Consider the following 60,948-nt stretch of genomic DNA (forward strand, 5'->3'; position numbering starts at 1 on the left):
AACGGCAAGTATCTCAAAAGTGGTAATTTATTTTTTGTGAACTGTCTAAATTGGGTCAGGCTTTAATAATTGGTCCCGTTATGACTGCATTTGCGACATGGCCAATAGAGCCATTAATTTAAAAGTTAATCAACATATTTTGATTAATTAGTCAAGAAAATGGGACGTTTATCCCCTCATCTAATGTCCGCCGAGCCCCACAAAAATGCGGAAAAGACTGCCATCCACGTATCAATACCTCATTTTCTTAAAAATACCGTAAAGAATAAAAAATACGCACTGTATATGGTATCTACTTATGTGCACTTTTAAGCAATTCATTTTCGCCAATTTCCACAACCCTCGTCCGTGGGTTGCGGACGAGGCCTCCGAAGATGTCATCCTTAAAAAGCCTCTGACACGCCAAAAAAAAAAAAAAAAAAAAAATTTTTTTTTCATGCTAGACGTTAAAATGGCATGTCAGGACATTACAAAAAAAAAAAAATTGTTTCACTATAGAGGTGCGTAGTTTTTTTTTATAAAAATAGAAACACGAGGCCCAATTCAAAGTTCCCGCCAGAGCACTGTGACGTAACAGTGCACCGCAAGGTTTCGGGCGGTCAGAAGGGAGGCATCGGCGGAAGTCACGTGAGTTGTATCTCTCCTCGTGCTTACCACGAGCGCGTGTAATATTTTTTTTAAAACTATTTTTGTTGTTCTTCGCACCTCCACGAGCGATCCAAGCAGACAAGGTTTTCTCCATCTGCTTTTCATCGCTTAATGTTGCTGTAAAGGTAGAAGAAGAGGAGTCAGTGAATTGACGTGATCACCTACAATGCCTAGAAGGTGCTGTGTGAGGGACTGTCCCGGTATTTCAGCAACTGAAGAAGAGATCACACTGCATGCATTTCCGAGGGACGGCAGGCATCTTCAGCCTGGAGAGTATACGATGATTCGACGACCTCGGTGTCCGAACCTTCAGCAATGCAATTGGGCTTGTCGTACGCAAGCAATCCTAATTTCTGCGAGCGTTCTAAATTTTTTTTCCAAGACTTGATAGCTTATTTTGCACCCAGTATAGCTCTGTATCATCGGACTGATTGCATGCACTCGTACACTGGCCTGTACTCGCAACGCTTTCATCATTGACCTTACTGACTCTTCGTCCTCAACTTTTACAGCACGCAAACTACAGTGTAACGCAAACTAATCAACGGTGCAGCGATAAAGAGCTAGTGGAACTGAAACTTCGTGTTCTACAATCGCTCGTACAAAGAGCAGAAAAAAAAAAAAGTCTTGGGCACGGTCGCGGAGAGCACGAGGCGTGAAACTCACGTGACTTCCTGCGAACCCACTTTTAGTGACGTAGGTCGATGCCTCCCTTCTGACTGCCCCGACACCTTGCGGTACACTGTTACGTCACAGTGCACTAGCGAGGACTTTGAATTCGGCCTCATATCTCTATTTTTATAAAAAAAAAAAAAAAAAACTACGCAACTCTTTAGTGAAACAATTTTTTTGTAATGTCCTGACATGCCATTTTAACGCTTAACATGAAAAAAAGATTTTTTTTTTGTCGTGTCAGAGGCCTTTTAAGACCTCGCATTGGGATCCGCAGCTTCTTTTCCTCTGTAGCCTGGGGATGGGCGCTGGCGCTCAGGCGAAGAACATCCTCGACGAAACTGGTGATGCTTTCATTCGGGCCTTAAGTCTTCGTTCGAAGGATGTCTTCGGCCCTCTCGCGTCGGTGCTGGCTGGTAAACGTCTTCTTTAGTTCTTGCTTGCACACCTCCCACGAAGTTAAAAAAAGCCTCGTGGTTCTCCAGCCAGTACCTCGCAGTCCCTTCCAGCGAGAAGTGACAAGAAGGCCCTGCGAAGGTTCCTTGGGCTATGTGCCTACTATCGGCGCTTCGTTCGAGGTTTCCCAAGGATTTGCGCACCGCTCACAAACCTCACGAAGAACGACGAGAAGTTCGAATGGGCCGAGCAGCATCAGCAGGCATTCGACGAGCTAAAGCGACGACTGCAGACTCCTCCTGTTCTTGGACATTTCGACCAGGATGCGGAAACCGAGATTCACACGGATGCAAGTAACGCAGGGCTTTGCGCGGTACTGGTTCAAGTACAAGAAGGCACCGAGCGAGTCATCGCCTACGCAAGTCGGACATTGTCCAAGGCGGAGAGAAATTACTCCACGACTGAGAAAGAATGCCTTGCGGTCGTCTGGGCAATCACGAAGTTTCGTCCGTACTTATACGGGAGCCCGTTCCGCGTAGTCACGGACCACCACTCGCTCTGCTGGCTTGCGAACCTCAAAGACCCGTCAGGACGCCTCGCTCGATGGAGTCTCCGACTACAAGAGTTCAACATGACCGTGGTCTACAAGTCCGGCCGCAAGCACAGCGAAGCCGACTACCTGTCCAGAGCTCCCATCGAAACACCTTCCGGCAGCAGCGACGACAATGACGACGAATGTTTCCTGGGCGCAGCAGTGAACACCGACGACATGACCCGACGTCAACGAGACAATCCTGAGCTGCGCGCACTAATAGAGCACCTGGAAAGGCGCGAGGGTGCCATGCCACGTGTTTTTTTCACGAGCCCTGCCGTCCTTAGCCATTAGACGAGGTGTACTCTACAAAGAGAACTTCGGGAACAACAACTCGCCGTGGCTGCCTTGCTGGTAATCTCGACCGACCTTCGCGAGGAGATCTTTCAAGCCTGCCACGACGACCCGACGTCCGGACACCTTGGTTACAGCCAGACACTGGCCCGTAGTCGTGAAAAGTATTACTGGCCCAAGCTGCCCAAAACCGTCCACTTCTACACACGATCATGCCATGAATGCCAGCGACGAAAGAAACCTCCGACGAGGTCGGCCGGACTCTTGCAGTCAATTCCTCCGCCAACAGCACCCTTCCAGCAGATCGGAATGGATCTACTTGGCCCTTTTCCGCCGTCGATGTCGGGAAATCGCTGGATCATCGTCGCCACAGTTTATCTCACGCGGTACGCCGAAACGAAAGCCATTCCTTCCGGAACTGCTGTGGAAGTTGCCCAGTTTTTCATTGAATCCATCGTCCTCCGGAACGGCGCTCCCGAAGTCCTGATCTCAGACCGTGGATCTGGATCCTCGTTCATGGCCCAGCTGACACAAGAAGTCCTTCCTCTCAGCCACACCAGCCATCGTCGCACCACGGCGTACCACCCGCAGACCAACGGGCTAACGGAAAGACTCAACAAGACCATCGCCGACATGATTTTCATGTACGTCGACGTGGAGAACAAGACATATCGAGGTATTGCCGTACGTCACCTTCGCCTACAACACGGCCGTGCAAGAGACCACCGGGGTTTCACCCTTTCAACTGGTTCATGGTCGCAAAGTGACGACAATGCTGGACGCGATGTTACCCCATGAACCAGCTGTCGACGGAAGCGACGACGCCCAGGTGGTTGCCCAATAAGCAGAAGTAGTCCGTCAGCCAGTGTTGCCAGGTCTACTGATTTATCAGTAGATCTACTGATTTCGTTCCAGGTCTACTGATTCACTGAAAAGAAAGAAAATCTACTGACTTTTTTTTTAGTAAACATATCAAAATTTATTATTTGGCCCCTACAGTTCCCTGGGTCGCCCATAAAGGAAACTCATATTCTCCCAGAATTAAAAATGAAGCACAGGGAGCATGGGGAGAGTGTGGCCCGTCTATGATCTCGCCGCCGTAACGTCCCTCTCCCGAGTGGGCCAATCAGCCCGCGCCGCAGAGCGAGAGGCGTGAGCGCATGCGCCTGAACTCTCGGCTGCTCCGAGCTGAGCGTAGAGGGTCGCCATTTTTATTCATTCATCCGGCGGAATGCATGGGATCGACATCCAAATTTCAGTTCTTTACTTTCATTTGGCAGGCTCTGGCAAGAGAATGATGTAATGTTACTCCTCGGTGGCCTAAAAAGCTATCGAATTAAGTTTCTCCACGTTTGAGCGCAAACTTTGGGTCAGGCGAAAAAGAAATAATAAGCCCGTAGCAGACGACGCGTAGCCTCAACAGTGCTCTGCGCGAACAGCGTTGCGTCAAAAACCTTCCACAGCCCAGTAAGGAAAGATGGCAGCTTGCAGAGGACTTCCATTGGACATGTAGGCGCACACTTGCCGGAACGTCTTGTTTTGGTTCCATTTCAATAATAGCGACAGGTTGATGTTGCACTGTCGCACTTATCTGTTGACCCCAAAAGTGGCTTAGGCTCTATTTCAAAGAATAATTCTCAAAATCGCAACACTAGTCAATGCTGATAAAACAAAAAAAATATTCACGGTGCCATTTTACTTTGTCCTCCATAAATCAGGTAAACTCAAGAGCTGGTCTTGTTTTTTTTTTTTTTCATTCTTATTTGTGTATATTACCATGGTATTTGTTACTCTATACTATTTCTTCGAAGTGTGGTTTAATGGAAATAGCAAAACATGGCAAAACACAGATTTCGTAGAATCTACAGATTTTTGTGCAAATCTACTGACTTTTGGGGGATCAATCTGCTGACTTTTTTTTTCTCCATCTGGCAACACTGCCGTCAGCTCTCCAGACTCCGGATTCAAGCCCAACAACGTATCGACACTGGCCGCAACAACCTTCGCGTCGGGACGTCCACTTCCAGCCCGGAGACAGGGTGTGGGTGTGGACACCGATCCGTCACCGTGGTCTCAGCGAAAAACTCCTGAAGCGCTACTTTGGACCCTACAAAGTGCTTCGTAAACTGGGGGATCTGAACTACGAGGTGATGCCCGACAGAACGCGGACTTCATCACGCCGCCCTCCACGACCGGAAGTCGTCCACGTCGTGCGCCTCAAGCCGCACTACGATCGATAGGACTGTCAATTGTGTTTTGTAATACGCTCGATAGGATTGTGTTGCACAAGTCCACGTAGTTTGCCATTATTTTTGTTTGTTTCGCTGTTTTTGTTTCCCGGCACGTCGCATCGAGACGATGCGCTTTTAAAGAGGGAGTAATGCCACGCGCGTCGGCGATCAAGCGCGTGCGTGGCCGAGTGGTTACCACGCTTGACTGTCGCGCGGAAGGTGTAGGTTCGATTCTAGTCAGCGGACTGTCCTTTTAATTATCCTTTCAACTTGGCCTTCTCGTAAGGTCGAGAACATTCTCGTCTGATCAAGTTCCGGATGTTATACGGACCGAAAGTTCTACATCGAATGATCCAGAAACCTACGAGGGTACATAAGGGACTCCGCAAAGCGAGCGGAGTCAGTCTCGCCCCAGCGTTCGATCCTGCTCTCTCGCCGACTGCGACGCCCGCGACGCTTTGTTATTATCTTCTATTCCCTTTGTGTTTTGGGCACAAGTTCGCCCCATTAAACGTTTAGTTTCTTCAGTTATCTTCGCCTCATCAATTGTAATTCGTGCCAATATCGCTTTTAGCAACAAAATCAAACACGATCAAATCACGTCCCTCACGCTAAAATCGGCCCTCATTTAAAGTTAAAGCGTAAAAATGACCCTTGTCATTTTTACGGTTACATAGGCTCGCTGATTGGCGAATATGAACATCCCGCATAAAGATATGCGCTTGGGCAGCCTAAATAATACAACAAATGTTGAGAACTACTCCCTTTATTGTCAAAGCCTTAAAGTAATTAAACAAGAATTAAAACACCCTGTCCACGACGATGTTGCAAAATGAATGAACTTTTTATGCAAAGTAGTGTTCAACAAAGCTCACACAGGTCTTCACTGTCCCAGCTTAACCAGCAACGCTTTTAATTTTCCGTTCATTAATACTCGGAGTGCAGTGTCCTTGGGAAAAAGCAGTATTGGAGCAGTATCAACGGCTGAGGAAGTGCGATCACGAGGGCTTTCACTTAGTGAAACACGTTCTCCTGGTTTTCCGCCGTAAATCACAATCTTCTCAGCTGTAGCGTATATGTGATGGACAGACAAAGTGGGTATGTCTGGCACCTCTGCCTGTGGTATGAACAGACAAAAACGAAATTAACTGACCAAGCTTGGGGAATTCTTCATATCAATGGTGTGCTGATGATTTATCAATCTGACAATATGTGGATTTTGTCTCTCATTACAAGTACAACAAGGGGACACTGTCTGCCTGTATGTAATAAAAGTTTCAATCTCAACATTTTGCCAACCGAAGGCATTCTACCCAAGCAGCACACTTGCTTGGGCTAGCTGGGGCCAGGATGGGGCCTTGGCCGTAGTAGACTGGACCGGGACCGCCCAGGGAATTCGGTGAACTGCCAGCCTGGCGTCTCACCGTATTTCCCGGGCACCGGTATGCCACGGAACTGCCAGGGAAGGGATTTCCTTGGCGTTCCTCGTCTTTTCTTGGTCCGAGCAGACCAGTGTAGACAGGCGGCCGCCAACATTGGCGCTTCAGTGTGTTCATTGGCCCCAGGATTTTACGGAACTGCCAGGGAAGCGATTCCCTTGGCGTTCCTTGTATTTTGTTGGTCCGAGCCGACCGGGGTAGACAGGCGGCCACCAACATTGAAGTCTTAGTGGCGCTTCAGCGTGGTCATTGGCCCCGGGATTCTACGTAACTGCCAGGGAAGTGATTTCCTCGGCGTTCCTTGTATTGTCCTGGTCCGAGCCGACCAGGTTAGACAGGCGGCTGCCAAGATTTAAGGATTTCGTGGCGATTCATTGTATTCACTGGCTCCAGGATTCCACGGAACTGCCGGGGAGTGGTTTCGGGCAGTGGCGTCACAAGGGGGGGGACCGCGCCCGGGTGCAGCGCTCAGGGGGGTGTCACGACGGGATGCGGGGGGAGGGGGGGGGGGGGGGCCGCGGCGGGCCACGCGAGAGCGAAGGGGGGGGGGGGGGGGGGGGGGGAAGTTCGCGGCGGGCCACGCGAGAGCGGAGGGGGGAGGGGGGGGAGCGGCGGGTCACGCGGCCGCGCACGAGCGGAGCGGGGGGGGGGGGGGGGGGGGGGGGGAGGGGGAGGAAGGAGGGGGGGTGTCGCGGCGGGCTACCGCCGCGAGTGCCGCTGACCCTCGTGACGCCACTGATTTCGGGTGTCGTTTATTTTTGCAAGATCAGCGCGCGAAGGAACGACGGGCAATTACCGTCGTTCATTATTTTTTGTCTGGAACTTGCTTGACATCGGACCCTGAAGTACTCGATACGGCCACTTTTACTTACATCAACTTAAAATCCGTTCTTACGTTGCGCTTAAATTTGACTCTCACGCTATTATCACAAAGCCACTGACATACAGCTTCGTACACGAGAATCTGCGCTTAGACCTTTGGCCAGGAACCGTCGCCTCCTTTTCAAGAATATTGCGCTTGCCGGCGTGACGCGATCGTCGGGCTTTATTGACACACCCGTGCCGACAGTACATCGCAACCGCAAGCAGGGTCCGCAAAACAGCACCCCCCATGTCTGATTTCACAAAAACGCCAAAAACAAACTGTTGCACTGGATGTGTAAATTAGAAAAAAACAATAGAACACGTTTCATCAAATTCCAGAGGCCGGTGTTTATTCCAGAACAAATTAACTAATCGCAAATCAGTCGGCGCTTCAAGAAAAAATATGTGAAAAACATGCTGCTCAACTAAATCTGCGTACATTGCAGCGGCGTTGAGCGCGCGTGTTCAATTTTCCGTTTGCTAAGACCCCGAGTTCTTTCCAGACTGAAAAGAATGACCGGGTGCTTCAGTCAAATTGATCGTCCCACCTTTAAATAAACAACAAATATCAGTTTCACATGCTACGTAATTGCATCCTGGTGGTGCGTTTTCTTCGCGAGAGCGAACTTGCCTCAGAAGCTTCAAGCAAGAAATGCTTTCTAAAACCGACATGTGCTAAGCCTTTAGTTTTTCAAATGAAACGCGACACGCAAAACTTCCGACACGAGAAAGGCTTAGATGTTGGCTGGTATTTCTAAGTTCAAGAAGAGGCAAGACTGCTCTCGCTGCACCAACGTCAACGCTTAGTGCCGCAGTATGAGAAACTGATTTTTAGTATTTATTTAAAGCGGGAACGACCCATCTGACTCACCGTGCACCGCCAACACACCTGGAATGCGGTCCGCACGGACCGCACCACAAGTTACGAAAGCCTTGGCCACGCGTGGTGTAAAGCAAAAGCGTTGTATGTGCAAGTGGCGCTAGTGATCAAGTACATAACAAAGAAGTTTATTCCGCGGAAAATCGCATTATGTAAGGAATCGAAACAAAGTAAGGGGTACCGCGAATGTAAATATTTATTTACATTTTTATTTTCATCTCAAAATTAAGCAAGCCGGATTTTAATCCACGTTTGGATAGGTTCCACGTGGACTCATGCTTATCAGAATTTGTAAATACGAAATAGGCTTAGCGTAGGCAGTCAAAACATAGATGGCATAGATCTACCCTGCCATCCATTACACTATCTACATACAAAACATAGATTACATCTATGTTTTGTATCATTTCTTTGTTCTATGACTCTTCATTCTCTCTTTCACCATAAATACGAGCGAAGGTGAGCTCGTGACGTGTCAACATCGACCTCACATTGCTTTCGCTCGCACTGAGCGTGAAACGAAGTGTAGGACATGTGGGGCACGTTTCGGCGGTGCACGCGTCGACGTGTTCAGAACTAATTTGTAGTGATGGGACGAATCTTTATCCGAATCGAGATTCGGAGCCGAATCTGCAGATTCGGAAAGATTCGGAAGAGTGGCCGAATCTCAAGCGATTCGGAAAAGTTCGGAAAGATTCGGAGCGTCGCCATGGTTGCTAAATCACGTTGATGTGTGTTTCAGCTTTTTTGTGACATTAAATTCACTAAATTCTACAAAGTACACGAAAGATTATTGTAATATAATACCACAGTAATAAATAAAATGTTCCACTTTGTTTATATTATTTTGGATGTTTATCGAGAACGGTAGCCAGACATCGCGGGAAAGTTGGTTTCGGTTCTGGATTACGACCCAGATACGCATGCTTGATGCACGCACGTGGAAATACAAGCGCATGTTTTCATCGCCGCAAGAGATCGATGCATGCTGTTCGGTTCGGTACAGACACATTTCGTGCCGATAATTACTGTCAGTGTGGCACACACCACACAAGTGAGTATGTTCGATTCGATTATCTCCAACGATCGAGTATCCACTGAGGTATTGCTATCGGAACACGGGAAACAATCTGAAACTTCGTTAATGCATGCTATCTGATTTAGTTAGTGTCTGTTTACGAACAATGAAGTTGCGTTGGACACCCCTGTATTGTGTATTTCTTTTTTGTTTCATCAAATAAAGTTCACGTATACAAAACTTACGGAGAAACGACAGTGCGACGTTTTTCTTTGCCACCGGTATCTCGCTCTCGCGCCTTACAGGTACAGACATACGCAGCTCTAGAGAAGGAGACGAATCATTTCCTTGGCTGAATATATATTTATTTATTTTTCGTTGCGCCACGTTACGTATAATACACAACGTTTCGCTACATTTTACCGATCACCGCGAAATTGCACAGAAAGCGAGACCGTGCATGGTTAGGCCTACGTCAATCACACCGATCAGCTCAGCTGGACCTGGGCGCGTGCCAGAGTCTAGAATGACAGTACAGTACATACCATACGTTGAAATAAACAAGACGAAATCTGGTTATATGCAGTAACAGTAGCTAGAAAAGCACAACTGACCGCATTCGCGAGGTTTACGCGAGGTTCATGCTGCCGCCTGCAACCAGCGACGATTCAGACGAATCTCCGAATCTGCCGAATATTCGTCGCGGGAAGTTCGGAAATTTCCGAATCTGTCCGAATCCGAATCTCGGGTGATTCGTCCCATCACTACTAATTTGTTCTACGTCATCAAGGTTAGCGTAACTTCTGCAGGGCAAAAATTGCAAATTGGGTTATGGGGATATTTTTACAGCGTGTAGTTGGTCAGCCATTTAAAGTTGCGACGAGTACCTCGCGGTAGATGAGCAATTTTGCCGCTGCAGTACAACCACTAGCCTGGGGTCTTTAACGTGCACCACGCAGTAGTGATACACGACCGCACGCGGGTACGACGCTCATCCAGATCGAAACGGGCAGGGGTGGGGCTCGAACCCAGGATCCCTGGGTTCTGCAGCGCGAGCTTTCGCTCCACGCGCGTCGAGCTGGGTGTGCGCTTTAGCCCACTTCTGCAGGGCTCCAATTTCGTCAAAGCTGGGGTGAGCACGTGCAAATTAGAGGCAACGCAAAGCCTCGTGGGCGTGCTCTTGTAGTTAGTTTTCTGAATGCGCTGATCACGTGCGCTGAACCTGTAGCTATGGCTCCAGAGAAAAATTGGGGAGTGTGTATGTTTAGTTTATACAGCCTAGAATTTGGTCTGCCTCAACGGCCGACGAGTCTCCCAGCTGTAGATGAAAAATTTAGCCAATGCAGTACAACTGATAGCGCAGGGTCTTTAACGTGCATCACGCAGTAATGATACACGAAAGCGCGCCGGTAGGATGTTCATCCAGATCGAAACGGGCAGGGGTGCGGATTGAACCCAGGATCCCTAGGTTCTGTTGCGCGAGCTTTCGCTCCGCGTGCTCCGAGCTGGTGTGCTCTAGCCCACTCGGCCGCCGATCCCGCTCCGGAGGGAAACATGTCTTCTGTTTAGACACGCACAGCAAGTTAGCGAGTGGATTACACCGCTGTATGTACTGAAGCTGTAGCAATCTAGAAGGTCCACGAAAAAAAAAAAAAAAAAAATACAGCCATGCTCGATGGCAGGTTGAAAGTAAACGCTGGGGAGGGGGTCGGCTCCTCCCGAGCGTTCGCTCTGCCAAAGTGGAAAGAGATGGGAGGAGCTGCTTCATCTCAAAACTGAAAGTTTTCAGATGAAGCAGCTCCTCCCTCCTTCGATTTGTGTGTATGTTGATAAGGCAAAAAACGCAGTGCCTCTTATGCTCATTTAGCGACGCAGCCAGGAATATTTTCTAAGGTGGAGGGGGGGGGGGGGGGGGGACGCTTCTCCCGCCTCCCCTGTATTTACATCACTGGTGTATTGTCGGCTGTACATGATCTTGAATTTCTCAAATCAACCTGTTTTACTGAGCCACAAAACACGGCCTGTAATTTAAACCAAACCAAAAAAAAAAAAAAAACTTAAAAAATACGTTCTATTTCTTAGCAAAAAAATAAAAACTTAAAACAGATATCCAGTGAATGATTAAGCAATTACATGTATTCACAAATAAGAAATCAAGTCGAATTAAGATATTGAACACCGTTTGTTTGAAGGACCAGATGGACATGAGTTGATGCAGATTCCAATCAGCAAACAAAGGTTATCAAGGAACGTATAACAGGAGAAGAAGCTGGGAAATTATGTCTGCTCGCATTCGATTGACTTCAAAGTTCGTATAGAGTACGATAACTGCAGTAATGTCAACCGTAGTGACACCGGCCCCAGAAATATGGACTGAGATAGAGTGGGGTCGAAACCGAAACTATTAAGTCGTATTTCAATCCTTGGCTGCCTTGGCTGGCTTGGCTTCGTGCCAATTCAAAGCCGCAAGCAACTTCTGGATCCTTGTTCGTTCCGGAGAGGACACAAAGGCCTTTCTCGGAGTGCGTCGGTCGATCCGAGTTTAGGTAAGTTTTTCCGATTTCATATTCATAATGCATGCTAGAAGAATATCCAGATATGCTAGATCATCTTCGGAACAACGTAGCTCACGTTGCCACCGTAATTCGGACGATTTTTCACTTTTTTCTACGATTTGAGTCGAAAAAAGTGAAATCGTCTTAGCACTAACCGGCGCCGGCGGCGCCGCCGCCGCCGCGGTACCGCCGTGCCGCTATCTTGAGAATCCCGTGAATGCTCTGCGACACCGGAGCACTGCAGAGACGCTGATTAGATTGTTTCTAAAGTACGCGTTGCTATCAGTGAACTGTTCTGTGTTGTTAAACGCTTGATTGCGTGTCGTCTCGTCCTTTTTCATGCTAGCGGCAGCGTTGAGTTGTGCCCAATGTTTTGAAACTCCCGGCCCGCGCGCTCTGGGTTTTCACGCCGCGTCCAGCGGGATGGCGCGGTTCGACTGGCGCTGGCGTTTGGCGTATTGATAGGACACGCTCCTAACTGGGTGTCGTCGTTGTGCTCGTGTACGGCGTGTGCCTCGCGCCGGCGTGCGGTGCGTGGCGTTGGGTTTGAGGTGCTTGGGCCTTGAGTTTCTTATACTTGGGACACGGGCAACTCGAATGCCATTTACAACGAATGACATTTGAGCGGACGGCCAATCGGCGCGCGACACTCCGGGCGTGACGCATTCCACGCGCGACAGATAGCGAGCTGATTCGCCGATCACACAATTGTCATTCGTTGTAAATGGCATTCGAGTTGCCCGTGTCACACGGGTATTAAAAGTGTTGACCGAGCCCTGTTAATCTCATCGTTCTTGTTGTTTTCTCCCTTGTTGCCTGTTTGTTATTTTGATCATCTTGCTCTGGTTGATTGGCTAGCAGACGATCGCGCGTACGGGCCCCTGCATATATGTCTAGCCTTGCGAGCCACCCAGGGTACTACTGTCGCTAATAATGATTATTATTGCTTGCCTTAGCGACGTTTTAATTTACCCCGGCTACATTCGTGACTTGTAGAACTCGTGGGTGCACAAGTAGTTTACATGGCTGAGGAAAGAGGTTGAATGATTTGATTAAAATGCTCAGATCTGGTATAGAACGTTTAGTGGTACTGGGGAGACACATACAAAGCAACGAGATCCAGCTTTGAATGTGATGGCTCCCTACTTACTACAACGTTTAAATACCTGAGGCCCTGGTAAAGTTGAAGGCAGTCTCTTAAAACATTTGTGGAAAGACCCAAAGCTGGCTACAATAATAGTCTAAAAGCTGGTCCACACTGTTGCAACCGACTAGGACTGACTCCGACGAAACCAGTCTTTAAGCCTCTTGTGACTGCTTATGACCACGCCGTCCAGCAGTAATAATGGCAGTCGTAAGCGGCTTAAAACTCTGTTTTGTTCAACTCGGTCGTAGTCAGTTGCAACAGTGTGAACCAGCTCTAACGCCTCTTAGGCGCATGCGCAAACAGTAGCTTCAGGATAAACTTGCGCATTGCACTGCCCCAAAGGATATCGATCACATCCCCAGTGTTTATTTTTAATCTGTATCCCTGCACTGCAGAACATGTCAAGAGGCTTGTTGATTGCTGTGCATGTGCCTATCAAGCGAGCTGTGCTATTTTTAAGTGGTGTTTAATTTGTTTTTAGCTTCCTGGGATTTTTTAAGGTACCAGTAGGTATCTAAGCTCTACATGCACATTGTTCTTAACAGGCACTTCACCAGAAATTTGTTGTTGTTTTTTTTGGAGGGGGGGGGGGGGGGAGGGCCCAGCAAAATGGACGATTTTGGGGGCGGGGGGGATAGGGTAGGTAATAAAGAAAATGTGAGGTAGGCTCCTAACCCCCCCTTCCGGCTGCGTGCCTGGCTTTTAATACAATTACGTCATGAAGAAGCTCATTTTCCTTGTTTGGTTGAGTTTAATGGTGCTGTCATCATGGTCTTTGCACTGTCGACAACAAGAGAAGCGTAATGTTGGCACTTTTTCTTTTGTTGATCTGTGAAGCAAGTTTTGGTTTCTTTTTTTGTTCCAGAATATCAGTCTGATTCTTACTCATGGTATTGCAGGAAGTCTGTATCATCAAGAAAAAACTGCAGGTGGCTGGAAGCTGCCGATCAGCTGCCAGTCTGGATAGTAGCCATCAACTCAGCAAAGGCCTGCAGGCGAATCAGCCCAACCTGTTTCTCTGCTGCCTTTCAAGACAGGATGCTTTGTGAAAAGTGAAACGGGGCCCATGCGGTATTTAATACCGCAGGGCCCTGCTGGTATTTATCTGACCTTTTGTTTTCCTAAACAAATAACACCATTACAAACTGTAATATACCGAGCAATTGCCCACTCTAAATTGGGGATGACCATGGGGAGCTGGGGGATAGGGTAGGTAATAAAGCAAAGGTGTACATGGTCGGGTGGTCCCTTGGTCTGACCACGGAATTACAAACAGCTGCCATTTGCAAAGCTGGTTGACTGTGCAAACGTAAAAACAAACCGTCTGTTTGTTTTTTTTTTCGTTTTTTTTTTATTACAAATTAACATCCTAAAGAATGGTTGCTTACGCATTTGCTTGTTCTTGTTATAAAGCCTTAAATTTATTCTTCCGAGTTAGAACAAAAAAGCAACCCATCTTTTTTGGGGCACAACTTTCTTTGGCAATGAAGAGAAAACTATGGAGGGGGGAGGCAGGCAGTGCCAATGGCTCTGTGTTAGTGCACCAAATAGTTATGGTTTTTTTGTTTTTTTGTCTCGGTTTCAGTTAGGGTTTTGGCGTGTCAACCACGCAGTTGCTTCAGTGCATGTTTTTGTACGAGGATTACGGTTGAGGGAGCTGAACCGCGATCGCCGAGCATGCAGGCATATTCAAATCTATTTCTGAAGGCTTCACTCGTTTTTAAGCGTAAGCCAACACTTTGACTGAAGCACTCGGACAGACTTGCAAGGTAGATTTCACCGTGGTCAATCTCCTAGAATTTAATTTGTCTCTCAGCTGACGAAGATAGGCAGTGTCGAATCAGGAAAAGCTGCGAACTTCATGATAGTAGATAAGCGCCGGAAAAATACCTGGACAAAAATTTGACGTGAACACTGGTGTACCGGCAACTAACATTTATTAAAAACAAAATTTCTTGTATAGTAAGTGGTAAGGATGCAGATTTGTGGTAATGAACTGTCCTCTCATGTTGATATCTTTTCAGATATATCAGTGTTTAGAAGGGAGCTAAATTTTTATCTTTAATTCGTGATTGCATGTTAGTCTGTTCTTTTTTTACAAGCGGAAGACATTGTGTTAAGTCATGTACTACCATTTTATGTGCCACCACACTATGACCTGGTGGTCGTTCTGGGGCATGATTCAAATAAAACATTACGGTATTATTATTATTATTATAGCTGTGAAAAACGTCAGTCATGACTACAACTGGTCAACCCTCTATCAAAAAATTAATTCTTTTGCCGATAAGGTTATGGATGTGTCACTTGTACACCTGGTGCCTTTGGCTTTAATCTTAAATGCCTGGTGTAGCTCTCTAGATTCTTTATCTGGGTATCTGGCCAAAAATTTGGTGTCTTTAAACGACTGGGAGCAAAAGCAGCGTCTGCAGTGTGTGGCCAGATGTCGTGATGGAGATCGCTTGTGTGGCCACCTCGCGTTCGCGGGCGCAGTCATTAATACATAGGCCTGTCTGACCTGTGTACACAGAACCATATGACATTGTGATTCCGTACACAACTTTGGTTGTGCATTCTGTGAATTTTTTGCAGTGTTTAGTTTTGCATTTGTCTTTTCCAAGGGCCGCTGCTGCAGCGACAACACACATCAGCTGCTGCCCTTGTTTCCCGTCATTTAATGACACCAAATATTTGGCCAGATACCCAGATAAAATGTCTAGAAAAAGCTACACGAGGTGTTTGAGATTATAGCCGAAGGCACGAGTTGTACAAGTGACACATCCATAACCTTATCAGCAAAAGAATATGAATTTCTTGATAGAGGTCTACATTGGTTGTAATCATGATTGACATTTTTCACAGCAATGTTACAGATTTTATTTTTTTTTCAATAATGTTAGTTGCGAGTGCGCCAGTGGCAACTTCTTGACCCTGTCTATTTTTTTGGCGCTTGTCAATGATCATGAACCACGTGACCCAAATTGCCACATGAACGAATTTCATGAGTGCTGCCGCGTTTTGAGGTCAGTTATCTGTAAACTCTTCTGGTGCTGAAAAACTATTGCGCGGGAGGAATATACAGAAATAGAAGCACGCACACTCCACGGCGCGAAGTCGCATTCCATTTGGATCGCATTCAGTTATGGCTGGCCCTAGGGGGTCGCTGGCACACCACAGCTCAGAATATGTGTAGTGAGGATTGCGCTGCAGAACCCAGGGGTCCTGAGCTCCGTCCCCACCCCTGCTCACACACACACCAGTGAGCTTGCTAGCCAACCAGCATACGGAAACAACAAGGAGTCCCGGTTCCCACTGTCCCATTTGTCATACACGTTGCACACCACTTGCTTGGTTTGTTTTAAGATATCTTGGTTGCCAAACTTCATAAAAATCTTACATGTCAAACAAAGGGGCAAGCTCACAGAGTGCCTGCAATAAACCACACTGATGATGCCCAAAGATGCGCATGATAAAGATGCCATCTTAATTTTGCAGGGAGCTAGAAAACCTAGGGTGAATTTAAACCAAGAAAACACAAAATAGCTAAAAAGGAAATGCTCTAGGTTTGGCACATCCTGGCTAATGTTATGCTAACATTCTAAAGTCAAAGCTAAACAGAACAATTTTACATATATTTTAATTGGTTACGTTCCACCCAGCAAATTATTATGGTTGAACTATATTCAGCTATGCAGTGAAGTGGTGTCCTTTGGCTCTCTAGCTTTAGCTCCATTGCCACGGAACGTTGTCCCCAAGTATATCACTTTCTAGATCTTTTCGACTGCACCCCTCCTATTCCTCTCCTGCTTTGCTGTTCTACTCGTTCTATCCCCATTCTGTCTGCCAGTCGTGGAGATAAACGCCCATGACGACAGGGTGCCTGATGTCTCTTTCATATATTTTTTTAACTTGCTTAAAATAGAGGAATAGGCATTAATATGTCCTTAGATGAGTTGATATGTTTCAAAAGTAGGGGTTGAGCGCTTACTCTGTCGCGGGTGCATGCTCTGTGTTTTTTGGTAGTTTTATGGTGTTGTGCGTTACTAGAATAAGTTGGGCTTTAGTATAGTTACCGCATATGTGTACAGTAATTCACGCAGTTGCTAATGGCCGTTAGTACCTAACTCACCCCTGTGCAGGGTGTCTATGAGCTGAAAATTGGTATTGTTGAGAAATTTGGCAATTGTTAAAGTCTCAAGATTTCCAGCCTAATCAGTATCGATCAGGGAATTTCAGCCTTCCTTTCTCTGAATGTAAGCAAAAGACACGTGTGGTGTGGCACATGCACCTTCCTCCTACTCAGCAACTCGGCCGGCCTGCCAACGTAAATCTTTGCTGGAAACTAGAGTCTTGGTAGAATCCAGAGATGCAACTTCATCTCGAAATGTATTTACAAGGCAAACTTCTATACTCTCAACAAACTGCTGCTGCTTATGGCGGATTTGTGGAATGGCTTCACAGTGCAAGAGTTTGTCTCTATAGCTACCCTAGTTGCTCCTGAATAAACTTCTAGGGGATCTTTTCCGGGCTGTGAACATCATGACAGTTGAGGTAGTTTCTGCTGGAAAAGGGAAGGGGGCAGAGAGGGTATCCCTCAGCTTGACAGTCCATAGAAGCTTTGTCAGCCAGGATTTTGAATGTTGCGAGGACAATGACAGCTGTGTTAGCTCATATATTTTTTGCCAAAAGTTGTACGACTAACTGCCAGGATTGCAACATCCAACAGCATGACATGCCAGCTCCTGTGGTGTCATTTAATCTTGTCGCTTAGAGACCACTTTTGGTACATGGGTTATATAGAACACTAAACGAACCAGTTGGAGGCGCATTCCAGGCACCATAACGTAGCCTCTGCTGTTGAGATGTTCTTATTGCAGGTATAATTTCCGATTCTGTTTTTTTTTGTTTTTCAGTGGGAGCTCATGGAGGTGGCACGGTGCATGGAAGGACTGAGTGGCTGACAGTGAGCTGCCCAAGCAAGCTGCTGGCTCTTGTGACCGTCTCCGAAAGCCTGTGGATGGGCTAAATTGCAGACGTGCCTGGACATTTATAAATGGTAAACGCAATCTAGACTACCTTTGAATTATGCCTTGGTCTAACGGATGTAGCTTGGATGTCGTGTTTGGCTGCTAGAATGGAACTGGATAGTGTTAAGCAGCACATGTCACTAAGTAAGCACACGCTGGGACGCTTATCCACAAACTCGGCTTCCCAGTCCACGAGCCACCAAAGACCCAGCCAAAGAGATCCCGAGTCATCCATGATTTCATGTTTCATACGTATATGATGGTTTTACTGCAACAGCTCATACTATTTGGCATTCTAAACTTTCCCATCACTAAGAATACATTTTTGTGGTGCCATCCGTGTTGGTTTTCAAAAGCTCTGATATCTGGGCCTTGTTCTGTTAGTTTCCATGCGAACTGTGAATCGCTTGCCAGGGATGCTTTTGCCACTGCAGGCCAATTTCCTTGGCAAGGCATTTAACTATTTCTGGTTTCATACTTGGCTTCAATTGATTGTTGAGCCATTGACTTTCTCTTTCGACGCTGGCACTGCCACCACAATAGTCCCATCACATACACTGGCACTACTGCTCGTTACAAAAGGTACAGCTGTTTGCATCTATCTATCCATCCCTTAGATGGTCTTTTCTCCTATGCCATGGTGGCCCTTAAGTTAATGTAGCTATCCACTTGCAGTGAAGTTCTTCACATCAAGTTAAAAGGAATCTTTCACATTCTTTTAGAAGATTCTTCAGTTCAAGAGTAAAAGGAGTTTTTCACATGCCTTTAGAAGATTGGTCCCAATATAGGAATGTTGCTTGCCCCGACATCTCTAAACCACCTCTGTAGTGGTTTCTCGATGTCTTAACATGCCGTGCGTCAGAATGTGTTTTGTCGCGCTTTTATGTCACACCGCTCTTGAGTAGTTTACAAAGATCTTGTGGGCTCCAGTGACACAAAACTTTTTGTCTCCTTCTCCACATGCCTTATTACTTCAAGTTTTGTTGCAAATGTCAACTTTGCCCTCTAGACATTCACAGTCATAACAACTCTCACAGAATTCAGTGGTTATTGTACTCTTTTTACTGGTTTCCTTTTTGAGCAAAATGTGCGAGTGCCAAAAGCACAAGCTCGGAGGAAGGGATCAAGAAGAAAGAAGGTGGAACCCGCGCACGGTGTGGTTGTGGTGGAACGCGAAGCAAGGCATCGGCGCTATGGCCGGTGGAACGGCAAGCAAGGCTTCATGGGTTTGGGTGGGCAAACCTTGAGCAAGGCTTCGTCAAGACTGTTGGTGGGCCCCGAGCAAGTCTTAGACAATGTGCCTGTGCTTGTGAGTGAGCACTGTGTGGCGCTGTAAGCACCCAAGCCACCACCGACATCTTGGGACCATGATTGGACTCTCCTCCTCCTCCAAATGTATGGCATCTTTGATTTGGCCTCTGTTCCTTTTGTTATGCTTTCAAAGCTTTTGTGTTTTTCCTTCTGCGGTTATGAAGAGTGGAACGCTTGCAAGATATGTTCTATTCCTTTATTTATTCCTTTTTTTTTACGACTGTGTGTGCGTCCTGTGCACCTTTTCTTTACTTTTGAATTTCTTTACTATTAAATAGTGTTCCGTAACGCCAGGCTCGACTCACTCTCAATTCCTACCGCCTCTCAGGAAGTCCATCGCCTAGGTGTGGCCTTAGCACCTGGACAGCGGTCCAATTCAAATTACAAGTTTGTTTTTATGGGATCTTTTCCAACCGAACCTGTGACTAACTTGTGACAGGTTCAAGTCCTGTAGTGGATGCCAGTTTGTCACAGGTTCGGTTGGAAAAGATGCCATAAACAAACCAACTTGTAATCTGAATTGGACCGCTGTCCAGGTGCTAGGGCCACACCTAGGTGATGGACTTCCTTAGAGGCAGTAGGAATTGAGAGTGACTTGTACCTGGCATTTCGAAACACTATTTATTAGTAATGAAATTCAAAATTAAAGAAAAGGTGCACAGGACGCACAAACGGTCGTAAAAAAATGAAAATAATAAAGGAAAAGAACATATCTTGGAAGCCTTCTGCTCTTCGTAACAGGGGCAAGAAAATCACAAAAGCTTTGAAAGCGTAACAAGGAGGGAACAGAAGCCAAATCAAAGACGCTATACATTTCGTGTGAGGAAAGTCGAATCATGGTCCCAAGATGTCGGTGGTGGTCCCAGTCCCTTGCGGCACCAGTCGGAGTCGAGAACTTGTGGTGGCTTGGGTGCTTATAGTGCCGAACAGCGCTCGCTCACAAGCACATGCACATCGTCTAAGTTTGCTCAGGGCCCACCAACCATCTTGACAAAGCCTTGTTCGGGGTTCGACCTCCCACACCACTGAAGCCTAGCTCTACGCAGCTTCCGCCTTCCTTCTTTTTTTCTTTTTCTTCTCTTCCGAGCTCGTGTTTTCGGCACTTGTGCATCTTACTCAAAACGGAATCCAACGAAGAAAAAAATCGTTCAATTCTGTGACAGCAACATGTAGGCCTATTTGTTGGTTGATTCTAATGTCAAATATCCATGATTTTCCACATTGGATATCATTTGCCTGCGGTGTGTTCTGCAGCCACAAACATCTGCCATGCCACCGCTACGCATTAGTGTTCAGCGGAGAAACCTGCTACGTGGCTTCAGAGCATGCAGTCATTAATTTCAACACTAGGGAATATGACAGTGATGTCTCATGCAAATGGAGACCTCCGTTCCTACCCAAAAGCGTCCATAATGTGAGCTGTGCATAATAACAGGACAAAATGCAGGTATTTACCCGGTTGGTCCCCGAAAACGGTTTTTATATAGCAGAGTATCCATATTATTGAGACATGACTGTTTCCCCACCCTGCCCGAGTCCTACTAGAGCGACAAAGAGAAACACCTGACACTGATATGCCTCAAGACTGGATAATACGCCAAAAAACACAGACGAAATGAAGGAAGATCTGGGCAGGACACGTCTTAACTTTTAACTGAATAGTTTACTTTGGTAAAAAAAATATATCTACTGATAGGAAGTAACACATGCTGTGTGAACACTGTAAACCTGATTCGCATGGTGTGATTTTACTTGCGAGTTTGCTGTTGTGACGTCACTCATGCAGCGAAATATAGGCATGGGGGAAGCTGCAGTGCCCGACGTCACGGGTGTAAATTTGCAAGCGAAATTGCGCCATGTGAAGTGGGCTGATGCGTCGTCTGAACGCACTCCCCCAGAAACGAGCGTCATTGGCTCTGCAGACCGTGGAATTCTTTGTCATGTATTAGTAATGAGGGTGGGCTCACATGAGTTGTTATTCTAGGATTTCATCAAGAAGGCATTGTGAATTTTCCTCTTTGCTTTTGTCTTGTAGCAGCCCATGACACTAGTCTTTTTCTAAGTTGGACTTGCACTCACAATGGACACAGTGAATTGCTAGGTGACCTTCTGGATAAAATACCAGGGTGACAACTCTTGTCTGAGGTGCACCCTTAGTGTCATTGTCTGACAGCATTTCACTCTCTGTGGAACTAGTGGCACTGGTTTCTGAGGAAGTGCATTGTGACCTTACAGTGTTCTGCCAGCAGGTGTCAGTTTTTATCTGTATAGATGCTCTTAGGGAGTCAGTTACTCAAGCTGCCACCAGTCGGCGCGCTTAACGGGCTGCCATAGCTGACCTTCATTTTGTCGCCGTTGCTTCGCATTGTGTGCTGCACCGGTCACCACCAGAGCTTTGTTTTCGTGTTCTTTTACGTTCCGCGTTGAAGTCGAGTGTTTTCTTTAGGTCTTTTTGATATTTCAGGCTTTCATTTATTCATTTGATACCTATGTTTCAATATAGATGTATTTTCTTATTTATAGAATGGAATCGGACAGTGAATGGATCACGATACAAGATCATGGCCTAGGCTTCAGAGAACATGTAAGTTCATCACATTCTTTTGTTTTTGTCGCTAATAAAGGGCAGTCAACACCATTGCAACATATGAAAATATCAACTGACGCAGTGAGGCTATCTCCAGATGCCAGTCGTTGGTTTGGCACGCAAAACCCCCAAATTTTTGGCAGTGAGGCTCTCGCAGTCGTGCTTCTCGGTGCATGTGCGTGCTTTTAGACATTGTTTCCGTAGATAAAAGCCGGACCGCATGGAAGCGCTTTAGCAAGCAAGACGAGAGACAACGACGAGTCAGCAACGAAAGTTTCTCACTGCCACCCGTCGCGGCGCTCGGCTTTTGGATTTCTAGAAAACCGCATGAAAGCGATTTGGGGAGCAACGAGACAAGCGACTCGCTTCGCTTTCGCTCGATCAGTCGCGCGACGAGGCAAACCGCACGCAAGCGACCAAAACGATGAGTGACGTTTTCTAGAAATCTAAAAACCGAGCGATGCAACGGGCGACAGCGAGAAATCTTCGTCGCTGACTCTCATCGTTGTCGCCGTTGCTCGTCTCGCCGCTCGCTTCAGCACTTACATGCGGTTCGGCTTTTACTTACAGAAGCAATGTCTAAAGTTCGCACATGCAGCAAGAAGCACGACTGCGATAGCCTTACAGCGTCAGTTGAAATTTTTATGTGTCGCAATGGTGTTGACTGCCCTTATTAGCGATAAAAACAAAATGTGATGAACTTAATGGTCTCTGAAGCCTAGGCCATAATCTTGTATCGTCGATCCATTCGCTGTCCGATCCCATTCCATAAATAAGAAAATACAAGAGCGATGTTCAAATGTCGATATCAAATAATTAAATTAAAGCCCGAAACATCGAAAGGACCTAAAGCAAACACACGATTTCAACGCAGAACGTAAAAGAACTCGAGAACAAAGCTCTGGTGGTGGCCGGTGCAGCACACAACGCGGAGCAACTGCGAGAAACTGAAGGTCGGCTGTGGCGGCAGGGTCACGTGACGTCAAGGTGGCGGCGGCGCACCCATGAAATGTTGCCTGAAAGGGTCTATATGTATTTTTGTTTTTTTATACGAACCATTCAGTTGAAGGTTATGCAGTGTTCTGTCCAGATCTTCCTTTGTTGTGTCTGTGTTTTTTCGGCATATTATTCAGTGATGAATAGCCAACTTGCCATCTTAAGCCCCAAGACCATGCAGCATGCATACCAAGATATCTTTTGGCAGGCTTGCAATAACTTGTGCTTTTTTCATGAGCCTCAAAAAATGGGAAGCCTGCCAAAGGTATCTTCGTGTGCATGCTGAATGTATTTAAGTCGTGTCAGGGTCGGTTGTTGTTCCTCTTGGTTGCTTTAGTAGGACTCTCATCCCATTTTACATTGAAAGTTTATAATACAATTTCACAAGGATATTGCTCACATTCATTGTATTTATTGATTCAATATAATCAAGTCAGACTGAATGTTTTTCTGATCTGATTTTCTTTTGTGTCGTTTTAATTACTAGGGAATTTGGTTTTTTGTGGGTTTATAGCTTCAGGGCTGTCAGTGGAAGTTGAGACCACTTTATATTGCAACCTTAGGTAGCAAGGTGTAAAGTTGGGCGAGTTGATTGGTGGTCATATTGAATGGGTTAAAACAGCGCAAAAAAGATGGACCAGTAAAAGGAAAGACAGCGCTGTGTTTGTGATTAAACATGAGGAAGATGCACAGAAAGGGGGGCGGACAACGAAGTTGTCAGTCTGTCCCCCCTTTCTCTGTGTCTTCCTCATGTTTAGTTACTGTTACCAACATGCTCGTTTTGTACGTAACTGTGTCTGTGTTTCCTTTTACTGGTCCTTCGTCTTTTTAGAGGTTGGTAACATAAATACCAAAAAGTACTTCTATGCATTTAAAGAAAAGCAGATAGAAAACATTGTCTTTACAGTGAAGTTGTACTTATGGCTTGGTTTTACTATCAAGAGAATCAAGAAAAATTCCCTTGCGGCAATTCAAAGTCTGCTTTCAAACGATCTGAGCAACCTTCCACAGTACTGTATGTTATATGTGGTGTTCACATTGAGGTGCTCTAACTGGCTTTTATTTTGCATTTACTGACAGTAGTATTCTACAAATGGAGGGAAATCATGTTTGTCACTGTCAAGTTCTGTAGTTTCTGCGTTATGTATTCTCCTGCAGTATGAAAGACCCAGTAGGAGCGCCTGGCCGAGGCAGTGACTGGTGTGCTCTGGGAGATCCCAATCTACCCAAGGGGGAACTCACTTAGTGCTCAGCTAAAGTGCAATGCACACTTATCAGTTTTTGGGTTCACGGTGGAGAGCAGTTCATTCACATTATGTCACAGCCACTAATTCTGAAATGGCTGTCCGAGAGAAACTGGCCCGAGTCAAGGCAATTAATTATTTTCACTTCTAAAGTGCATGGTGCATGCCATCCTTCTGATTAATAAATCCGCTCATCAAGACATTTTATTTTTCAAATATGAGACTCGGGTGCAACATTAATATTTGTGCCTGTTTTCATATTTTACACCAGAAACAACTGATAACAAAAACAATAATGAGCATGCTTACTTCGAGCCTCCATGATCATATCTGTGGGCGCAATGCCGATAAAGCACGCTCTTAGTCTAAACCTAAACCAAAAACTGTCCGCAAGTTCAGGACCAGTTCAGCCCCGAGTGAGCGTCCTTTCCTCAAAACAGAACAGAATCTCATGGAGCGCACATAGCGCCCCCGACCACGGTCATCTCGGCCACGCGCTTTTAGTACGTCTTTTATATTGAAGGAGACTGAAGATACCACCAAGACCTTTTGGGTGGCCTTTCTGCTGCTATAATTTAATTAGGAGCATGATTTATAGTTCATGTAAAACATATTTACTAAACATGCATCACTGGTTATCTTGTTCCTTCTCCAGGTGCTGCTATCCAGCTCTACGTCACAGCCATGAAGTGGCCATGGGGTGAACTATGTACAACTGCTGTCATTAGTACTCGAATCGGCAGAGCCACCTACTAGCTGTGAAGCCCAGTTGCCAGGCAGCAGATACTCGACCAGCAACCAGCCTTTGTCGCTCTAGTGGGACACGAGAGCGACAAACAGAAACAAACGACAGCTACAAGCCTCCAACCCATTCAGCATGCCCGTGGTGGTACTTTTGGCTGGCGGCGTTTATTCGTTCGGTGCTCGTGAAATAAGCATGAGTGATTCTAAGCCAGCCAAAGATACCCTCGCGTGCATGATGCTTGTGTTTAAGCATAGCCTCTTTTATTCTACAAAGCCTGTCAAATCTGGAAAGACTCAGGTTTGAGACTTGTCGTCATTTGTTTCTGTTTGTCGCTGTAGTGGAACTCGGGCATAAGCTAGCACCATGTACTGAACATGAAATAAAAAAACCACTGTATCAAACTTGACTTGATTTTGCAGCTTCATTTGCATGCCAACTGCACAATAAATACAGCAGCTCGCGCATGTTTTCAACTTTCATTTTATTGTTTAAGTATTCTGAGAAAATTACTTTAGCAGCTCCATTAATCGTGGGTCACTAAATCCGGAACAAGGTAGCAACCAGTTTTCTTCTGCACACAGCACCAAAAATTGGAGATGTTTGACTCTATCATATGCCACAAAAAACATCCTTTGAATGACAACATAGACTTCCTTGGGAGAAGTCTGTAAATTCCCCGTATAGCCAAGATTGAATGACCAGAGAACTCCCACCCTGGCCCACACTGCATTTACACCGTTTTGCCAAGCTTGACTGACCACTGAACTGCCAGTGTGGCCCAGGATGCATTTAGACCGTTTTGCCAAGCTTGGCTGACCACTGAACTGCCAGCCTGGCCCAGGCTTGTTTTACGCCGTTTAGCCAAGCTTGGCTGTACAAGGAACCCCCACTGAACTGCCGGGCCGGCTAGCCAGGCTGGGGCTAGCTTGCCCCTTGGAGCAAAACGGTGCTTGGGCCAGGGAAACTTTCCTCGGCTGCCCAAGCCGGCTCAAGCTTGAGCCGGTGAATTGTGCTGCTTGGGTATTGTTACTTACGTAAAATCGTATACATTAGAAGTATTAAACTTGTTCACGGAAATCTCGCACAAGACAATGCACAAAATGAATCTTGAAACCTTCTGTACCTGGTCGGTCAAGAGGTACTTCGCTTCAGCTGGCTTCAGGGCCCGTTTTCTCGAACGCGAACCGTGGTTTAAAGTTAACAATTGTCCCTAGAAGGGGGAATTCTAGGTCACGTGACTTGGAGAGAAGGTGCGCCGAGGGAGGAGAAAATGGCCGTGGCGTCGCTCAATGAGGGCTAATAATTCTGCTTGGTTCTGCTGAACATTCATTTCGATCCGGCTGTTATATTAATGACGCACCATCAACCTATTAGCACGTCAAGCAAAGCGGTAGTTCAGAGGGACTACTAAACTAACAGACGGCAGCATTCCGCGAACGCATCACTCTTCAGCAGTCCGGGATCCAAGACATATGACGGTACATAAGCCTTGCAAGTGTTTTTATGGTGAGTAAAAAAATGTTTTGCGAACGAGTGTTGGTATATATTTATTCTAACACGTTTAATTTGTTACACTACGCATGCCAAATCGTGAGAAGCGATTACTTTGCGGAGTATGGGGGTTATCCACAATAAAGTCTTCATTCCTGGTGAACAGCTGGGACATTGTACTGTTTTTTTTTTGTTCGCAGTGCGCCGACAGTATGCCGACAGCATCGAGATTTCTACATATCCCCGGTGGCCGGCGATTCAACGGTGACGAGAAGCTTCGTCACCGGTGGATCGGTTGGGCAAATGGAAGAGAGGGCAAACATTGGGATCAGCAGGAATCGCAGAAACGTGCGTCGCAAGGAACAAAAACGAGACTACAGCGCTACAGCACCGGCGTTGCCAGACTGGAAGGAACACGGGAAAGTTATGCGTTGTTTATGGCGAAACATATTGAAGGAAATGTTTTTTAGATTTTCGAATATTCGTCGACAAACTATGGCATAGTAGCTAAAATTTTTTCGTACCATCGGAAGCAAATAAATTGGTCTTCAAGTACAACATTACTATATTTTGACTTAAAATACCATACTAGATCGATAACAACCAGCGGAAAAAGAGGATAAAAAAATGACTGGCTTGTTTCACCGATAGATGGCGCATCTTATTGCCCAATCAAAAATAATTATTGTTGTTCTATATCCAGCCGTTTATTACAGTACCTAGGTACTTTTTCCTTCCTAGGCACCGTGGTTTACCAAAATGGGTTTACCATCGCTTCGAGAAAAGCGGCCCAGGTGTCGCTCTGTCAGAGAAGGTACAGCGTTTTCTGTGCTTGTCCGACAAAATGTTGACTGCATTGATCCCGACGTCCACGAGGGCAGACACTTGCCTTTGGAACCTCAACTCAGACTCAAAACCAAGCTGCATATAAAGAACATTCGGTATAGAAACTTGAACCAAAGCTGTGATGCAGATTCAGTACTGCGTTAAGTATAACATCTTTCTCACCAGCCAAACGTCAAGCATGCCTTGTGAAGATTTGTCGTCTTAGAGTAATCCAGATGAAACAGCAGCGACGACGAGTTCCGATCCAAAACCATGCACGACGACCGAACGCGGCCACCAACCGCAGTCCCTCCAAAACCAAAGTATCGGCGGTGAAGGCAGTGATGGCGCCAAGGAGTCTGGTCACGTGAGGTTACGTTTGGAATTCGTTGAACTAAAAAGGTTGGGTTCACTCCTCCTCTTATTATGCTCCCTTTCTTGCTCGTGTCGGCTCCTACGGAGCAGAGTAGCGCAATCCTTTGATCCGCGTGTTTCACCGAGAACTGGCCGACAGAGCAGCTCGGCGCGAGTCACGTGGTACTCAGGGTTCCGGGAGGCGGCCCGCCCTATGGGAGAATGCATGGAGATCGACGCAACACGGCTGATTAAAAAATAGATGCCGAGTTTACACTTTTCGAAACTAGTCTGTCGTGAAGTTGGTAAAGCACTAAACACTTTATCAAAGTTTTCATAATGTTGGATGTGTGTGAAACGTTTGAGAAGGCAATTTCCAAGGCAATAGCGTTTGAAGCAGACGATTGTTTTACGCAGCGGAGATGGACTTTATGGATTGGCCGGAGCGGGTCACGTGAACGGTGTGACGTTGCCGCGTCGCCTGCTACATGATGCCGCTCAGGCATTAAAAAAAAAATAAAGTTATTACATGGCACAAAGCTTAGCGCAAATTATTGTAAATTGTTCCTTTATTATGTCAAAAGCTTTTGTCGTTCCGTACATCCCCAAAATAATCAAGAGACAGCGATTTTCTCACGTTCCCCGTGCATTTGTGACCGGAGCTGGAACCCCCGGGCGTTCCCCGCTAGTCGCCGAGAGATGGCATTCCAGATTGCGCTAGCTCACTACGGGAGCCAGAGTTGCGCGTAGGGTGTAAGATAGACAGGTGGGGAAACGGCCCATAGAAGCCTACCGCAGCGCCGTGACCGGATTGTGTACTCGTCTGCTTGCGGGTACCCCTGATTTGCGACAGATGGCGCTGCGGCGAGAGGAAAAATATTGGAATCGGATTTGCATGGAACTCTATGGGAGAATGCGCAAAATAAACCGAGAGCACGACAGTCCTCCACTGAAAATCTACGAGAAATCATCTCCGTCAGTTTAGCCATCGCCACCGGTAGCACCACCCGGAGTGAGAGTTCGCGGTGCTCCACATAGATGGCGCCACAGAAAAAGAGAAAACCTAGGGGGACACAATCCGGTCACTCATTTGGCTCTCGTTTCCCCACCTGTCTATCTTTCACCCTGGTTGCGCGTCTGTTTTCCACGCGCTGCCGCGCTGCTATTCGCCGAGATCCGATCACGTGAGGAGCCCGATCAAGTGCCGTGCAGGAAAGTAGACGTTGCGCGCGCCCCGCCGAACGTTCCCCTGCTTTTGAGCGCGCCGCGCGCCTCGAACGCGCGGCGCTGCTATTCGCCGAATTCAGTCACGTGACGAACTGGATCAACGTGCCATGCAGGAAAGACGGCGCTACGGGGATGAACGCGCAACTCTGACTCCATTGCTACTGTGCTCCGAAGGAGCTATATAGTGCTCTAGTCGGCCCCTCCCTCCCTCTTTCCCTTTCTAAGTTCTCTTTTAGGAGGAAACAAAAGTAAACAACCGTGTCAATCCTGTAGGGATTACCCGTTCTTGTCCAACGTTACATTTTAGAGGTTACAACACAAGAGCCGTAGCGTAACCACTAAACGTGAGACAAAAAAAGAATCGCCGTTTTAACCTCTAAGGCAACGGAAAATGTACGAAACCTTTAAAAACGACTTCGTAACTTCTAAAATAGAAGTTTGATCCGTCTATAGGTAGCTATAGAGGCGCCGTTAAGAGTGTAGACACGAAATAACCCGCCTGCTTCGCGTGCTCTCTCCAACCTGCTAGCAAGTTTGTCAGTCAGAGGACTTGCGAGTGCAGCGCCTACCAATCGTCATCTTGTGGCTCGTCAAATGAACAAAATTATTAAGCCGCTGTGGAACACTTTTGTTTAACCATTTCGGTTTAAAAAAAAATAAGACACTGGATATTTAAACAGTGTTTCCCAAGGACGTGGACAAATGTAGCCAGTGAAGTGTACGACTGCTAACCTTAATGCGCCACGCGGTAGTGATGCACGACCGCATGCCGGTATGGGGACCTGATTCAGGTCTGAACGGATGAGGATCGAACACAGCATCCCTGGGTTCTACAGCAAGCGTTGTTCGCGAGCTTTTAATTTATAAGCATAAAAACGACGAGGAGCGGTCGCGTGGAGGAAGCAAGAGGACAGGGCGAGAGCGCGTGACTGAACGAGCTTGGAACGATATTGTGCAGCTGCAGTGGGGCGAGCAGCCCAACATCGCCTTTCACCAACGTTGGCTTACAACATCGGTAACACCATAACTCGGGCCCTCCATCCGAACAAGCAGTAAGCCAAATTGCACAGCCTTCGCGTCTTGGCGTGGTTTCCGAACTCAGAACGCCCGCACAAACGTAGCGAGACATGCCGCCGCCACGAAAGCGTAAACGTTCGTCGAGTCTACAAGATTCGCGAAGACCCACAAGCGTTTCCGACGTGCAGTCATACTTCAGGGAACGGTTCCTAGACGTAAATGCTCCCTGCACAAATACTCACAGTTTTACGTCTGCGTCGATCCTGGGATTTCGGCAAGAGCGCTGCTGGATCGCCAAGAACGTTGACATATGGAACAGTCTCCTGCACCCTGCCGGCATCGAACTCCTAGAAACTGCTTCGGGGAGGCTGATGCTTCGAACGTTCGTCAACTGCAACCCAAGCGCGTCGGAGTATCGTGTCGTCTCCGTTTTCTTGATGAAGCGGTTGTTGAACAATCACCACTGTGTTCAGGAAGTCGAGCTCAGCTACGCAGGCGAACTGTTCGACGACGAGAGCCAACCGCAGGTCCACCCCACCGCTGGTATCCGGCAAATCGCACTCAATGAACATCAAATGAACAAGCCCCAACTTTGTCAGCTTGTTCGCGTCATGCTCCGAGGAGATCCCGTCCAAATGAAACTCCGCCACGTTTGTTTCGGTGCCACCGAAATGACCGCGTTAGTTCAGAGCATCGATCGAGCGAACACGAGACTCACAGACCTCAACTTTCCGACAATAGGCTGAGGGGCCACGACTGCCTAGCTTTGGTCAAGGCCATCGAGACTTCCAATACCATCAGATGCCTGAAGCTCGATTCTAATATGGTCGGCGTACGAGGGGCGCAGCGCTTCGCCCAGTTGCTGAGAACCAACAAGACTTTGCTGAGTGTTAGCCTCTTCAAGACGAAGATAAACGACAAAGGCGCGGTTGCAATTGGCCAAGCCCTTGCGGGGAACAGCACACTCGAGTTCCTCAAGATGGGCGGGAACTCCATCGGTCCCACAGGTGCTCAAGCCATCGCCTCGTCGCTTGAGCTCAACACCTCCCTGACCTACCTTGATCTTCAGCGCAACGACCTGGATAACAGCGGTGCTGTTTTCCTCGCTCGGATGCTCCAGTCCAACAAGACGCTTCGGACACTTGATATCTCCAGAAGTTTCGTCCGCAGCGACGGTGCAGTGGCAATCGCTGATTCACTCATGAACAACCGGACGCTCTTGGAGCTTTCCATAGACGGGAACACGTTCACTGATGAAGCGGTTGTGGCGTTGGCGCGCCTCGTCGCCTCCAACAAGACGCTGAAGCACTTTCATGCCTCGACAAGTTTCCTTCTCGAGTCACCGGCGCCATTCAACGAATTCGTCGAAGCCTTGGCGCTCAACCGATGGCTTGAAGGCATCAAATTGTCCACCTGGTCGCTGCAGATACTTTCACAAAAGCTGCGATGCCACGATACGCTTCGAGACCTTCTATACAAACCAACTCATTTGACACGAGTCCTCTGTTCGGCGCCCTGGCCTCCAACCGATCGGTGCGAAAATTCAAAATCCACTGCCCTCTGCGCTTCAGGAGGAGTCTCATGTCCTTGGCAAATCTTCGCGTCACAAAAACCATCCGCTCGGTAACTGTCTCGGACAAGGTTCGCAACATGTCCCTGATGTGGCTCGTGCGCGGCCTGGCGTTTAACTCAAGCATCTGGAAGTTCCGCATTGGTTCTTACAAACTCGGTGTCAGCCTCTGCAGAACAATTGCCACGATGCTTGTGGAGAACAGCACGCTCAGCGCTTTGATCCTAAACGATGCTCCCGTTGACGAACTTGGCCTTGTAACCCTGGCGGGTGGCCTGTCCTCCAATCAAGTTCTTCAGAAGCTGTCCGTTGTCTATCCCGCGTCTAGCGTCGCTGGATTCAGCGTCAGCCAATGTCTGCGAAGGAACTGCGCCCTCCTCAACCGCGCGCTCCAGTTCGTGCTCAAGATTGCGAAGGACAAGAGCTCTGCGGCAGCCTTCCAGGTATATCGGCGGAGCGAGTACTTCACGTACGAACTTTCCTTGCTTCGGACGAGTGAATCAGCGTTGTCCGCTGATTCACTTGTCCGAGAAGCGAACAAGTACATTGAGGAGAACTACTTCGTGATCACCGGTGTGGTCAAGGACGAGCTGGTTTGCCTGAGGCCGCATAGGAGGACAGCGCTCACCACGAAGCTTGACCAACTGAACGCGTACTGCCTCTACGTGATAACCTCCTTCCTGAAGGTGTCTGACGTTAAAGACTGATGCGCCAGGCTGCGCTGGAGCACGCCTTAGGTGCATGGAAGATATGCCGCGTGATATTCCGTGTTCGCCAGCTCTCTCGTGTACTTAATTACTTGGGTTCGTTTTAATTGTTGAACTACGAACAAAATTTTCGGATGTAAATGTCATACTATAAGTATATTTTTTAAATACATATCTAATGAAAAATGCTACGGGTGTTGTTTTGGATTTGCTTCTCAGTTCACGTTATCAGCGAATATCCATCTGCGTATTCTTTGGGTGTCTGCAATGGTAATTGGGCCAAAATATTTCCACTTTTCAAAGGCATATACTAGCACCATTAGAGGCGAGATGTTTTGGTGGCGCCCTCCTATGGTTCCCTCTCGTGACGTCATTACCTTGCGAAAAACAAGTGAAATCATTGCGCCTTCAAAGCTACTCTGCCAACACCGTCCAAATTCAAGTTCTCACTTTTATTTCATCACAAGAACATATTCGGTTCGACTTTTTTTTTTATTCCTCTGGTCTTTCTATCTATCTATTACACACTCATTTTCTCTTTTTTCACTGCCAATTCTTCAATGAATCAGTGAGCAGGTAACGTCTGTGCCTCTATTCACCTCCCTTTTACGGATCCTCGCTCATTTGCGTTCATCGGAGCGTACGCACTCCGCTTCTCGCAGCTATAGGGCGGAGAAACACAATACAGGGCGTGGAAGCCGTGGAGGGCGTCGAGCCCGGTCGGCAAGTTCTCCTCTCCAGTCAAGGCAAACAAATGGGATAAAGTTGAGAGGGCGAAAAAGGAAATGATAAAGGAAAAGCAGGCAACCCCTATTTAAAAAAAAAAAAAACAGCAAGAAAATCAAGCTGGTCAAGCTGGTTTAGCTGGTTCGAGCTGGTCTAGGTGGTAATCAAGCTGGTTCGAGCTGGTCAAGCTGGTTCGAGCTGGCACTGCAGCTGGGAAAGCTGGTACTTGAACTAGTTCGAGCTGGTACTGAATCTAGTTGAAGCTTGTCAAGCTGGTTCGAGCTGGTGCTGAAGCTGGCCCAAGCTGGTTTGAGCTGGTCAAGCTGGTCTTGCTCGGAGCGCGCACGCCAAGGTCGGCTAGAGCTGGTCGAACTGGTGTTGCTGGGAGGGCGGGCGCCATGGTCGGCTTGGGCTGGGACGAGGCAACGCCCTATTCTTTGTCCTCCCGTTTTTGGTAGACGACCGGGCGCTTCAGGCGCGCTGGGAGTTTCCTTTGTTTGTGAGAAAAGAGAGAGAGTGGTAAGGAACGGTGAATTTGGGACACGTTTGGCTATCCTGGGCAGATTTTTGAAGGGACGGCTGTGTGCGCGTTTTTTGGAGACTACTTGAACGGTGGTGCAAGTGAAGCGGGATTTGAGGAGACAGCGAGCGGCAGTCCGTTCAGCGCGGGAAGATGTCGGATGCCCCGACTGAGGCTTCGTTTCATGTCGTCAAACATCTGTGTTGCTCGTGAATGACGGTGGTGCCGAGGAGGATCGCCAATGCCATCCAAGCCACACTGATTTCCTCGCCTCTGCCGACTACGCAAGAGGCCGCTTCGCCCCCATTACTGGCGGGACACAGGTTGGCTTCTCACATCCGGGTAGTATTTTTTTATTGTCATTGCCTGTTTTTGGTGTGTTTCCAGTAATTTTTGTATTGAGACATAAGCAATCTAGTTTTAACAGCACTGTTTGTTTTGCACCGAGAACCACTCTTCGTGCGTCGGTTAGTACTGTGCCAGCGCAGAAGGTGTGTAGCATCTGAGCTCATGTGAGCTTGCCGCGAGTACGAAAATAATAAATTGGATGCCAGGCTGGCTTTCTGAAGAGCTTGGCTTGTTTATCCTGTGTATATCGCTTTAAACTGGTTAAACCGGTGGGGAAGTCCACTACAGCAACCAGCATGACCAGTTCACCCAGCATGACCCAGCATTTGCCCAGCATCCACCCAGCATTTACCCAGCATTCACCGAGCACGACTCAGCATCCAACCAGCTTGCCGTGCTGGTTCGTTTAGGAAGACTCTTTTTTATTTTTTTATCCCTACTCAATTAAACAGATCCCGAGAACAAACAAGCGGTTTCATTGATGCACACGTCCACAGTTTTACGGTAAGATGACCAATACTTCCCAGAAGAGACAAGGCCTTCCGCTTGGGGCGTGTCGAGGACCCACCAACAATGAATTCAGTCATGCTCAAGGACCCAATGATTACGAAAAATATGTTTGCTGCTTCTTGATGTTAATTCGTTTTTGTTCCTCACAAGTAAAACTGTCTGTCAAAGAGTAGAACCACTAAATATTCCAAGCGTAGAGTAGCGGCACCGCGTTCTCCGATTTCCTTGTGAACACCGCCATTGTGGAAATTAGGGCAGAGCGAGCGCAGTGGGGGATAGCTAAAGATTCGAAAATGCGACTTCCTGACCCTTAGGTACGGCGACGGGAACCCCAGGCGACATAGTTTTGCTCTGTTTCTGTCTCTATTTAGCGTTTCTGAAGGACAAAACACCGTTTCCTGCGGTCTCAAATAAAGCTTCAGATGAATGGTAACAATCATTTTAAGCAACAAGATGGGTCAAGTGTCGTGACCCTGAAGTAAAACTTGTGTAGTGATCTCTATCAAGGACTGGCCGTCCAGTGTCTACCGATTTCTTAGGGATTTCCGTCTTCCATTTTGTCTCTGGTCACCTGGGATGACGGCACAAGACTCGGAATATTGTCACGAATAAAAACACGAACTTCAATAATAAAACTTAAAAGGAACGTTTAATGCGGTGAACTTGTGCCGAGAAACATAAAGTAACGAAAGTCGTACGTAAAAGGTGTCCCCTCCAAAAAAAAGAAAAAATTGCAGAATTCATTTTTACCGCAAAAATAAACTACGCATCACCGAACGCTCATTCTGCGCCTAAAGGCACCGCTAGAGGTCCGAATCAGACGCCAAAGTTTCAGCGTGAACCGATATTTCATTCAAAAGTTATAAATGATTTAATGAAAATTTCAACGGGAAAATAAGGCCAATTTTTGCCCATTTTCGGTTTCTGGGGCCATAGAGTTCCGTCGGTCACCATTTTGCCATTAAAATAAAAAAAAAAAAAAAAAAAAAAAACGTAAGTTTTAATTAAGTTATCGGTTCGTGCTAAAACTTTGGCATCTGGTTCGAACCTCTAGCGCAACTTTTGGGCGGAAAATGAGCGTTCGGCGATGTGTAATTATTTTTGCGGTACAAAAAATGAGGTACACCCAAGCACTTTTTATGAGTTGTGAATGCGAAAGCATGTACATCATACTTGCACTACGCGTGTGTGCGCGCTGACTGGCGCTGATCTGGCGCTGACTAGAGTTCGTCGATATGCTCCCCCGAAGGGGGAGCAGAGTGGCGCATTTGTTTTCCCCGCGCCGCCACGCCGCTATTTGCCGAGATCCATCACGTGAGGAGCAAAGCGTCCGGCGCCGTGCAAGAAAGCCACCTTTACGGTCGCTCCGCCGACGTTGCTCGCGCCCCGACGTATGTTCCCCTGCTTTCCGCCTCCTTTTCCTCCTCTCCTGTTTTCCATGCGCGGCGGCGCGCGCGGCACCGCTATTCGCCAAATTTAGTCACGTGAGGAGCAAAGTATCCAGGGCGTGCGGGAAAGCCGGCGCTACGGCCACCCGCCGAGGCTGAATGCGCAACCGTAGGTAGCTATATACAGGAACTCTAGCGCTGACGGACACGCAGCGCCATAAGGTGGCCGGTCGTTGAAACTGACGCCCAGCGTCAGTTTCAACGACTGGCCACTCCATCGCGCTGCGTGTCCGGCGAATGGGAGACTGGTCGACGCGCGCAGGCCAATGGGATCAAAGCGGTAAAGGTGCCGTGGCCACACCGGTGAATGGGAGCTGCCTTGACTTGGAGAAGGATTTTAAGGGCAACTCCGCTCAATTCGGAAAAATTTAGGTATATATGTGATTCCATTTCACAAAGCACTACTAAACAGCTCTACGTCTTCGGATTCGCGAAATGTGGAACATTATTTGTGTAATCCTAATTTAAACATCAGCTGATACCGAAACCGAAACTTCGGTTGCGTCAGGCAACATTGGTCTTGTGTCGTCACAGTCATGGCCACGTCATGTCGAACCACGTGGTCTTGTGACGTTCGGGGGGGCGAGGGACAGGACACGCGACGCGGGCAGGTTGCTTCGCATGGCGTGGACGGTGATGGCGCGGGTGAGAGGGGGAAGGGGAAAAGACGAAAGAGGAGAGGGGGAGTGGAGAAACAGACCGATAAGCGCGCAGGGCAGGGCAAACTAGCCCATCCGCGTTACGGTGATCACGTGGACGCCGTTCAGCCAACACCGGGAGGAGAAACTCATGACGTCATCGTTCGATTTCGCTCTGAGAAGTAAAAACAAACAAAACGTGAGAATGACGTAGTCATGCCTCTGACGTAGTGGTTCAACGTTAGCCGCTCCAACTCCGCGGTATTGACGCGTTGACGATTGCGCCTCACGTCGCACGCTAGAGTTGGCAGATTTCGGCGACTTGGCTCGCTTGAAGGTTTGCTGGCCAGTTTATTAAATATATAGACGGAATCAGATGGTAATATTTGACATGGGGTCTTCCTATATGATACTGAAGAGAGCTGCATAGTTTTCTAAATATCAAAAATGAAGCCGTTTGGCGTGGTTTCAAAGCTGATGACGTCGGCTCGGTCCATGAGACAGTTAATGCTTTCGCATTAAAAACAATCTCTAAATTTGTTTCAGGGACACTCTGTACCGTATTTACTCGAGTAATAGCCGCACTATTTATGAACAAGGCCCTTGCATATATTTTCCCACAGAACACATATACAGCCAATCATTGCGTTGCGCATAAATAACATAGCGAATAACCAGGTCGAGACTACGATCCTCTATACAGATTCAATCTTCGAAGACGGTATCCTGGCACGAGGACGTTATCCTTGGCCTGTAAACAGCTGGAATCATGCTGTCGAACTCGGTGATTGGCAATCTGCGTGCTCCGCGGAAAAGCGAACCCTCCGGCTTTCTTCATAAACAGTGCGGCTATTACTCGAGTAAATACGGTACTCTGACGCCGATGGAAGGACGACTGACTCAACCAGTCACGTGAAGCTATTCATGCGAACAAAAGAATGAGAAAAAGGAAAAGCGCTGGCGGGAATCCAACTACAGCCAGCGGCGTGGGAGTCGAGCACGCTACTGACTGAGCTATTCGAACGAGCCAATATATTAGAAACAATAAGTCCTCTTATACCACTGGCAGACGAGCACCTCAAATCGCATTTACGTAAATGACATTCAGGTCGGCCGTGCCAGACGAGAACTGTAACTGTCATTTAGCTTATATTTATTGCGACTGCCGCAGCAAAGTCGAATCAGGCACGCGCAGCATCTTTTTGTTACGACTGTTAACGGAGCAATATACACTTTTTTGTGTTTACGCTTGCATTGCTTAATGTCACAACTCAGACTGCGTTTTTTGGTCTAAACACATGTTTCGGCATCGTCATTCGCTGAGCTGCCTCCGTAAGTTGTGGTGATTGGCTCTCCGAGTGTTGTGCGGGAAAGTAGACGCACGGGCTTTTTTTAGAGTGAAGTATCGTCCGTACCCTCGAAGACGATGCTCTTTGCCTCGCCCCGGGCGCTTTTCAGCCGTGCATCAAGAGCGTGCTAGAATACAGTGGCGCACATCAAATACAAAGAGAAGTCGACCCCCTCGCGCGAGGCTACATCGTCTGTTACGCGGGCTGTGAACCGCGAATCGGGGGGGGGGGGGGGGGGGGGGGGGGGGGGGTACGGATAATTTCTTGACGTCATGACCCACGTGATGTAGCCAAGGTGTGTCAATATTTCGTCTCATGTACCCAGTCTTAAAAAAGGTCTGTCTCAGGCCGAGACGTCAACGAACTTTGCGAATAATATGTTAAAAACTCCAAACCACCGTCTCAAGTACGTTTTCCTGCCGTATATATATAAATACAACACCATGCCCGTATAAATCCAACGGGCATGGTGGCGGGAGGCCGAAGGCGTGGGTATATAACTAAGAAAAAACCCTTAGTGAAAACAGCAACAACGGACGATTTACTCTTCGACGTTTCGGCCGGAGTCCGGCCTTCCTGACGAAGGCCGGACCTGCCTGCTCCACGAGTGGTAACTTCAGTGCGCTACTACTCTTCTCACACGCTCAAAGTCTTTCTGAAAATGACTGATTTAGTGGTTTTCGGTAACGCTCAGCACCTTTTTAATTGGAACCATATCTCTATTTCCACTAATGAAAAAGTTAATTAGGAATTTTAATTAATTAGCTGGATAATTAGTATGTTTTTGGCAATTCCTGACATCCGCCGTGGCTGGTAGCTTGTTCCCGAAGACAGTTTTTTTTTTTTTTTAAACGCCCTAATGTTTAGGATTTTTGAAAGTCTTCGCGAAAACACCCGGTATATATATATGGTGTTTCTTTTCAAGTGTAGCAGAATTTTAAAAATAAAATATCAGAGCAGCACGGATGGTGTTTTGACAGATAGGTTTTACGGCGAGGCGGACATTACACTCCGAAAAAAATGAAACTACCAGATGACAAAGTAAAAAAAAAATCACGAATTAACTTTTAGAGCGCAGCTCTTAGGCGCCCGTTTCCGGCTTGAACGGCGTCGCCGTCGGCGTAACCGCGCGTAACCCTCGTAACCCTCGTGAAGGTTACGAGGGTTACCCTCGTAACCTTCGTGAGAGTAACCCTGGTAACCCTCGCAACCCTCACGAGCGTTACGAGGGTTAGTTACCCTCAAAAGGGTTACCCTCACGAGGGTCACGAGGGTTATGAGAGTTACCCTCACGAGGGTTATGAGAGTTACCCTCACGAGGGTCACGAAAGTTACCCTCACAAAGGTTACTAGGGTTACCCTCACGAGGGTCACGATGGTTACCCTCACGAGGGTCACGAGGGTTACCCTCACGAATGTCATGAGGGTTACCCCCTGATGTCACGTGACCCCCCTCCTGAGGTCACGTGACCTCAGGGAGTTACCTATCCCTCAGTACCTTTCCATCCTATCCCCCAGTACACTTCCATCCTCCTCCTCAAGAGCTGCACTCTAATCCGGCGTTACAAGGAGTAAATGGCTTTCATTTTAGAGCGCAGCTCTTAGGCGCCCGTTTCCGGCTTGAGCGGCGTCGCCGTCGGCGTAGTCGCGCGTGACCCTCGTAACCTTCGTAAGGGTTACGAGGGTTACGAGAGTTACTCTCACGAGGGTTACCCTCGTAACCGTCGTGAGAGTAACCCTCGTAACCCTCATAACCCTCACGAGGGTTACGAGTGTTAGTTACCCTCAAAAGGGTTACCTTCACGAGGGTCACGAAGGTTATGAGAGCTACCCTCACGAGGGTTATGAGAGTTACCCTTACGAGGGTCATGAGAGTTACCCTCACGAGGGTCACGAGAGTTACCCTCACAAGGGTTACTAGGGTTACCCTCACAAGGGTTACTAGGGTTACCCTCAAGAAGGTTACCCTCACGAGGGTCATGAGGGTTACTCCCTGAGGTCACGCGACCCCCCTCAGGTCACGTGACCCCCATGTCACGTGACCCCTCTGAGGTCACGTGACCCCATGATGTCACGTGACCCCTAAGGTCACGTGATCCCCCTCAGGTGACGTGACCCCCTGAGGTCACGTGACCCTTGATGTCACGCGACCCCCCTCTGAGGTCACGTGACCTCAGGGAGTCACCTATCCCTCAGTAACCTTCCATCCTCCTCCTCAAGAGCTGCGCTCTAATCCGGCGTTACAGGGAGTTGTAAACGGCTTTCATTTTAATTATAGTTTTTAGAGCAGTGGTTTATATGGCAGATTTGGAGGCACTGCTTGCTGAAGACCAGCCCAATCTTTAAAAATCCCGAAAGCGCACGTAGTTTGAGTTAATAATTGTCGAAATTTTAACATTCAGTCCAGCGGAAACCGAAATCAGGCGCATGAGGAGCGCCGGAAGCACTGTGGCCATCCTACGTCGGAGGGCAAAGCCCAGTAACGAAATTCACGTCATGATTTTGATTGACGGCGGTCCGCAAATATTGGCGGTTGGCATTTAGCTGCTGGGCAAATAAGATGACGAGTCATCTGACGGGCCCGTATACGGGCAGCCTCGCCAGGCGTGCGATATCTGCGACGAGGCATTTAGTTACAGTTGCAAGAAAGCGTGACGATAAAAACAATAACAAAAACTTAGTATTGGTAGATAGGTTGAATGAAGTCTGTGACTGCAGTGTTGGCTAATTGGACGACTATGCGGCTAGGCTGTTGCTATTTAGTACACCACAAGACAGTGGTGGGATGGCTTCCCTTGTCAGCCAAGATACTCAACGAAGGAAAAAGTGAACATGGTTCTGGCACGCGCCTAAATGAACGGCACTTCTAGGCTAGGCGCGAGGCTGTACGCGTCTCGCCATCCAGAATGGCCGTTTCCTCCCCGTGTTACGGTTGCGAGGGTTTTTAAACAGTTTTTTGAAACTTGTTCTGTGGGTAACCGGAGGTGCGAGAGAACTGTGACTTCAAATCAAGATTTTGAGATTGCCATCCTAGCGTATTTAAGAGCCAGCCCTGAAGCCAGCACCCGACAAATTACTCGAGACTCAAAAAGCAATGTCACCTCTGTTTTGAGGGTGCTAAGGAGGCACAACTACCATCCTTTTCATTTCTGCCTCCACCAAGACCTTACGGATTTGGACTTTCAAAAGCGGCGAGAATTCTGGGCAGCAGGCTCTGATCCAGACAGACGAGGACGACGACTTCCTTCACAAGGTAATTTGGACATACGAGGCGAAGTTCTGCCGGGACGGTAACATCAACGTGCAAAACGCCCATTTCTGGTCGGACAATAATTCTCTTTTGTTGAGGCAGCACAAGCGCCAAGTCCAGTGGTCCGTCAATGTGTGGTGTGGAATTTCAGGCAATAGAGTTATCGGACCCTATTTCTTTGAAGGCAACGAAGTCTACAAGACACGAATCTTGGAAGGAGTCGTGGACCACTTCTGTGGGAGTCGGGGGCACGGCACCGAAACTATAGATGCGTCACTTATTCCCTGGTACTTCTCAGGTTGGTGTTTTTTCGACGTCTTACCGAGATAACAACGTCTGTGTCATTGCGGTGTCGTGCCCTCCCGACGTGTACAAACGTTTGATTATTATCTGGCGTAATTTATCCCAGCGTGCTGCGAAAATGTCATCTATCGCTGATGTTGTACCAAACTTGCTTCTACTGTCTGGGGATATTGAAACTAATCCTGGCCCGGATACCCTTGTTTCTGAGGACATCTCCCCGCTTTCTCAGATTCTCGCCTCGTTAAACAGCCTTTCTGCAGGTCAAGCTGCAATTTTAAATGAGATTAAATCATTACAAGAGAAACAAAAAGGAGCTGACAAAGTTCTTGGGGACTTGAGGACGCAAATGAACGCTATTAACCGAGATGTCTCTGCCTTAAAAGTGAAAAAAGAGGAAGTCGCTTCAATTTCCACAGTGAATGCAAGAGCCAGTGCAGACCTTGAACGTGTAATGCAGAAGTGTGAAAACCTAGAAAACCAGTCTGGACGTAAGAATCTTTTGTTTTTCAACCTTCCTGACGTTCGCGGTGAAACATGGGCAAAATCTGAGGAAAGCGTCTTTGCAACGAAATGCTTGGCGTCACTATTCTCACTCCTGCTATCGAGCGTGCTCACAAGCTTGGCTCTTTTCGTGAAAACCGAGCGTCTCCGAGGCCTCTCATTGTAAAATTCAACTCCTACACAGAAAAAGAGCTGATCTTGTCAATGACGTTTAAACTAAAGGGAACTAGTCTCCGGTTAAGTGATGATTATTGAATCGATGTCCGTAATGCAAGAAAAGAACTTGTCAGGCTTGCAAAATCAAAGGGGCAAGATTTTAAGCTTCGGCATGACAAGCTGATAATGGGAAACTTAAAGTACATTTACGATAAACGATCTAACTCGGTAAAAGCATTCCCTGCATAGCAATCCCACGGTCATCAACCGCGTTCCTCCTCCCCCGAAAGCTGCTCTCGCCCCGTTTCAAGTCTAAATTTTTTCGTTGTCAACACTAGAAGTGTTTATACAAAGCAGGACGACCTTCTTTCGGCAGTCCAGTCATGCTCAGCCGACGTTATCATTTTAACAGAAACTTGGATCACAGGTGATATCTCAAACTCGGAACTAACCATACACCCCTCACATTTTATTTTTCGTAATGACAGAGCAGGCCGAAAGGGAGGAGGTGTGCTTGTAACAGTCAAAAAGACATTCCCTACTGATTGTTCTGATACTGTTCCAACCTTTGAAGCCGTTTGGGTTAGAATAAAATGCCTAACATGTTTATTATTGTAGTTGCTTTTTATAAGCTCCAATTGTTCTGGATTTTGCTCCGCTACTTCATGATTTTCTGGAGTCTTTTTATGCTTTTATACCCAAATGATGTACTTGTTATTTCTGGTGATTTCAACTACCCTGAAATTAAGTGGTCCATTCTGTCTGATAAAATACCATTTTTATCGTGGCAGAACCTTCCAGAACAGTCTCGGGATTTTGTTGACGTTATATACTCTTTTGCACTTTCTCAAATTGTTAATAAACCCAGTCGTGGTGAAGCCATGCTTGACGTTTTTTTTTATTATTTTAAATCCCGAACTAGTTGCAAATACAGCGTATATGGAACCAATAGGTGATCACATATCTATTAATGTTGAACTTTTCATTTCATCATGTGGGTTACCTCTTCGGCAAAAACAATTTCCAGTTACTCAAGGGCAAACCTCGACGCTATTAACCAACACTTTTCGCTATTTTCAGCTTGGTTTTTATAGGAATTTGACTCTAGGTCTCTGAATGAAAACTGGATTTTTTTAAAGTATAAATTGCTTGAGTTGCGTGACAAATTTATTCTGTAACTAACCAATCACGCGTCGTTTTCGAATCCGCGGTTTTCAACACGTTTGAAGATGCTTCTCAATAAAAATAATGGACTTTTTCGCGCCGCAAAGGCGTCTCAGACTGCTATTTCATGGTTCAAATACAAGAAGTGTTATTTAACTTGCAAATATGAAATAAAAAATGTGAAAGATAAGTTTTTAAACTAGGTTCGTTGTAATATACTGAAAACAAACCCCGAAAAGTTTTGGTCCGCTGTAAATCCAAAGCAGGTAAAGGACTCGGTCAGCTTGACTGAAGCCTCTGGAAAAAGTTTATCGACAGCCGAGACTTGTGAGCTGTTTTGTACTTTCTTTAGTAAAGTGTTCACGTATGAAGTTTTTCCATTACCCTCTTACTGCCCAGAATAACTTATAACCACCCAAATGGTTCAGATCTGTGTAACAAATGACGGAATTTCAAAATGAATATCAAATTTACCATCTAACTCGGCTCCCGGTCCTGACCTTATAAGTAGAAAGTTGCTCAAGATTACAAGTGACATATCTAGTGTACTCTTATCCCGAATATTTAAAAAATCCCTTGACTCTGGTGTTGTTCCGGCTGACTGGAAATCTGCAATGGTTATCGTGATTTTTAAAGATGGCGCAAAACATGTCCCTACCAATTTCAGACCCATATCTCTAACCTCTGTTGTAGGTACATAAATTGATAAAAACATGTCGTTTATTCTAATGTAATAAATTATTTATGTGTAAATATTATGTTCTTTACAAACCAGCACGGTTTCCGGCGGTCGTACTCCTGTGAATCTCACCTTTTTGAATTTTTAACGGACATCCACCATAACCTACCTAAAAAAAACACCAAAAAGCGTTCGATAAAGTCCCACATTGCCGTCTTATCCATAAATTAAAAGCACTTAAAGTAACATTAAAAAACGAGCGTGTTTGTAAATACTTAAACAACCGGAAAGAATAAACACAAATTCGGGACGCAAACAGACGATACAACTCTTTCAAGAGTTGTATCGTCTGTTTGCGTCCCGAATTTGTGTTTATTCTTTCCGGTTGTTTAAGCACTTAAAGTAGAAACGACCGTTATAAACTGGATTGAAAACTTCCTTAAAACAAAACACATAACGTTGTTATAGACAACAATTGTTCGTCACAAAAAGTTGCTAAATCGAGAGCACCGCAGGGAACCGTGCTGGGTCCATTGTTGTTTCTAATATACATAAACGACCTGCCGGCTCTTCTGAATTCCACTATTAGATTATACGTGGACGACTGCGTGATTTATAGAAAGATAATGAGCGTAACCAACTGTACCCTCTTGCAAAATGACTTGTCACAAATTCAAGCATGGTGTCGAATGATAAATGGAGATCAATGTTGACAAAACGAAATTTCTTAACTTTACTACAAAAAAAAAAAGAACATTACTCAATATGACTCTTCACTTTCTACCATACCAATTGAAGCCGTAACATCCTACAAGTATCTTGGCATCGATTTTAACCATAACTTATCATGGGAGCCTCATATAAACTACATATCTGCGAAAGCAAACAAAAGTTTGGGATTTTTAAAGCGCCATCTCTATAAGACCACGCAAGAAACGAAACTCATGGCATATAATTCTCTCATCCGTCCTCAACTCGAGTATGCATCCATTGTCTTGAACCCCCATCAGTTGTATCTGGAAGAAAAAATTGGAAGCTGTACAGAACCGGGCTACAGGTTTGGTTCTCCGCAATTATCAGCCTACAATAAGTGTTACCGCAATGAAAGCAAAATTAAACCTCCCTCTTTTAAAACACTGGAGAAAAGTATCACGTCTTACCCACCTGCACGAAATATATTATAATTTTCCTTTAAAAAAAGATTAATACTGCCCTCCGGCCACCCACATCTCTCCCCGCACTGACCACCCACTCAAAATTCAACTGACTACGCCTAGGACTAACCTATTCAAATTTTCTCCCTTACAATTGGCTATTACTGATTGGAACAACCTCCCGGAACCTATTGTGAGCATCACAGAATGCAATAACTTCAGATCTGCCATTCCCTCTCTCGTCACCACCTAGCGTCCTGTTTGTACGTTTTCACAAACATCCTAGACTTTTTTTTGTGTGTGTTATTTTGAGTGTTTAGATTTGCCCCCCCCCCCCCCCCCCCCCCTTATGTAAAGCCCCTGTGGGCATTTAAGGGTTAAATAGATGAAATGAAATGAAACTTCGGCTCCGATCTGCTCCTCCGGGCCTTCAGCAAAAATCGTTTCAGCACGACGGCGCACCCCCTCCCTCCTTGGCTCGTGCTAGAATGTGGCTCAATGAGAACTTTCCAGGTCGGTGGATCGGACGCCTGGGGCTCATCTTCTGGCCTGTAAGGTTGCCCGCCTTGACATCTATAGACTTCCTCCTCTGGGGGTACATTAAAGGGCTGGTGTATGTCACAGAGCCACTTAATGTGGCTGACCTGAAACAGAGGATAGTCTCCGCATGTGCCAGCATTCCCGCAGATGTGACCCAAAGAGCTGTAGACTCAATGAAGAAGCGATTCACGCTGTGCATTGCAGCGGAAGGACAGCACTTCGTCCATTTTATTTAAGATGTATTTTTCTGAGGAGTTATGTATCAGGTATCGGTTCTTGGTGATGAATTAATTAAATTCTGCCCTTGTGTACGTTTAATTCTTGAATTTATTTTTCATCACTGCAGAAGCCGACCGGTATCAAAATAAGCGAAGCAAACCACACGGTTCAGCCACATGGCTTAGCTCTTATGATTTTCAGCCGCAGCTTTAGCAAAAAGCCTAACAGCTTATAAACAGCTTACTAAAAAAAAAAAAAAAAAACGTTCAGCATTTCCACTTTTGGGAAGAAGGAAGACCAGCGGAGCTGTACTCGATACACTGTGTGCTTCTTCTTCGTCGTCGTCTGTTTTTCGCGCTGTTTCCTACGATGAATTCCCACCAACGCGCCCAACTATCCATTCTTCTATTATAGACCGTTCCATTAGGGTCATAGCAGAGAGGGTAAAAAAAGAAAAAAATGTCCTCCCCCTCTCACACGAATGTCGTCTGCTCCGCCGAGTGGGCTGTACCTAGCATCCGGCTGGCGTACAAACTCTGTTTAAAATCGCGTCATTTTGGGAATTTCAAGCGCAGATGCGCAGATTTTGGCATGCCAGTTATCGTGTATTACTATGCTAGATAAAAAAGACTAACAGAGTCCAACTGCGCTGTTATCTGCGTGTAAAAAAAAAAAAAAAAATAGAGAAAACTGTGTCAGACTGGCCGGTCTCTCCGGCGAAAAGTGAATCCGGTGGCTGTGCCTTTTTTACTATACAAAGTTCGTACTGGTGTAGGCCTTTAGCGACCATGAGTGAATGTCTGAAATAATAAATAAAAACGTGCTCTCCTGCCGCAATACACGCAATAGTTGAGGGTAGTACTTCCAGCTGACTCAACTCCTATTTAAGTAACGGAAAAAAGATGTCAGTTGATCATTTACCGAAGTAGAATAACAGAGAGCTCTAGGCTGATTTTGGAGTAGCCATAACTATTCTAAGAACGCGAACCACTTCACAGCGGCAGCCACGAGCGAGAGTACGATGTTCCGTACAGCCCGCCGATACAGCCCAAAGATGGAGAATGGCAACCTCCCGTTTTGACGTCTGCTAGCGGAGTCGGGCGCGTGCCCTCTCTCTCGTTTTACCCCGCCGAACCCGCTGAATTTCCCGGATGTATGGAGAGGGCGCTGCTGTCGAACAAAATGGTGCCGCCCAGAGAGCGCTAAATGGAAACGCCATCTGCGAGCGACGGCGGAAACCATACTGGTTGTGTGCTTGCCGCCGTGCTTATAGATGGCCGTAGCTGTCCAGGTAGGTTTGTGTCGACATACCGGACACGATCCTGGGGAACCTAGCCCTTAACAGCTCCGCTGTAAAAAAAGAAAAAAAAAAACGAAAAAAAAACGACACACGCAGATTTTTTTGTATTTGTACAAACTCTAGGAATAAAGTCTGACAGGAACACTTGAGGAAAAGTGTGGTACTACGGGAGCACATTGATGCTATTATGGCCTGGGCAATAAGAGGCCGCCCTTGTAGCCTCAGAGGTCCCGTATAAGACAATCTTGTTCAAGATTGTCTTATATGTAGCTTATTTCGTGGCACTATCGCCAATTCCACGTTGGCGATAGTGCCACGAAATAAGCTACACTTCAGAGTAATGACACTTACTCATCTTGTGGCTTAAAGCATGGTTGCCAGTTATCTGAAGGTTTATCTGAAATCACTGGGAACCCTCTTCCGCCCTCCACAAATGTTTAGACAGTTCGCGACAGAGAAAAAACAATATTACATGAGCTTCCTAGCCGCGAATTTAATGCTGAGGAAGTCACACTTTTGAATCAAGACGATCAGCTGTTGCGTCTGTCTGCACAAGCACCGAAATGGCGGCGCCCACAACAATGTTGGAGGACAGAGTGCCGATACTCTAGGCGCAGCTCATTTAGGTGCTCCAATTAATGATTCCCTGTTTTTTTTGTTTTTTTTTGCGAAGTGTTGCGTGTTTTGCAACGGTAGGCCAGTAAGCTCAGAAGCAAAACTCAGTCTATTCTAAACGCGCGTCTTTGTTGTGGGGCAATGCGAGCCGTATTCTCGTCCAAGTAGCAGCCAGTCACAAAATTCATCAACCTATCTATCGGTACCATTTTTTTTTCTTTTATCGCCACGCTTTCTTGCGACCGTTACTAAATGCCTCGTCACCGATATCGCACGCCTGGCGAGGCCGCACGTACGGGCCAGTCAGATGTATCGTCATCTTACTCGCCCAGCGGCTAAATACCAAACGCGTATTATTTGCGAACCAATCAAAATCATGACGTGATTTCGTCACTGGGCGTTTCCCTCCGACGTAGGATGACGTGGTGTTTCCAGCGCTCCTCATGCGCTTGGTTTCGGTTTACGCCGGACAGAATGGCACAATTTTGACAATCAATATCTCAAACTATGCGCACATCTCGGTGTTTTTAAAAATTGGGCTGATCTTAAACTAGTACTGCCTACAAATCTGCCACATACACCGCTGCCCTAAAAACTGTAATTAAAAAAGTTACTTAGTGATTTTTGTTAATTATTCCCATGGTAGTTCCATTTCTACCGGAGTGTAGTGTCCGCCTCGCCGTACAACCTATCCGTGAAAACGCTATCCGCGCTCCTCTGATAGTTTATTTTTAAAAAGTCTGTTGCAATAAAAAAAAACACACACACGTATATATATATATATATATATATATGATAGATAGATAGATGCAGGGATGCAGGGAAAGCAAATCAGGAGGATTTTATTCGACATTTCGACCTGAGGCTGAGGCAGGTCTTCGTCAGGAATAAGGTTACAAAAAATATGTGGTTCTCTTTATACAGTCCTTAAAGGGGAGAGTTGGCGTACAAAGAAACTACGTAGGGAGAACAGATAAGGGTATACACCACCCAGAATCTCGCACAAAATAAGGGACGAACCCTAAGCCGCACACGGAGCTCGCAAAATACATAGATGTCACATAATCAAAAAGGAAAAAAATAGGTAACGAACCGAATGATACAGTTTGCATAAAAAGAAACTGCGTACGGAGAAGAGACAAGGGCACACCGCCCAGCGTCTTGTACAAAGGAAAGGACGAACTCTAAGTCGGAGGAAGCCGCAGACGGAGGTCGCCAAATACATAGGTGACATATCAAAGGTAGTAGGAAGTACGGAAACACAAGATGTACGGAAACTAACTAAACAACACAAGAAAGGAACGAAGACGCACCACGGAATTCTAGGCCCAAAAGGTTTATTATATGTGATCGTTATCGTGCTATTTATTCAACAGCACCTCAATCGATGCAAGTGTTCCCGGGCGTCTATTATTTTTTTTTTATTGTGTTAAATCGGTATATAAGGTATGACTCGCGTTCTTCGCGTTCCCGATTTGATTTGAATCCAGTCTCTAAAAGTGTAACAGATAATTTATCGAATGTGTAGTTCTATAGAGGCTGAGATGTTTTGAAATTGGCAGGCTCGGCAGGAATTTTGCGTGCGATCTGTGATTGTTAAACCGTAGCCTAAACGCTGTTTCAGTCCTATATGCTGTTTTTTGCACACCTCACACTGTAGCAGATAAATTATATTTGGGGAGTCACATAAGCTGCCCTCGGATTTTTATTGAGAACTGGGAATGCGTGCTATTGGCCCTGTTAGTTTCTCGTATATGTTTGCAGGAATCCTGCTTTAATGCACGGTCGGCATCCGTTATTTAGTTGGGACGAATTCAGTCGGGAGTTAACTAGGCTGTCTCTAAGGTTGCGTAATTGTCTGTGAATTACCCAGGAGCTGATGGGAATGCACGCTTAAGGCTTTCGCTTTGTTCTAAAATGTCATAATGTCGCCTGAGAACATTATTTACGTTGAGGAAATTCATACTATATGCTAGACATAAATTCATGCGCTGCGAGTTGCACTGAGGAGGACGGTCCTCCAGGAGGCCAGCGTGGTTTAGTTGGGTAGCTTTTTTAATTGCGTCGTCAATAACTCGCGATGGATATTTTTTGTTTTTCCAGTGCGTTCTTTAGATGATGAGAGATGGATTGGAAGTCCTCTTGCCGGGAGCATACACGTTTGAAGCGATGGGCCTGACTGTAGGGTATACCCTTCTTACAATGACGTGGATGGTCGCTTTCGTAGTGAAAGTATTTTTGGCGATCTGTTGGTTTACGATCAAGAATCGTTGTAAGCATGCCTTTTTCTAATATTACAGTGGTATCTAAGAAGTTGATACTGGTCTGAAAATAAGTGTGAGCATTGCAGATGGTTGGATGTACAGTGTTGTACTGATTAATAAGCTCTAGCAGCTTCTCTTCTGTGTGCGGCCAAATAAGAAAACTGTCATCTATAACCCTCTTGTAGATCATTGGTTGTAAAGAACAGTCGGAGAGGAATTTGGTTTCCAGTTTTCTCATAAATATGTTGGCAATACTAGGTGCCGTCTTAGTACCCATCGCAGTGCCGTTGACCTGCCTAGAATATTCTTTGTCGAATTCGAATGAGTTCAGTTCTAAGACCAGATGCGTGAGGGTGGCAATTACGTGACTATCAGAGGTGTCTACTTGTCTGTGTAGTTCGTACATTTCAATGAGAGAGGCTATTCCATCGTCATGTGGGATATTGGTGTAAAGAGATGATACATCTAGGGCGACGAGATACGACCCCTCCGGTGCACTCAAATAAAAATATTTCTCCCAAGAGGTGGGTAGTATACTTCATATAAGAGTCTATAGCTAAGGGTATGTGCCTGATTAAACTGTCTAAGTATTCCGATATCGGCTCAGTTATCCTACCTGATCCAGACACGATTGGTCGACCTGGGTTGCCAGCTTTATGGATTTCTGGGAGCATGCATAGAAGCGACCACAGGAAGGGTGAGTTGGCTTTATTGTATTGTATTCATTAGTAGTTATTCTCCCATGTTCTAGAAGATCCTGTAGTGCCAAGATTGCGACCCGCGTCTGTTCTGCCGTAGGGTCGTCCGTAAGTGGCTCGTACTTTCGATCGTTTAGTTGGCGGTGGCCTTTTCGGATGTAGTCATATTTTCTTGGTATGACTGTTGCCCCACCTTTATCCGCGGGTTTTATTATGATATCACTCCTAGCCGCTAGTAATTTTAGGGATTCCTTTTCGGATTCCGTTCAGTTGTTTCTCTTGCCCCGTGACTGTGATATTTCCGGAAAATATCCCGTTGTTAGGCGGCTATATAAAATCGAGACAATTGTCGCGCTGAGTGCTAGTCGTCCAATCACTCGTAGGTCGCAAATGCGGTTTTTGGGGTTCGGGTGGTTTGTCTAGAAAGTATTCGCGTAGCCGTAGACATATGGCAACATTTTCCAGGTCTCGAAGGATTTGAAATTGGTAGAAATGACCGGTCGCAGGGCAGAAATTCAGACCCTTTGATAGTAGCCTTTCTTCTTCCGCGGTTATAGAGACGCCCGACAGGTTTACGATGGCTATGTCGTCTAGTTTCTCGGTATCAAGAACGTCGCCCTGTGAGGTAGTTCTCATCGAGGTTGATGCATGGGCGTCGGCAAGATTTTGTCTTGAGGGGGGCAAACTGACAGCCCTATTTGGGCGTGTGCGCTCAAGGGAAAAGGGCGGGAGGTGGGGGGGCGTAGTAAAATGCGAAAGAGCTATATATACACATATTTTTATTAAACAATCATTTTAAAAACTTACAATGCATCAGTAATTTCAACGTAAGAAAAAAACAACAACAACAACACATTTATATATATGTACAGGCACCGTGAAAAAATAAGGAACTTGGTCTATGACACGGCAAAACAACAAAACAGTCCACTTAGTTTATAGTTATCTCAGAGATAAAAAAAAAAAAACACAAAGATTTTATAGACATGTATTGGCATCATATGTACCGTACAAAATAAAATAGTAAGACAGTGCACGTAAGTCACGTGCACACAATATAAATTGTCGCAGCAATGCAAAATACCCTTCTACTTCCATATTTAACAGTATTTGACGTTTATACAAGTTTTTAAAAGCTACCCCAAGTTGGCCTATGTTCAAATTTACAACTCTAATTTTCTGCACAAAATTGTCTTCACTCGTAATATTAATTCAAAGCATTTCCCGGGTTGTGGTCCGTGGAAGACATCTGAAAGCTGGGTTAGCGGTGTTGAAAAGCTAGCGCGGCGGGGCTGCCGCCGGATGGTTAGTTGCCATTGTAACTTTCCGCATTTCCTCGACGCGGGTTCACTTAACTTGCCATGCTCGCTCTGTCTCATTTCAGAACTGCAGTAAAATTTTAGCCCGCTGGTTCTTATCTTTATATTGGTTGTTATATATCTGATCAAGCTCAGCTTTGTATGAATACTTCCACAGTTAAAGACGAGTTTGACATACCTGTGAGAGTCGAGTTGAGGGCAAAGCCAATGTTCAGCTGGCTCTTTAAAGGGATTCTAAACCGAAATCTGGATTCCCCAAAACACGCAGCAAAAGCGTGCAACGGGATGCTACAAACACCAAAACGACACTCATACCGCGATATCTCGATCGGATGACCGTATTTTTGAAGAAAAGGAGGCGCATTTGGGCAGGAATGTTGACGTCATGTTTCTCCGAGAAGGAGAGGGAACGGCCTCGCGTCTTCTCCGCCTCGCGGCCTTGAGAGAGCGAAGCGAAGAAAGGAGGAAACTAGGTATCTTGACGGTCACGTGTTTCGTCGGCCTGGTACAATCTCGACTTCTTTTTCCAAAAATACGGCCGTCCATTTGAGATATCGATTTACTAGTAGTGTTGTAGGGATTGTAGCGTCCGGCCTACATGACCAGGTACCGCTACACATTCTGCTAGAATATATGTTTGACGGTCCACATGTCTATAGGGACAGCATGGACGATCTCGTCGAGAAGGTGACTCAGGACTTGCCACTCAGTATGTCCAACCATTGGATTTCTCTGCGTACCTTGCTAGAGCGCTGGACCAAATACCAGGCGACGATATATCCGAATCAGGAGCAGCACGAACGGGAATGGATGAAGATTACCAATCCCCTCGGGTTCCAGCCAGATGGGCAGAGGAGTTACGACGGGTTCCGAAGAGACGAAGAACTGTGCACGATGTTGTTCCCGTTGGAAGTCTTGGAGAAGCTGAGAGCCTGTATCAAACGCTCACGCGAAGCTTTGAGGACCCCGCTCAGGATTCGCATTCACAGCCATTTCTTTTCACCTTGATGGATGTCGAAAACCCCACGTGCACATGGTCCACGACTGCGCACGGTCAAACGGATCGTGCCGATGCGTTGCCTTCTATGGGATCCACCGTCGACCAAATCGCGCTTCGATTTGGACTAGTAATGCCACCGGGTGGGACTACTGGCGTCTCGTCGTGTATTTTTCTACAAACCCCCGTCGGCTCAAGCACTTTGCGGTGGCAGGAGCCAATTGGCGCGAACACCTTGGAACTGCGCCTGGGGAACACGGAGGACACACTGGATGTGGAGGCTCACGAACAGTGGAAACATTACTTGTAGCATTTCCGAGTACAACTGCCTGCGAAGACTGCTCCAGAAGTATAGGAGGCAATCAAGACGCTGTGTCGCTACGCCCAGGAACGAGTACTGCAGGTCAAACCAGAGGACGTCAAAACGCACATACAAAAGAATCGCTGTACCGAGTCATCGTCCAGAATCCGGTTTCGCCGCTAAACAGTATAATCCGAACGCCAGTATGGCTAGACAGTCCAGACTTGCGATTTATACGACTAGACGATAAACGCTTGCAACGCGCGATTCAGGTGTTTAACGAGCAGCTGTGCAACTGGACTACGTTAGATTACATTCAGCTCTATTCCACAACTAACCCGCTTTTTGACGCGCCTCACGGCAACATTAGTGCTTATTATATAGACGTGAGCACCTCGTACGGGGAAGCAATGGTGCGTTTGCTCGAGTATCAACTAGGAGAGGGCGTGCCCGAATTTGTACACGACTTGTACAATTTACTAGAACTTCGCGTGCCCAAGAAAAACTGCATGGAAGTGGTCTCACCCCCTAGTGCAGGTAAAAATTTTTTCTTTGATGCCCGTCAGCTTTTATTTAACCGCGGCACCATTCACAACTTTAATCGCTATTCAAACTTTCCGCTCCAGGACGCGGTAGGTAAACGATGGCTGATTTGGAACGAACCAAACGGTGAATCGGCCGCGTACGAAACGATCAAGAAACTTTTTGGTGATGATGTGGACAATGTAGCGGTCAAGTACTCGCCGGACATGATTGTGACACGGACCCCGGTGATTGTGCTCAGCAACAACGAGACGTTTCCACGTGACGAAGCCTTCAACCACAGAATGTTGCGCTACAAGTGGCGCTCCTGTCCAGCTCTCAAGCAGTACGACAAGAAGATTCTACCCCTCGCACTCATCTTGCTGTTTGACAACTACCTGAACGACCAAGAATACAAACTGCAAAGAAACTTGAAATAAATGCTTGAACCTTTTTTCACGGTCTTGATATTGACCTTCGACAACTGCTACGACAATGTGGCGGCTTGTGTTAGGTTAGGTTAGGTTAAATCATGATAGTAAACTACTTGATATTGAACTTCGACAACTGCTTCGACAATCTGGCCGCTTGTGTTAGGTTAGGTTAGGTTAGGTTAGGTTAAATAGTCGCGTTATTAGGGGGACTGCTTTGTCGTTGTTGATGTCGTCGGCTATCATGGACCGTGTGATGATTTGAACAGGCATGCGCTTTCTCTTTCCAGGCCACCACTGCCTGGGACCCGGGAATCCTCTAAACAACGGAGAGCCGGTGGACGAGGACGACTCTATTGCCCGGGAGCACGACAGGAGGTACTCGGACGCAAAGACCGACCAGGACGTGTTTGCTGCCGACAAGGACGCCATCCACGACTTTGTGGGCGACTGGGCCGACAGAGGATCTTTCCACTCGTTGGTCGGTGCTGCGGGACTCGGTGTCAAGAATTTGGTGGAAGAAAAGGTATTCGGTCGTTCCCTCTATGGACGAAGTGGAGCAATGTCCGGACGGAAACGTAGTCACGGTGAATGCAGCGGGAGCTCACCAGAATTTAAAAAGCTCTACGGTAATGGCGTCGCAAATTTCATCAACGAGGCCCTCTACTCCGGAGAGCGAGCCAGGGCAGATAGCACCACCGGTAACGAGGAAGAGGAGCAGTCGCAGGCCTTGCGGAACGAAGGAGGAGCCGGCATTGGAAGTAACGCTGCGAATGACGGAGTCGTCGTACAGCAGATTTTGCGCATCCTCCGAGACAAAGGAATGGTTCGGGTGCATCGTGACAGTAAACTACTTCGGTCTCGCCGTCTTCTTGTTCCAAATTTAAGTGATTGAAATTTCCATTCATCACTTCACATGCCATAAACCAGTATTCGGCTTGTTGGGCTAGCATGCAATTCATCCGGTTTTCCTGCTCCATTACAATTTCGCTTTCAAATCCTTGCATCATGTTGACAATCACAGTAAAAACTGCATCTTTGAGGGCCACCGTTCGCTCCAACGCCCTCTCTCTCGGACCAATCACCCTTTCCATCTCGGACGCCTCTGGGGTGTCGTCGTCGATGTCGATCTGCATAAAAAGATATATAGATATATACTTTTTTAGTAACACCGACGCCAACTACGACAAAACAAACGGTAACTAGGCAGGCGCCTAGCATGTCGAGACTTGCATCAAAACTCGATTTTAGCTTTCGACCACTCTCGCCTACCTAGGCCTAGTAATTATGCCAAGTTTATCGACTTTAGATATAGGCGGTCTGGCAACCCGTGCTCTTTAGCGCCGAATTCAAATGTTTGAAAAATTGCATCTCGCTTCCTATTGGTCGCAGCGCGACCAGACTTAAATTGCCGGATAGTACTCGCCGAGACCTTTCGTTTGATATGTCACACGCCCGGGTAGGGCCAAACCCCAAAAATTTGCAAAACTGCCGAAATTTGGTTAGGGCCGAAACCGGTCGACATTGGTATCGTTGGAAAGGACTCGACGAGACGAATCCAACGGTACCCAACACGACTGGGTAGGACCAAACTTAGGTGCCCAAATTTGGGTCCAAAGAGTTGGCCCAGGCCAAATCTAAAAACAAACTATACCACCGTACAGCATTTTTCGAGCTCTCTTCAATGATACCACACTCGGGCCAATCGGACAAAGTCAAATTTTTGGCCCCCCGGGCCACACTCACGAGATTTTGGGCAGATCCTTCCATTGCCTATCTCCTGCAGCAGGGGAGCCTCTTGTTGTGGGTCTTGTCGTCGGTGTAGTCGTCCCAAAAAAATTGGCTTGCTCTTTATGTTTATACAGCCTTGATGGAGATGCGCCTCAACGGGTAATCGGTCTCTTAGCTGTAGATGAGAAATTTGGCCAGTGCGGTACAACCGCTAACCTGGGGGTTTTAACGTGCATCACGCAGTAGCGGTCTTATATACCCGAGCTGGTTAGAAAGACAAAGTTAGTCAAGGTTAAATTAGCATACCAAAGTTTATCAATGTCTGGTAATTCCTGGAAAAGCTGCTTAAAAAACAGACAGAATTGATCAAAGTCAGGTAAATTCCAAGAAAAGCTGCTTAAAAGGCAGACAGAATTTATCAATGTCAGGTAAATTCCAAGAAAAGGTGGTTAAAAGCTTCCGCCTAGCAACAGACGACCTTTGGAAAAACCCTGGAGGTCACATGACCAGTGAGTATGTAAGGAGCCCCACTATAGGAGCGAAATAACTCTGCAGAGCTCGGGTGGACCTACAAGCAGACCGATACCAGGTAAGCCAGCCATATTACTATGCGCTGTTTGAATTTTTCTCCTTTCTGTGCCTAGCTGTACTACACTAGGCAAGCTTTGAATCTTGTACGGGCGCAGAGATAAGGCGGGAAATTCAAACTTTCCTTTTGCCACTTGCGGAAATTTAAACGCCGTTTCTTGTTTAGGACGCAATGGAGCGAGATTCGCCTGAGCCAAAACGTCAAAAGGTGGATCAACATGACCAGGTACCGCTACACATTCTGCTAGAATATATGTTTGACGGTCCACATGTCTATAGGGACAGCATGGACGATCTCGTCGAGAAGGTGACTCAGGACTTGCCACTCAGTATGTCCAACCATCGGATTTCTCTGCGTACCTTGCTAGAGCGCTGGACCAAATACCAGGCGACGATATATCCGAATCAGGAGCAGCACGAACGGGAATGGATGAAGATTACCAATCCCCTCGGGTTCCAGCCAGATGGGCAGAGGAGTTACGACGGGTTCCGAAGAGACGAAGAACTGTGCACGATGTTGTTCCCGTTGGAAGTCTTGGAGAAGCTGAGAGCCTGTATCAAACGCTCACGCGAAGCTTTGAGGACCCCGCTCAGGATTCGCATTCACAGCCATTTCTTTTCACCTTGATGGATGTCGAAAACCAACCCCACGTGCACATGGTCCACGACTGCGCACGGTCAAACGGATCGTGCCGATGCGTTGCCTTCTATGGGATCCACCGTCGACCAAATCGCGCTTCGATTTGGACTAGTAATGCCACCGGGTGGGACTACTGGCGTCTCGTCGTGTATTTTGCTACAAACCCCCGTCGGCTCAAGCACTTTGCGGTGGCAGGAGCCGATTGGCGCGAACACCTTGAAACTGCGCCTGTGGAACACGGAGGACACACTGGATGTGGAGGCTCACGAACAGTGGAAACATTACTTGGAGCATTTCCGAGTACAACTGCCTGCGAAGACTGCTCCAGAAGTATAGGAGGCAATCAAGACGCTGTGTCGCTACGCCCAGGAACGAGTACTGCAGGTCAAACCAGAGGACGTCAAAACGCACATACAGAAGAATTGCTGTACCGAGTCATAGTCCAGAATCCGGTTTCGCCGCTAAACAGTATAATCCGAACGCCAGTATGGCTAGACAGTCCAGACTTGCGATTTATACAACTAGACGATAAACGCTTGCAACGCGCGATTCAGGTGCTTAACGAGCAGCTGTGCAACTGGACTACGCTAGATTACATTCAGCTCTATTCCACAACTAACACACTTTTTGACGCGCCTCACGGCAACATTAGTGCTTATTATATAGACGTGAGCACCTCGTACGGGGAAGCAATGGTGCGTTTGCTCGAGTATCAACTAGGAGAGGACGTGCCCGAATTTGTACACGACTTGTACAATTTACTAGAACGTCGCGTGCCCAAGAAAAACTGCATGGAAGTGATGTCACCCCCTAGTGCAGGTAAAAACTTTTTCTTTGATGCCGTCGCCAGCTTTTACTTAACCGCGGCACCATTCACAACTTTAATCGCTATTCAAACTTTCCGCTCCAGGACGCGGTAAGTAATTACGATTGCTGATTTGGAACGAACCAAACGGTGAATCGGCCGCGTACGAGACGACCAAGAAACGTTTTGGTGATGATGTGGACAATGTAGCGGTCAAGTACTCGCCGGACATGATTGTGACACGGACCCCGGTGATTGTGCTCAGCAACAACGAGACGTTTCCACGTGACGAAGCCTTCAACCACAGAATGTTGCGCTACAAGTGGCGCTCCTGTCCAGCTCTCAAGCAGTACGACAAGAAGATTCACCCCCTCGCACTCATCTTGCTGTTTGACAACTACCTGGACGACCAAGAATACAAACTGCAAAGAAACTTGAAATAAATGCTTGAACCTTTTTTCACGGTCTTGATATTGACCTTCGACAACTGCTACGACAATGTGGCGGCTTGTGTTAGGTTAGGTTAGGTTAGGTTAAATCATGACAGTAAACTACTTGATATTGAACTTCGACAACTGCTACGACAATCTGGCGGCTTGTGTTAGGTTAGGTTAGGTTAGGTTAGGTTAAATTGTCGCGTTATTAGGGGGACTGCTTTGTCGTTGTTGATGTCGTCGGCTATCATGGACCGTGTGATGATTTAAACAGGCATGCGCTTTCTCTTTCCAGGCCACCGCTACCTGGGACCCGGGAATCCTCGAAACAACGGAGAGCCGGTGGACGAGGACGACTCTATTGCCCGGGAGCACGACGGGAGGTACTCGGACGCAAAGACCGACCAGGACGTGTTTGCTGCCGACAAGGACGCCAAACACGACTTTGTGGGCGACTGGGCCGACAGAGGATCTTTCCACTCGTTGGTCGGTGCTGCGGGACTCGGTGTCAAGAATTTGGTGGAAGAAAAGGTACTCGATCGTTCCCTCTATGGACGAAGTGGAGCAATGTCCGGACGGAAACGTAGTCACGGTGAATGCAGCGGGAGCTCACCAGAATTTAAAAAGCTCTACGGTAACGGCGTCGCAAATTTCGTCAACGAGGCCCTCTACTCCGGAGAGCGAGCCAGGGCAGATAGCACCACCGGTAACGAGGAAGAGGAGCAGTCGCAAGCCTTGCGGAACGAAGGAGCCGGCATTGGAAGTAACGCTGCGAATGACGGAGTCGTCGTACAGCAGATTTTGGGCATCCCCCGAGACAAAGGAATGGTTCGGGTGCATCGTGACAGTAAACTACTTCGGTCTCGCCGTCTTCGGTCTCGCCGTCTTCTTGTTCCAAATTTAAGTGATTGAAATTTCCATTCATCACTTCACATGCTATAAACCAGTCCTCGGCTTGTTGGGCTAGCATGCAATTCATCCGGTTTTCCTGCTCTATATCAATTTCGCTTTCAAATCCTTGCATCATGTTGACAATCGCAGTCAAAACTGCATCTTTGAGGGCCACCGTTCGCTCCAACGCCCTCTCTCTCGGACCAATCACCCTTTCCATCTCGGACGCCTCTGAGGTGTCGACGTCGATGTCGATCTGCATAAAAAGATATATATATATATATATATATATACTTTTTTTTAGTAACGCCGACACCAACTACGACAAAACAAACGGTAACTAGGCAGGCCTAGCATGTCGAGACTTGCACCAAAGCTCGACTTTAGCTTTCGACCACTCTCGCCTATCTAGGCCTAATAATGATCCCAAGTTTATCGACTTTACATATAGGCGGTCTGGCAACCCGTGCACTTTGGCGCCAAATTCAAATGTTTGAAAAATTGCATCTCTCGCGACCGGACTTGAATTGCCGGATAGTACAATTGCCGGATAGTAAACCGAAGTTCGGAACCTTGTCTCGTTTAAGTTTACGCAGCTTACTAGTTTCAAGTTCAGTACGTTTCTTTCTTTTCTCGTTTGAGCGTGAAGTGGCGGAGATTGAGGTGGTCAATATTTTTACTTGTTTATCACTATGATTAACTGCAATTTTTACTAGTCTGAGTGAAGCCTCTAGTAGGGTGCTTCGCCATTCTAACTGGTCACTTTTTTCTAGGTTTGTACTTGCGGGAGGTAGGGAGAGAGACAAGCCCTTCGGGGCGATTCCTACGTTCAGGCTCACTTGCAACGTTGCTTTTTGCAGTTCATGTCTAACTAGCTCATCCGCGAGATTACGTAATTTAAGAAAAGTGGTACTGTAGTTTAAAGCCAGATGGTTGGACTCACCGAACAAAAGTCACTTCGTGGGCGGTGGGTGCCTGGTGCTGGTGTTCCGCAGGTAGTAGGGGATTGACTGCGGGACGGGAGTGCTCTTCTCCGTGGTCTTGAAGCTCACGGCGGGTGTCGGAGATTCCTCGATGTCGATGCTGACGTCGCCGATGGTGGTGCTTGGCAGTGCAGCTGCTGGGCTCCGCGCGATGTTAGCAGAGATCCCTGGGTGGAGGTGCCGGCCTCCTGGTTTGTTTTCCACCGTTACCCTGCATCTCTCTCTCTCTCTCTTCCTCCCTGTGTCCCTTTGTGTGTGTGTTGTCAATATTGTAATTTATTCTTTTTTGTTTTTGTTTTGTTTGATATTATTGTGAGTGAAAGTGCAAAGGTAAATGTAGTGAAGTAACAAGCTGCAGCCTATCATTAGATGTGTGAAAACGGTAATTTAGCGAGCACTAAATGTTTTTGCTATGTCTTGTTTCTACGATGGTATGTGCTGCTATTTAATGTTACAAATGTAATTTTTGAATTTCTATATAATTTGTGTGCCCCACTTCATAAAGAATGCACCCACCATGCGGAAATAAAAACTTCAGAGCTTGCTCACTGAAGGACCGAGTTTATCTTTGTATTCATTCTCAACACAGTTTTGGCGTCCTCACGCAACCACTCTATACGCGCTTCACTTCCGAAGCACCTGTCACCCCACCCCCGTGAAGCCACATTCTAGGTCAGCCCTCCTCCCCCCCCCCCCCCCCCCGCCCCTATGTTACAACACAAATACTCTTTGTGTTTTACAAGTTTAGCGACCCAGGTCTGCAAAGCTGCAGCAATCGCGATTAACCAAACGCTTTTGCATGGCACGTGACCGCGAATGAAGATCAAACAGTTCGTCCATGTGCTGTATGAATTTATTTATTTATTTATTTACTATACCTCAAATGCCCCATTTTTACATGGGATTATATGAGGATGACTCTTCATTGAATGACGTACTCAATGGCGGTCTCAAAATGAAATTCTCCCAAGTAGCACAAGAGGTGGGGCCCACGTGGGCAGTGGGGGCTCGGGCAGCCCTTACGAAACCCACATTGGTCCCACGTGGGCCAAGCGTGGGCATGCCCAATATAGGCTGCCCATGCAGT

At 46.9% G+C, this 60,948-nt stretch overlaps 2 protein-coding genes, 1 long non-coding RNA gene and 2 pseudogenes across 3 annotated transcripts; all 5 read left to right on the plus strand.

Annotated features, from left to right (window-relative positions):
• The first annotated feature begins 13,817 nt into the window (after positions 1–13,817).
• LOC115321265 lies at positions 13,818–25,052 on the plus strand. Its single transcript, XR_006076771.1, has 3 exons — positions 13,818–13,833; positions 17,650–17,792; positions 24,557–25,052. It is a non-coding gene; the product is annotated as an uncharacterized LOC115321265 (long non-coding RNA).
• A 4,879-nt stretch (positions 25,053–29,931) lies between these two features.
• Positions 29,932–31,837, plus strand: LOC115312436 (NLR family CARD domain-containing protein 3-like). The gene is made up of 3 exons (XM_040220345.2): positions 29,932–30,239; positions 30,302–30,976; positions 31,132–31,837. Exons 1-3 carry the CDS (start codon positions 29,932–29,934, stop codon positions 31,835–31,837), a joined length of 1,689 nt encoding a protein of 562 aa, XP_040076279.2.
• A 10,067-nt stretch (positions 31,838–41,904) lies between these two features.
• On the plus strand, positions 41,905–50,747 carry LOC115316372 (annotated as a pseudogene).
• A 1,457-nt stretch (positions 50,748–52,204) lies between these two features.
• LOC121833794 lies at positions 52,205–53,798 on the plus strand. The gene is made up of 2 exons (XM_042287423.1): positions 52,205–52,247; positions 52,924–53,798. The coding sequence occupies exons 1-2, from the start codon at positions 52,205–52,207 to the stop codon at positions 53,796–53,798; spliced, it is 918 nt and encodes a 305-aa protein (XP_042143357.1).
• A 92-nt stretch (positions 53,799–53,890) lies between these two features.
• On the plus strand, positions 53,891–57,996 carry LOC121048323 (annotated as a pseudogene).
• Positions 57,997–60,948: the final 2,952 nt, after the last annotated feature.

The sequence above is a fragment of the Ixodes scapularis genome, unplaced genomic scaffold, assembly GCF_016920785.2.
Source record: "Ixodes scapularis isolate PalLabHiFi unplaced genomic scaffold, ASM1692078v2 PGA_scaffold9__187_contigs__length_104089568, whole genome shotgun sequence".
Lineage (NCBI taxonomy): Eukaryota > Metazoa > Arthropoda > Arachnida > Ixodida > Ixodidae > Ixodes > Ixodes scapularis.

What these genes read in the sequence shown, in the direction of transcription:
- LOC121833794 (XM_042287423.1), top strand. Translation starts at nt 52,205, where the DNA reads ATGGACGATCTCGTCGAGAAGGTGACTCAGGACTTGCCACTCA. An exon ending in GACTCAGGACTTGCCACTCA is followed by an intron (nt 52,248 to 52,923) that starts GTATGTCCAACC and finishes CGCTACGCCCAG; the next exon opens with GAACGAGTACTGCAGGTCAA.
- LOC115312436 (XM_040220345.2), top strand. Translation starts at nt 29,932, where the DNA reads ATGCTTCGAACGTTCGTCAACTGCAACCCAAGCGCGTCGGAGTATCGT. An exon ending in GGTGCCACCGAAATGACCGC is followed by an intron (nt 30,240 to 30,301) that starts GTTAGTTCAGAG and finishes TTCCGACAATAG; the next exon opens with GCTGAGGGGCCACGACTGCC. An exon ending in GGCATCAAATTGTCCACCTG is followed by an intron (nt 30,977 to 31,131) that starts GTCGCTGCAGAT and finishes TCTGCGCTTCAG; the next exon opens with GAGGAGTCTCATGTCCTTGG.